This window comes from Peromyscus leucopus, chromosome 4 (assembly GCF_004664715.2).
Source record: "Peromyscus leucopus breed LL Stock chromosome 4, UCI_PerLeu_2.1, whole genome shotgun sequence".
Lineage (NCBI taxonomy): Eukaryota > Metazoa > Chordata > Mammalia > Rodentia > Cricetidae > Peromyscus > Peromyscus leucopus.
In genome coordinates this window covers 41,133,962-41,206,050 of record NC_051066.1, presented here as the reverse complement: position 1 = coordinate 41,206,050, position 72,089 = coordinate 41,133,962, and positions in this window count along the sequence as shown.

Here is a 72,089-nt window from a genome sequence, read left to right as displayed (position 1 = left end):
ATTCCAAAATATAATTTGGTGTATTTGCTATACAAAGATCAAATTCAACCAGACTCTTTACTGTTATTTAAATAGGAAAAGGGGTTTGAATGTATAGAGATTCCTTATTCATTCACAATAACTGAGTCCCGGGATGTAGCAGTCTTGGTGAAGGGCATGACAAGAAGACTTTTGCCCCCGCAAAAGCTACATTCTGTAAATAATGATTGTGCCCAAATAAACAAAATAAGTGTGGTATCTTCTGATAATGCTGAAGATTTTGTCTACTTAACAAACAGTGCACTTCCAAAGAGATTACTACAGACTGAGATCCAGCAAGGCTACCGTGAAAGTAACATTTGTGCTTCTAGCACATGGATAGAAAGAGCAAGCTATTCAAAGATAGGAGATGAGAGGTAGCATTCAGTACAGATGTCAGGGCATGTAGTGGATTTGAGATTACTGTCAGGAACAGAGACCAGCCATGCTGGTGCAGACAGTGAACTGGCAGAGATCAAGGTGGAAGGAACAAAGCCTGATCATGGAGGGTCTTTGATGTCATGGAGAAAACAGTGGACTTTATGGTACATGGAAGTTGAGGCTCTCAGAAAGTTTACAGATAAAGGGCATACCAAAACATTCAGGCATAACATACAATCTGGCCACAAGGATGGCCAGGGAGACCTTGGTGAGAGAAGAAGGGAGGCTAAAGGTCATAAGCCTGGTCAAACAAACGCAGTGATACCTATTCAGACTCTGCTCTTGGAGCTCTTTATTTGAAACCATGTACTTACAATGGTGGGAACTCAGTTTTCTCCCTCCAATGCTTGTGGGTTTATTATGGAATGAACTCCATAGGCTCTGGGAATAAACAACATAGGAACCCACTTGGTTCCTAGTGATGTTACTTGGGAAATCTGTATAATCTTCAGGAGGCGGGACCACACTGGAGGATGTGGGTAGCCAGGAAGAGATTTTATAACCAAGTTCTACTCCTGTTTTCTTTCTGGTTCCTAATTGTTGATCACAGTGTCATAGGCATCTCTTTTTTGTTTTGTTTTGTTTTTGTTTATTTCCTTGCTGGAACTCCCATTGGAATATATCCCCTTGAACTTAAGCCAGGAAAGACCTGCTTGTCCCTAAGTTGCTTTTGTCAGGGATTTTGTTGCAGCGTGAAGAAAAGGAACCAATACAGTGCAGAACCAGGAGACTATCCAACTGCTCTTGGGAACTAGCCCAGACCTCAGAGCCTATCAGATGCTCTGCTTGACTCCCTGAATTGATGGGAAGCAAATGATGAGGTAAACTTTGGTCTGAATTTATTGAATACAACAGTCTCAAATACTAAGACAAAGACCCTCCTAGTATTCTTTCTGAAAGCAACATGAAATAAGCCAAGTGCTACTCGTCTAATTTCTGATGGTGTTGCTTATGTTTTTAAATGAGCTGGCAGGTGAAATTCACCCTTTTAGCAGGAACACACACAACTAGAGATCAGCATTGGTCACCCTGTGCTGTGACCTCCCTTCTACTTTTGAGAGAAAGGTAGACTCATCCCCTCTTTTAAAATCAAATTTAATTGATAATGATGACATCTAATTCTAAACTTTCACTCTTATTTTGGGCCCAGGGAATCTTTTTTTCCCTCTGTTTTCTAACATGAATACTCTCAAACATGCTATTTGCACTGTTCCTGTAGACTGAAATTTAAAAAAAATTAAAAAATATCTGTACTTACTCTTTTTTTTGGTATTATTTGTAACAAATATGATAGAATCTCAAAAAAAAAATACTGAAAACCTCATGTTTTATCCACTGTGTCCTTCCCAGTGAAGGTTAAAATCTCTGACCAATATGTCTTTTGCCATATGCTAGAAAATACATGATACATAGGGGAAGAGAATTGGTTTATAGGTAGTTGTTTTTCATGTGGTTGCTTTTAAGAATCTTTTCAAAAACTCAGGCTCATATGACATTGGTCTACTAATGAGAAATGGTGGTGAGTTTGCAGCAACATCAGTTGCCTTTTCTATTCAAAGCTCCTTCCTCTTCTATTGAAAGATCTTGGGCACTAAAGAGCTTTATCTAAAAATTTTTATCCTTAAGCTGTTCATTGTCTGTAGTTGGCCTACATTATTTTATTATCCAGTTCTAATCAGAGTTAGAAGGTTGGGTGGGGCCCTTAAATTGTTAATTAGTTTATCATATATGAGAATGAACAATAGACTCCACAAGTAGTTCACAAGTTTTGTGCCTGGAGAAAAGGAGCTGATGTGGAGTTTCTGGGGAATTCTAACACTGATGTCCTCATGTTCTCTCATCTTTAAATACAAAATCTAAACAGAATCTCATGAAAAAAACTCATTCATTTTGTATTTAGGGAATACACATCACTAGAAGGAGAATCAGTTTAAATGGGATATTAAAGGATAATTAATTTTGTATTTATGAAATATAAAGCATTTTCAAGTTCATGATACTGTTATATGCTAATTAACACAGCCCTTATGACCAGTGGCAATATCAAGTTTCCTGTGTAGAAGGGCTCGTGAAGCCACATTAAAATTGCAAACACTGTCTTTTAGTGAGCCAAATGATGAGTTTACTATAAAAGAGGTTTATCAGGTTTGTCGAAAATAATGTGCTCTTGATAACTTCATGACTGTGGAATTTGAAAACATCTCATTTCGCTATAGTTCTATCAGCTATCAAATAGGAATAATTCAACAAACCATGTTGTGTTTCTAAAACTGGGAATCCAAGAAATCAGACATGGTATTGTAAGCATGTGTTACGATGAATTGTAGAAAATTAATAATGAGGCAGAGCAGCTCATTGGTCATAATTCCTAAGTTTGAGAGCCAATGACATTTACACAATGCAGGAATTGTAGTGCCATTGAATTTTACTGCAAAAGTACTTCTTTCATAAAGTTGTTTGGGAAAGCTTATATGATGACTTCTATAAGGCACTTAGCAGACTTGTGTGGTACATTAAAGACACAGATAGCAATCTCTCCTTTCCTATCTTCTTGTTTTCCTTTCTAACTCTGATCCTGATTATTTTTCTATAGGAAAGGTCTAGTACTACTGACTAGTTAATCATTGTACAAATACTTTATCATTTTGTTTCCCATGATGTCACACTATTATGAATCTCCTTTTACATCAATGACATTTCTCTCTGTGTTATAGAATATTATTTTAAGATGTGTTAAATTTGTTTATGCTGTGGAATATTTGTTTAATGATTCAAAGATGTGTTGCATTCCTTTCTGTTACATTTGTTTAACTTTGGAAGCTGTGTTCCTTTCCTGTCTAAAACACCTGATGGTCTAATAAAGAGCTGAATGGCCAATAGTAAAGCAGTAGAAAGGATAGTGGGTCCAGCAGGCAGAAAGAATAAGTAGAAGGAGAAACCTTGGTGATAAAAAAGAAAGAGCAAAAGAATGAGGAGAGGAGAAAGCTAGGGGCCAGCCACCGAGCCACACAGCCATCCATTGAGTAAGAGTGAAAGTAAGATATACAGATGTAAGAAAAGGAAAAAGCCCCGAGGCAAAAGGGAGATGAGATAATTTAAAGTTAAGAAAAGCTGGCAAGAAACAAGCCAAGCTAAGGCTGGACATTTATAATTAAGAATAAGTCTCTGTCTGTGATTTATTTGGGAGTTGGGTGAAAGCCATCTAAAAGAACAAAGAGCAAAGAGTGAAAACAACCAATGACATCTCTGTCTCCTTAAAGATTGCTTTCTTCAACATCATCCAACTATTGATAATAGTCAGCAAGATCTCATTGTTACAGTTGCTCTGTATCCTTTAAATCTTATAACTTAGAGAATTTTTTAAAGAAAATGTTTTATCTAATATGTATGTGTATGTAGCTGAATGTATTTACATGTACTGCATGTGTGCAGGTGTTCTCAGAAGTCATAGAAGGCATTGGATCCCCTGGAACTGGAGATAGTTGTGAGCTGCCTATGGTAGTATGCTTTACTTTGGAGAAGCAACAATATAACATTTCACACTTTATCTCTTATGCTCCTTTTACATTATCTTCTGTGATGTCCTCTGAGACTTGGAGGAGTTGAAACAATGGTCAAATATCTTGTTTTAGTCTATTTTTTTTTTTAATTTCTGGCTGAACATTGGCCTACAATGCTACAGCAATGATCATTTATTTTCAGGACTTAAATGGTTATAAATCTCTGATACATACCACCATACCATCTCAAAAAGGTTTCCCTCTACAACCAATGAAGGCTGACCGCAGCAGTAACCAATAGGTATGAATGGAGGTATTTATAAGCAATTTAGTAGGAAAAGCATCATTTGAAAAAGCAATAGTATTGCATTTCTATTGGGCCATATGACTTCCTTTGCCATGACTGTTTGCCCAAGCTCAAGTCCAAGCAGGAATCAGTTGGATAAACTCATAATAATACCCATGCTGCTATTGCACCAGTAGACATGTCTTGGCTGACATGTGAGTAGCATATCACACAGGGTCTGTACCTGAGCAACACGACTGGTGACAATTGTCCCAGGCAGCATTCACAGTGATTCCTGTTAGAAGGCCACCCAACATGGAGCAAAAATCTTCCAGATTAGTTTCAGTTTGATTTTTCCATGTCATGCAATCAAAGCATGTAATTTCTCCAGCAATAGAGACTTAGTTTAAGAATTCAATCAATAGAGACAGAGAAGAGGGAGGGAAACTGCGGTTGGTATGTAAAATAAATGAAAAAAAAATGTTTATTTAAATAAACATTATTTAACATTATTAAATAAAATAAAATAAAATAAATTCAATCAATAGAGAGAATAGAAGTGGTCACTATGGTTTGTAAGTTTCTAGAAGTTCCTTGTCCAACAACTTGTAGCTTTTATAATGCTGCTTATATCAGGGACTATGACACAATAGTAATCTCAGTGGCACCAGCTTGGGTTTCCTGGCCAGGCTTAGAGTTATATTTCCCTGTTCTACCTACTGTTAGAGCCATCTTCCAATCACACATAATTAGTTAGTTATTGTTGCAGTGTGGGGGCAGCCCATTGTAGGTGGTGTCAACCCTGGGCCAGTGGTCCTGGAATGTATATAAAAGCAGACTGGGCAAGCCTTGAATAGCAAGCCAGTAATCAGTACTCCTCCATGGTCTCTGCCTCAGCTCTTGCCTTAATCTCCTGCTCTGACTTCCTAGAGGATGGATTATAAGCTGTAATATGAAATAAATCATTTCCAAGTTGCTTTGGGTCATGGTTTTTAGCATAGCAATAGGAATCTGACAGAAACACTGTGAGTCTGGGAACCTGGAAAACATGAACTAAATTCTTTGAAACCTCTTTTTCTTGGTTATTTTGTCCCATTGATGGACAAACTGACTAAACCAGGCTGATATTACAAAAGATAGATCTAAACAAATGTACAAATATCTGTAATATAAGATATAAAAAGTTGAAAACCATAGAAGAGATTTAAGTAATATATCCTAGATAATCAAAGGATCAAAATGAATTTGTAGGACTGAAAATGAAAATACAGAAGAACTAAAATAATTCCCAAGAGAAAAGCATATCAAAGAAGATTATTTAGATTCTCATTTGGGGTCACTATGTAGACACAGATAAATTAGACCTGAGTTTTGTGTGGTGACAACAAACATTCTTACTTATTAATTCTATTTTTATATTAAACACGGTATGATTTGAGGAAGTTACTCTAAGTTTAGGTTTCAAAATTATTAAAGTAATGGAAACATTTTCTACCTTAATTTGATGAATTCAGATGAATGTGATTGGCATATCTCGTCTTCAAAGACACAAAGACTTAGCGTTAGAGGGCATAGTGGTTGCTTATGCAAGTGCACATTAGAGTTTTGATAAATAGACTTCATCCTGAAAGTCTAGCAATTTGATACACTGGGGCTTAATTTGATCGTCATTCTTACTATCATTTATATAGAAGAGAGACATCTTGCTGAGGATGCGTGACTATTTTTCAAGGATATAAATTTACTTAGTAAATATATTTCAAGAATTTTATTATTGGAAAGGAACTATAGGACTGTGACACCATGCCCACCTGGTAAACAATCATTCTCAGTGGAGTCATATTGGTGCTATGTTTATTTAAAAATGTGTATTTTATATTTTCTATACGTATATAAGCATCTTTCCGACTGCATTTGACAAAATATTTCGCTTAATTATGAAGTGTGTGTGACCACTTCTACATCATACACCAGAACTAAATATTGTCTTGTTGAGGACCAAAGGAGCCCAAGACTTCATCAGAATCTGTCACAATAAAACTTCACTTTGTTAAAGCAAAGAAGCTTTTCTTCAATGTACAGAAAAAAATTCCTTCAGATAGAATGCTAATTATCATAGGTTTTAATGCAATTTACATAGCAAGTCTTTTGTATTGCTTCAGAATAAAGTACTTGTACTCATGGGAAGGCATTACAAAGGGAGATCTTTAACTCAAAACAGAATAAATTTTCTAAACTTTAGAGAAATCTCAAAGTTTTATAAGATCACTGAACTAGAGTCTGTATGAAAATGTTTTCAACATTATCAACAGCATAAGCTTCTTGGAATTAGCAATTCTAATGAGTTTAATTATTTCCAATGCAAAAAGGTTCAATATAAAGTTTATTTATTCTCCTCTCTCATGTTTCTGACATGATTTGACTAACACAAATGAACTATCAATTATCTTTAAAGAATTGCTTATTCTTTAACTGTCTTTTAAAGCTTTAGTTATATTGAATTAAATTAACGTTGCTATTCTGAGCACAATTTCATATATTAATTAATTTATCTATTGGTTTATTTTGGGGGGCCAGAAGCATTGTGTTTTTTATTTCCTGGACTGCAGAAAGGAAAAGGCCACAAGCCCCAGTGCTGCTCCTCTATTTGCTCGAGGTGATATGGGCCCATGGCTGAAGCTGTTGGCGAGGTTTAAGAAGAGGCCATGTTTGGGACTGATCTGAGCCACATAACAGCTCTTAAGTCAGAAGAAGAAGAGGAAGGAAGGAAGGGAGGGAGGGAGAGAGGGAGGGAGGGAGGGAGGGGGAAGGGAGGGAAGGAGGGAGGGAGGAAGGGAGGGAGGGAAGAAGGGAGGGAAGGAGGGAGGGAGGAAGGGAGGGAGGGAGGGGGGAGGAAGAGAGGGGGGAGGAAGGGAGGGAGGAAGGAAGAAAAGAAGAAATAATTAAAACCGTGTTTGTTCTCTGTGGCTATCAGATTGTTGGAAACTGCTCATCATAATTGTTTTGAGTACATAAATGATTTTATTCCAATTGTTTATGAAAATAAATAGAATGTGTATCTAGCAGGTGAGATTGCTATAGTTCTATATGAAAAATATAGTATAAAAATGAGGTCAAAGGGACAGGAGTGAGAAAGAGAGAAAGGAAATATGGATAAGCAGGGATGCTGTTCAGATTATTTATGAGATTAGGATCTAATAGTTTTGACATCTTTCGATCTCTAAAACTTCTGAGAGTCATACAATTTGAATTTAATTGTCTATATAGATTATAGAATGACTGTCTGAGTGACTAAACATTTCCAAACATTTTCATTATGTTTAAAGTGAAGAAAATGCAGTAACTCTGGGTTACATGGAAGCTCACCCCCACACACAAAAATCATTGTCTAGGTACTTTATCAAGAAATATAATCATGCCTTACCTTATAATATAATAATATTCTGTTGGCAGACAGGGATTTATTTATTTATTTATTTATTTATTTATAGAAAGAAAAATTTTGGCTTTTCTACAAGTGCTTCATTTTACACTGTCACAATGGTGTGGCTATTTGTCAGAGCATCTTTGGAGACATAATATCTCATATCAGAACTGTCTTGGAGAATAATTGTTTGCTTTGGGGTCTTATGGCAGTAATTCTAAAATCTCTTGAGGCAAGGTTATTTACAGAATAAGGTGAGAAAATTTGAGACATAGTTAGAAAAGGAGAGACAGCTTCTGAAAGCAACTTTTGGTAACTATATCTAGGAGTTGCAATAAAACGTGTAGTCAGTTAAAACCAGAGGCTGCTGTTCAATTTTATGTTCACCTTGCTGAGAGGTAACTGAGCAAAAAATGTGTGGCTCTGTACAGCAAAACATACTGCATATGGTGATGGTTAAGGTGATAAAGACAAAGATCAGAATAGAAGTAAAAACTGGCAAATTTATATAGCAACTAGTAATCAGTCAATCAATCAACATTAAATGAATGAATGTCTAAGTAAAATGTTAAAAGAAAGCATTTGGAATGAGAAACAGATGATTTGAAGTTTCTTGTTTGTTGAGCAGAATGTTCATTTGTCATTAGTAGCAACCATACATTTTTAAATGAAATTTATTTAATCTATATGTTTTTCATATTATGTATCTTCATCCCATTCATTCTATGTCCCTTTGCATCCACCCTCTGCCCCTGTACCTGCCCTGCTGAATAAAGCAAAATTGAGAAAAAAATGAAGAAAATAAAATGAGAAAAATAAAAAGGGAAGGAATTAAAAACATCAGTAAGAAGCTAAATGACGGAAGGTGATTCTAGCCACAAAGAGAAATCATATTACCTTTAGATCATTACTCTGTTACGTTGTTTTCAGTTTGAGAACGTCAGAAAAATCTTTTGACATGAATAGAAATCAAATCAATGATAATGAATTATAGTTAATGCAAACCACAGACATGAACTGTGATCAGATTTTTAAAATGAGAAAACACAGCTTTCCAGTTTTGCTCCATTTCAGTCCTAGTTAGGCCCCATCCAAGAACAGACCACATCTCAGATGGCAGCAGAGCCTCTACTTAGTGAAAAGCAGTAGTAGGTACAGAATCACATGTACACATTCTTTCATTCTTGAAATTGGCCTTAGACAGATAATAAATGCATGCATTATTAGCTAAATTCAGATGACTTAATCCCCTTTGATTTTAGGACTTGGTTCCACCCCACCCCTCACTGACAAAACTACCAGGACTTTCATCATAGATGAGTTCAATGTAGCTCTCAAAGACAAAAGATACTCAAAAGCCCACACAGTCTTTCGATACAGCTTCTGTGCTTACTAATGCAGGCGCAGCCACCTATTTTACAAGATTCTTATTAATGAATGTAGAAGAGCAGGATAAAGTGATGAGAGTTTAATTTATTTTGGAAGTAATGGTTTGTACAGTAATTATCGAGAAGCAGCCACTTGTCAAATGAAATCAGTAACAAGTGCTGTTGGGAGACTCTTTCTGGTATACAGACATTCTGAAAAGCTTTACTTTGCAGAAGAATAGCCTCTGTGGCAGTAATTTATTTTGCTTTATAAACTGGCTTCAAAGCATCTTGTAAACTGATTATGTTTGAGAAGTTATATACATCAATGTATTTTAAGACAAACTCTCTATAGATTGAAGGATAAACTTTAGTTTCTGATGTCCCTTCTTTCACTTTCTAAGTACTGGAATTACAGGCTCACACCACCATAGCCTGGGCTTTGATCGTGTCACTCAAACCAATGGAGCTGTATCTCAGTTCTGATTTTTTCCCATTTTAATTTAATCACTGTCTCATTCTACCATTATAGCACCCAATGCAACTTTGGTGTGAAAGTCAAGCTCAACTTTATGGGTAGCAGAGACTGAGTTAGAGTCTATGGACTCACCCAGTGATGCAGTATACCTACAAGGACCTACCTAAACTCCAGCATCTTCTCACATATGTACAACACCTCTGTGGGATATTGTGACTCCAGAGCTCTAAGCTGAGTCAAAATAACCCACAGTCTTTGGAAGGGTTGCTGGCTAGTGAGTGTGTGGACATTTTATGTCCCTCTGTGGCCACTGCAATGACAGAGAAGAAGGCAAGGAAGACACCAACGGGAAATAAATCGCAACAAAAAATTCAGCTATTAAGAAAAAAGACTTAATACCACCTTATTATTTTACAGTCTCCACAGAAAATAGAGGAAGAAATGAATATGTTTGGAATTATTTTTGCCTGCATCGACATATCATTTTTTTTTATATTACTTCTGGTTCCATCAGACTCTACATTTTGGGCACTGGATAGAAGTAACCAGCATGTGCTTAATGAACACAGTTGTTGTTATTGGCTCAAAATGTTCAATTTTCTATTTAAAAGACCATTGCTGAAACAAGTACCCTGTCAGTTTGTTTACATATATTTACCTTTGAAATAGTATAATTTAAGGAATTCATATGAACAGAACAGAGGAAAAGAAAGAAATATGAGTTAAGTAGTTAAGTGCTTATACCCCTGTTTGTAGGCACATCTAAATTAACAGATTAAATAGCAAGTTCCAATTATTTTACAGCAGAGTAGAAAGATTAGTGGCAGTCTGTTTCCTTTTTGGAAAATTGCTTTCTTAAAATACACACACACGATATATATATATTCTATCTACTATCTATCTATCTATCTATCTATCTATCTATCTATCTATCTATCTATCTATCTATAAGGGGGGGAGAGAAAGGCCATAGAGTCTGAGAAAAACATACAAAGACAGAGACAGAGAGACAGAGATGAAGAGACCGAAACAGACGAAGAGAGTCATAAAACTAAGTCATAGATACAGAACAGTGAATAAGTTCCCACATCATGTCACAGGGAAAGAGAACACTGCTGGAGTTTAATAGACTCCTGTGAGTGAAAGCTGGCATTAAGGAAACTAGGATAACTAGAGTTTAAATGACAGATAATGGGAGGGAAAGGACTCTACAAAGGGATGATTCCTGAAGATTTCCATACCCATCCCCTTCAGATTTCAACAAAATGTTGATCAGCTTATAGAAGTGATAATAATGCCTAAGACTGGGTAATAGAGGGCAAGGAGGTGAATACTTGGCAATGTTAAGTATGGCAGTACTCATTCGACTAAGTGTATGGGACTGCTTCTTTCCAGCTGATCTGGTACACCCTGCAATTCAGTTCATATACAGTTAAGACATTCATAAAATTTTTGCCTTAGTGGTGGGAGACATTAGCCTTAGACTGAACACTAATTTGACCCATGCCTAACAGATGTTAAAAACATCTGTCAAGATGAAACACTTTCCAAGTAATTTAACTGAAGAAGAAATCTAGGAATGTATGTATTAGAAAACATCCATCATCCAAATAGGTACACATCACATGTCTAACAGCCGAATATACATTGACAGTTGTTATGGCTTTAATATGTCCCCCATAGGCTCATGTATTCTCTACTTGGTCCTCAGCTGGTGGCACTATTTGGAGAGATTGTGGAACCATTAGTAAGTTAGGTCTAGCTGAGGAAAGTGGGTTTATCGGGAATGTGTTGCCTGAGGGAACTTGTCCCAGGTCTATACCTGTCTCTTTCTACTTCCAGGTTGGCTATGACATGAACAGCTGTCCTCTGCTCCATGGTCCTGATGAAATGATGTTCTCTCCAAGTACTTGAGGATAAATAAAAATGAACTAAATCTCATTAAGCAGTGAATCAAAATCAAACGTGGCTCGTTTTCATCTGGTTATATCAAGCATTGTCATAGAAGCAAGAAATATAACTGCTAGTCATACAAGGGAAGGGGGAAAGCCCTTGATAAAAATAATCAATCAAAATGAACCAATTACTCATACTGATGACTTAATTAGAAGAGAAGGCAATTCAAATGGTGTTTAGGACACCTTACCATATGTTCAAAAAGTTAAGGGGAAATGGAGCAATATGAAGAAGATACAAAAGAATTGCATTTATATTCATACCTACAATGTTTATGTGGGAATGCAGATGCAGGAGGATTTCTATTAGTTTCAAGTCAGCATGGGCTACAGGTATCTCAAATAGTAAATTTTTAGAAATTCAAGTTAAAAGCAGTAATAGATATTGTATAAATAAAGACAGGTATTGCATAAATAGTAATAGCTTCTGTTTGAGAGAAAATATAAAATTTAAAAATTAGCATATCTCCAGTGAGCTGTGGCAAAATTTCAAGTATTCTAATATAATTTCCCTAAATACAGTAGAAAGACATACATAGAACCAAATGAAACAAATATTGAAAAAAACAGTGAATGGGAAATTTGCAGATTTGATGAATATATAAAATACAAATAAAAGAAACTCAAGGCCCAAGCACAAAATTGAAAATAATACAATATCAAGATATATAACAATTAACTTGCTAAAAATTTGTGACAAAAATATTAATAGAAGCCATAGAAAAAATATAGAAAAGGTACAAAGAAAGTTTCAAGAAATAAATTTTAAAATTTATATGTAAATCCAAGAAACTTAACCGTAAGTCCAGCAACTTTGAAAAAAAGAGACAATTTTGTAAGACCATGATGATTTCAGGATTTATTATTAAGATATATATATATATATATATATATATATATATATATATACACATGTGTGTGTGTGTGTATCAGATAGTTTAGCATCGGCACAAATAAGTTAATATTTAAATACAACAGAGTAGAATATCTAGGGATATATCAACATGTATGAAAAGATTAAATTTAATCATTAATTCAGTAGGAAAAGTAAATTTTTTCCTGCTAGAAATACTGCTAGAAAAGTTATATTCTAATATCTGTTTTATAAAAGTGAATATGAACACATAGCTTTCATAGTATACAAAAGTTAACTCTAGAGGGAAAATTAAACTAAATATGAACCCAACATAACAAAAGTTTTGAAAATCAATTAAGGAAAAAGTTAGCTAAGCATTCCTTAGATATGGTATCAATGTATAATTTATAACAGAAATGCTAATAGAGTTCAATAAAATTTTACACTTTAACAACCATTTATTTATTTTTAACTGTGATTTTGGAAAACAATGTTAACAGAACAAAGCCACAGAGAATCCACTGACTGAAAGCAAATGTTTTCAAGTTACATATCAGATGATGTAAATGTATCATGTTTCTAAAATGTAGACACAACATCCAAAGTCAATGCTACAGGTATATTATATACATTTTAAAGAAATATGCAAAAAGTATTTTTACCAAAGAAGATAAAGGAAAGTCCAATATACATTTGAAAAGTTATTTGACATTCCAAATCATTAAGGAAAGAAAAAAAAGTCAGCTCCAAGTATATGATGCTGTATGCCTATTGCAATGATTAAAATTTAAAATCCTGGCCCTACTAGGATTGTTAATATATGGAATATGTAAAGCTCTCATATACTGTTGGTACCTCCACTCAGAAAGGGGTTTTGTGGTTATTTTATAAAGACATACATGTATACACTCACTATGCTAGACAGTTCATTCTTTCTATTTCTAGTTGACCCAATACACAGAATGCAATATAAATGCATGACTCTTCTCTCAATATGTGCCTCCTCAAATTTCTAATGTTGAAATCTAATGGCCAAGGTGAAGGTGTTAGGAAATGGAGACATGAGAGGGGTGATTAGGTACAGATCTCATGACTAAAATTCATGACCTGGGGAAAACAACCTGACAGGATCATTACCCCTCCCACCACTGTATGGGTGCAGTAAGAGGCTCCATTTATGAATCAGAAGACAGACCTCTACCAGATACCAAATCTAGGACTTCCTTAAAGTTGGATTCTACAACCTCCAAATCTATGAGAAATAACATTTGTTGTGTGTAAACTACTTTTGTATAGTGACTTATTATAGCATCCCAGGGGGACTAAAAATTTAAGGAACAGAAATATTAACAGAAAATTTAGGTAATAGAGAAAAGACGATTGTTAATAGATGAATAGATAAAAAATTGTGATATATATTAATAATAAGTGTACTTAAATAATACTCAGTAACTAGAGGAAAATTATTGAAGCATGCAAGATGTTTGATTTCAAAAACTATGTTAAGTAAAATAAACCAGATTATGTAGAGTTGTCACTATATAATTTTTTTTATTGAAGACTCTAGAAACTACAAACTCAACTATAGAAAAAGATGTTAGGTCAATGACTTGATGGCTTGGAGGCAACAGAGGTGGGAAGGACACATGGGGATTATAAACCCTCAGGACAAAAGTTTTAGTGACTTTGAATGTATTCTGACTAATTGTGAGAATGATTTCATGGGCATTATACATGCATCAAAACTAACCAACTCTCATCTTAAATATATGCCAATTTTATCACAATAAAGATATTTTAGCAGAAGTAGCTCTAAATCAATCATTGATGTACCTACTGCAATTTGGAAAATCTTTATTTGGTCACTATAGATAGCCACTGTCTTCTAACCACACCCGATAGTACTTTTATGATATCAAAGTCTAACATACAGTTCCTTTAGTCTTTAATTTGTTGGACCCATTATTTTTGTTTGTCTTTGCCAAGACAATTTCTCATGCCAAGAAAGTTGTCACTGTCAGTTTCTGCACGCGTAAGTCCCTTCAGGCAACTTAGCTCTTAATAACTTTCCCTTATTTCCTCCTTATTGGATGAAGACAGGTAACATCACCCTCAAACACTCACTGACAACTCTCTGAAAGTATACATCAGTTTCAATCCATGTTAAGTCTATATACCTAGGTTCAATGAGGAAAACACATAGAAACAAAAGTTTAATAATGTCTACTAACTTGAGGTCCTAGAAAGGTCTACCACTGGTGTGTCCTAACTTAGTTATATGACATTGAATATTACTTGTTTCTCAACACACTTAAAGCACATCTCTTCATACTGCACTAGCAATCCTGGTGCATTCCCAGTGGAGAGGAAGCAATCTGTCCTCTTTTCTCTATCATAGAGATATTTCTGTATGTTCTACCAAAGAGGGAAGAAATAAAAACTCCCTTACCTTCCAGAAGCATTGATACTTTACAGTTTCCTCTAAGTATAAAGATAGATATTCTCCATTTGCTTAAGGAACTTAGACCTTTACCAGGTTAATAATCTGATGAATTGCCTGGTTTTAAGTTCCTTCTTTTTATTTCTTTTTGTGCAGTGCATTTCAAAATGGAAAATTAGCTCATTTAAATATGTACCATTAAATTAAACTGGTAATGCATGGTTAGGTAGGTAATACCTGAATTTTACTTGACACTATTCTGATTTTAACATGTCATGTTTTTGTAAAATTGCAATACTGAGAAGAGACAATTATAAATCCACAATTTTATAGGAACTTGAGGTTAGAAATAATTTAAACATTAGTTAGTTCAATTGCATATTTGCTGTTTCCTATGCTCATCACTTAACTCATCTGATTTTCAGTGTCTATCAATGATAATAACTTTATTTATTAAAACTAAACATGTAGCCAGTAATGTACTCATGTTTTTCTAATATAATTATACTTAACCTTGTAAGAATGCATTACATAGTAATATTTTACTATGAAGAACTACAGTCTGAGAAAGAAGAACCTACGGAGTCAGACAGGTCTCAGTTTTGTTACTGGGATTTAGTAGACCTGAAATCCAAGCCAAGTCCAAGTTCAAGTGATGGTACAAGCCATGTTCTTGCTCAAGATGGACCATGTTGTGTACATGCTGGGTAAAGAAAGTAGAATAATTAAATGTCATAAAGAGTAAAAGTGGATTTAGTGCCTAGGGGACAAACTCTTATGAAATCATCACTTTCTAATGTTCAACAAATGGTAAATTCACACTCCACTGGAATTTTTAGGCAATGTAATGTCAACTATTTCACAATTCTCTTCCATTTCTAGATAATTCTAACTCGTAGAAGATGCTTTCTTATATTGAGCTGAAAACTGTTCCCTATGGCTGTCACCCTTCTGACCTGTTTCTGCCCTCAAGTTGGAATATTGATTGTGATTTCATTAAATTTAGAGCTTAATTTAGAGAGAATTGGCATTCTTACAATATTGAATCTCCTTATCCAAGAATAATTTGAGGCTCTGATTAATTCAAGTTTTCTTCAACTCTGTCCTCCACAGGTGACTTTGAGTAGCATGTCTTTTAGTGATATTGTGGCATAGTGGGACAAGGTAGTCTTTATTTCAAAACAATTTGGGTATAAATCCTGGCTTTTCTGTTGCATGACAATTAGATTTCTCTGAGTTTATTCTTTAATTGAAAAATGACAATAAAACCATTTACCACACATGTTTGTATATGAAAACACATCGCATGGTGTTAGGAACATAACTGACATTCATTAACATTAGCTACTATAATTATTATTGATCATTAGTCTACTTTCTGTCACAGTAGGAAAAGATTTGACACATACTTTTAGAAATGTATATGAACATCTCATAGCCTTCATTACTAAAGTATTCTTCTCAAGATATGACAATAAGTATCTTGCATCTTTATAATTCTCTTTCACATAATAAAATTATACATAGAATTGTGTTTTTTATGGTTGATGATCTTGAAGGAGATACAGGTGTATTCAGTATTGAATTGCACAATTTTTCAACTGTCTAGGCTTTGGGCAGGCACTCTAACTTCCTTAGCTTCAGAGTCTTTGTAAATCAAAGGTGGAGAGATTACTTATTCCCAGAACTGCAGTTTTAAATGAGATCGACACATTTTATAGTGTTGTGAGTATTAACATCTATTAGGAACATAATGACTAATACATAACCACAATTGTTATCTACTGAATTGTTTCTTTGAGACAGATTTGGTTTGTAATATAGTGTATAAAACAGACTTACGGAATATATATGAAGGTGGCATGATCCAGTGACTTAGACTGGCCACTGGGAAAGTCTGCTAATTCCAATGGTTAAGTTCCTTAAAAATTACTTATTTTATTCAAACATTTTGTTGTGGTAATCCACCATTATCAACTGGAAAGAATTTAAATCACTTACAGAACTAATCTCTGGACACATATATGAGGGACTTTTGAGAGTAGTTTAGCTGGAGTAGGAAGATGCACTTTCAATATGAGTACACTATCCCATTGGCTGGTGTCCTTTATTTCATAAGAAGGAGAAAGCATGAATACCAGAATTCACTTCTCGCTGGTAACTGACTTCTGATGCAGTCTGGCCATGACCAGCCACCCCATGTATCAAGACTTCCTCACCCCAACTCTTTCTTCCCTGTGTTGCTTTTGTCTCAGGTATTTTTTCACAACAAGGAAAAAAAACAGCTAATATAGGATATTGAAACTGAGGGCTTGTGCATAGCTAAGCAATGGTTCTTAAACCACTGTATTTGTAACTATGCTTATGAATCTAAAGTTTTCCTAGCTCATAGCTCCAATTATTTTCCCTTCCCCGGTAGAGCTTAATTATACATTCTGGTGGGGGATCAGAATACCAAAAGGCTAAGAGGAGTTTGGATAGTATAGCTAGCCCTAGCTCATGAGGTCTCATGGAGGAACAGGAATGTATCAGGCATAGGAATAGAGGACATTCATGTTATAGTTCGCATTGTGCCATTATCCAGAAAAATTAAACCATTTAAAAATAATGCATTAAGTACTTTGTCAGAGGAAATTTCAAAACAACATTGTGCACATTCTTGTATGATTATCATTCACTGCTCTTACTCAGATCTATTATTGGAGAGACCAGAGAAGAGAAAGATATGGATAGGTGTAGCTTAGCCAGGGAAGAAACATGAGTGAATTTACAGTTGTGAACAAGGAGAGTACAGACAATGCACCTGTATTTGTTAAAGAGATTAGCATTGGAGTCACAGAAAAGGTGCCCTGAGAGCAAGACCCTGCCCATCAAAGGCTTCCACCAGTAAAAATGCAAATCATTTGAAAATAGAATGTAAACTGAAGATTCTCTAGGGTCATCCTGATGCCACACAGAGGCCAAGCCTACTGTGGTCTAAGAGAGGATACCTCTCAGACTTACATTATAGAATTTGGCAGCATTATCCTTCTAGTACTGGTTTTACAGGCATGAAATATGCAAGAAGGTGGGGTCATCGTAGAGTTTGCATCAAGGTTATAGACAGCTTCTGAAAAGAGGCACTCTATGGTACTATATAATTTTCTGAAAGGAGACCTTATGAAGCCATTACATGAAGCTGAGAAGGTGTAGCTTAAATTGCCATGGAGATACAATGATTATTGGAGATGCTATGACCACGAGAACTCTATAGGAAATCTATAGGCAAGAAGGAAAAGTAATTCAAGAGAAAGGTTCTACTTCAGAAGATGACAGAGATATAGGGATAAGTATCATCTGGCATCCCCCACTGTGTTCTAGAGACTTTCCTTCTTTCCTCAGTCCCCCAGATAGGTAGAACTATTGCTGTGTACCAACATGCCTTGCTGTTCTTGTCTTTCTTAATGAAAGAAGATGGTGGTATTGCATTGTCTTTGTGAGAGCTCAAGCCTTGACACATGATGTGTGAGTGCCAGATGAGAAGAAGATGAATCCAAGGAGGGACACAAAAGATGAGATGGAGATTGTATGCTCAAATGCTTCTGTTAGGATCTTCAAAGCTGTACACGGAGTTATAGTATTTTATGTTTTCCTCGCTGGGTGTCATTCTTGCTTTAATCTTACTTTAAATTTACATTTTAATGTATCCTCCCATTTCTATCTATTATAATAGGAATGTTTAATTTATGCCACTCTGTATTAGAAGTATATAGCTTATTATATCAAAGACTCAAAGTTAAGGGATTGTCTTGAGTCTCAGAACAAACTTTGGAGTGTGGAGTACTGAAGTGTCAAAAGCAGTTTTAAAAAAACTGTGGGACTGCTAAAATTAAACTGGTTTCACTTTGTATTATGAAATGTCCATGAGCAGAAGGGTGCAAATATTGGGAATTTATGGCATAAAAAGGATATGTTTTAGTATCATGTTGACAAGGCATGGATTTGGGTTGGGTAATTTTCATTGATGACCTAGTATGATTTAGATTCATCTAGAAAATCTATGGGTATTTTAGTAAGGGACTTTGCAGAGAGGGTTAGCTTATTGAGAGCCCCACCATGAATATCAACAGCACTGCTCCATGGAGCTGGGGTCCTGTACTGAATAAAAACAATACATAAAGACTAGCCTCCACCTTTCTCTGCTTTCTGACTGCAGACATTGACTATGACAATGCACTTCATGCTCCTGCCAAGCTTTTGTTGACATAATGGACTCTACCTTCAAACTATGAGCCAGGGAGTCTTTCCTTCTTAAAAGTTATTCAGTAAAGTGTTTTTGTCATAGCAATGAGAATATTAGTGCACATACTATGAAGAATAGAATAAGATTTTTTTTTGTTTTACAAATAACAGGACTTGTAGAAGGTGGGTCTTCCCAGAAACACTACAAGATTCCCATTCTAACAGACTGACAGACTGGGCAGCAAGGAAGACCCCCATCTTAGGACATTAAGTAATTAAGTAAATTAAAAGGACAAGGAGAAATGAAAGTATTTCTTATTACAGACATTTACTATCTAATGTGAACACTATAGATTTTTAAATAATGAAGGTAATTTGAAGTGAATGCTACTTTAAACACAATTCTTAAGACAGTTCTGTCCTAAATTTTGAATCAAATTCATCTGTCTTCTGATAGTTTTCCATAGGCAATTTATTCACAATGCAAAAGTAAAGATATTTCATTCCATGCAAACAAATGAATTTTATTTAATTTATGTTTTAAGCAAACAGGGACCCAGATAATGCTGCTCAGTGAACACCTTCCCTATTGCAAACAAAAAAAGGGAAAATCTCAACTCATTATTTTAGTTATTAAGTAGAAATCTTCAGAATGTAGGGGACAAATGATTATTTTATATATATATATATATATATATATGTATATATATATATATATATATATGAGAAATCTTTAAAAAACTCATTGTACCTAAACTAATTGGTTAAACACAGTCATTTAAAGTATCAAATGAGAGCAGCAATCTCTTGTTTCCCAGTTGCACGCTATTTGTTCCTTGTTACCGTTCATCTGAAGATTAGAATGAACTTGAAGTCATATTTTTCCTGGGGATAAAGGAAACATGACAGGACTCAGAACACAATGAAATATGCATTCCTGAGTAGCCAGAACATAATTAGGACCTTTTGTGTTTTTATCATAATAGTGACTAAAATCTAAATTTTTTTAATGTTGTATAACTCCCTTCAGATTTGTTGTTCACTGAAACAACTTGAGGGAGGGAAAACATAGTTATTTTCTAACTGCAGGAGAATTCATAGAAAGGTTTCCTCCTTATTTCTTCTCAAATATTTCTCTTCAAGAAGTAAACATGGGGAGTGTACAGGGATATTAAAGGAACTTACTTGCTAAAAATTTCCAGTTAGTTTGAAAAAAAACTTAGAATACAACTATTGTGCTTATTTTTTTATAATTCTTCTAGAGGTGAAATCAGTAATGGCATATTTTTATAAGCCCAGCAAATTTAGTATTCATTTTTATGTATTGGTAAAGATCTTTGGAATAGCACAAAGTGATTGTTTTTATACATATCTAAGTCAAAAGCAGGCTTTGAATTATTCTTGAATGTAACCTAATTAAAAATCCTGTCCTTGGGAATAGAGACACTGTGTTTTGTATCCAAAAATGTCATTGAAAAATAGATTATAGTATTTATTAACTATCAGCCAGCTTTCAGGAGTTTAATAGGTAAATTATGAGTACATCTCTGCCTTGTTCTAATTTTAGTAAATGTACTAGCAAAGGAGGCATGTTTCTGATACTCAGAAGTTTGCCCAATTTTTGGTAAGCATATATGTAAGTTCAAACTGAGGATCTATCCTGCCACCTTTAGTGTGTACAAGTTTTTTTTTTTTTTTTTTTTTTTTTTGCCTTGTGTTTTTCATGGACCTAGATCTCATACAGCTCAGGCTACCTTCAAACTTACTGTGTAGTAGAGGATGACCTTAAACTTCAGAGTCTCCTGCCTCCATCTCTGGAGGGCTAAAATGATCCAGATTTTATGCAAGGCTGAGGACCAAACTCGTGGCTTCTTGTATGTTTGGCAACTAATGTACATCCACAGGCCCTTGTTTTTGTTTAGAAAGAACTCCGGGCAGTCAAGAAGTAAAAGACGTTTTTTAGAGTCAGAAGAAAATCTATTATAAAGAAGAGTAAAAGAAATGATGAAAAATTAATATTAACAGCAAAATTTTACAAATTGGGTGTGAAAATATTAATGACAATAAAATGTGGGCTTCATCTATTTCAGATCAACTAAATTCATGCTGTGTGGGGTATTGTGAACACTCAAGTTCTTCATTTGGGAGCATTTTCTTCTAGCACTTTATTGACGATGTATTTTTTTCTATTTTTCTTTTTCTTTTTTCTTTTATTCTCCTTTCCTGGAATATTTATTGTAAAAGGTTGAGTTATTCACTGATGTTTTCACTAATTTCAACCTAGTTTTAGAAAATATTTCTTTGATCTTAGTAGCAGACTTTTGTCCCTTTAAAATTCATTTCAATCATAAGTTATAAAAACTTTGGAATAATATTTATATAAGTAATAATGAGGTATCATTTTATAATTATCTCAGTATTTCCTCTTATCACTTTAAGGATTTGACAATAGATTTTTATTTAATTGATTTCTATAGGGTTAATGTAAATTAATTAACAAGATTGCTTATTTTTCTACTGCAAAATTCCATAATTACACAGTATGATTCTGTTATACTATTTCGTTACCCAATATTTCTCAAAAGAAACTTTATGATGTAAAATTTAAACCTAATCCCTAACTATTAATCTTAAATCAAAAGCAGAAACAAACCTTATCAAATTTCAAAGAAATGTTTAATTTTTTTTCTCCATCCATGACCAGAAAGAAGTCTTGTTTTAAATATCTAGGGAAAAGGTACATCTCATCAATATAGAAATAACATATAATTCACAAGTCCCTGAGTTCAGTCCTCAGTACTACAAAAATATTAACTATTAATTGAAAAAACAGTTTTTGGAAGGAAAATATGAATGGTGAAGGCAAAATTCTGTGAGTCAATTTATTCTTGTCATCATAACTACCAAGAGCTAAATATTTACAATGCACCAGGCAATGAATGTAACCATGTTTTATAGTTATTATGTCATTTCTTCATAATTACAAACCAAAAGTACAAGAATTATCATTAAGAAAACCAGGGCATGAGAAGACTGAAGAAAATATCCAATATTTTCTATGCAACAAACAGCAGAATAGGAAATTAATGGAAACTCTAACTCATTTAAGATGCAGTATTTTTAATACTTTACAAATATTATACCACTTCTCTCAGCAGAGAGTGATAGAAAGCAGATTTGAAGCCATGCGAGTCCCATCTCAGCCCTGTTTCTTAAAAACACTGAGACCTTGAAGGTAGTCTGGGGGCATAGAAAATAAAAAAAGATGAAATGTTTTTCATTGCAAATAGGATGAGAGTAATAATCAGAGGGACAATATAAGAACTCATTAGATCTTAATGGGAAACTCTGATTTATTCATAATGAAGGTTAGCCTCAGTATGCCTAGTGTCTTCTAATGTGCAAATGATCTGAGGTGGCAGTTGAGCCTGGTCAAAAACTCAGTTAAAATAGAAATAAACAGAGGCCTGCATAGAAAATTGGTTAGTGCAAATGATGACTGCTCACCAGCAAATAAGAAAAGAGAATTTTGGAAAGACTTGGCAGGCTGCATAACCACAAGCATGGACCAGTGTACAGAAATTAGCTTCTATGTTATGTTTTCCAAACCTAGAGGAACTGAGATATTTTAAAGCTGTTCTTTTGGAATAGGAAATGTCATTAAAACTGAGGCCAAATAAAACCAGTACAGTGAGAAAAACAGGAAGGTGAAGAAGTCATGTCTTTACATCAGTATTTTGTTTCTACAATAAAGACTGTGCCAGTTGGAAACCAAAAAAATTTAAATTAATAACAAACATCATTATCTGTAACTCACTTTCAGAAATGGAAAAATTCCTTACAAGCCTAAAAATTATCAAAGCAAATTTAATTTAAAATTGTTTCCTATAGCATTAATATTTTGATCCCCATCCACGAGTCGTAGGGAATAACTACTTACTATTAAAAGTAATGAAACATCTTTAAGATTTATTTATTTTATTTTATGTGTATGGTTGTTTGCCTGCAAGTATATTTGTGTACTACATGCATGCCTGATGCCTGATGCCTGATGCCTGATGCCTGATGCCTGATGCCTGATGCCTGATAGCCTGTGGCAGTCAGAAGAGGGACCAGAATCCCTGTAACTGGCATTAATGGATAGCTTTGAGCTGCCATGTGGGTATTAGGAACTGAGCACAGGTTCTCTGCAAGAAATGCAAGTGCTCTTAACCACCGAGCTCTCTCTCTCTATCATTAACAGTGATGGATCTTAGTAAGCATTTGAAAACAAAAAGGATGCTGTCTGTTAAGAATCACAGAAGTCTGCTGGGGTTGCTTGGGAAATCCTGTGGAAGATGAGAAGGAAGGATCATAGGATAAAGTGGGGTCAAAGGCATCACAAGAAAACATACAGAATCAACTAACCAGGGCTCAAGAAGCGCACAGAGACTGAACCAACAACCAGGGAGTCTGCATGGGACTGACCAGGCCCTTTATATTTATGGAACAGTTGTATAACTTTGTCTTCTTATGAGTACCCTAACAGTGAGAGCAGGGGATGTCTCTGATTCTGTTGCCTGCTTTTGGGACACATTCTTCTGATCAGATTGCCTCATCCATCCTTAATAGAAGAGGAAGTGCGTAGTCTTACTACTTGATATACCATGGCTGGCTGATATACATTGGAGGCCCTCCTTATCAGAAAAGAAACACAAGAGAAGGAGAGAATTGGGGGGCGGTGGGCAGAGGAACTGGGAAGAGAGGAGAAGGGGGAAACTTGAATTAGAATGTAAAAAACAAAAATTAAATAAATAAACAAAAGCAAAACCAAGAACAACAATGGAAAAAAAATAATCTCACAGAACCTCATCTTCTAGAATTTATTTCTGATGTTAAGACTATCTGCATATATTTATAAAAACTTGATTCTGAATTTTGGTAAAATTTCTTGTTTTCTTTTCACATATGTAAAGAAGATAGGTGGATGGTAGATAGATGATAGATGACAGATAGACCGTTCATTGGTCTTTTTCCATGCATTATAACTATAGGATTTCCCAGTAATTGAAGGTAGCTAGACTATTATTGTATTGAGATTGGGTTTGTTATAAAGCAATTTTCTTATAGAATACTGGAATGGCTACTTTTAGAGTTGTAAGTAAAATGGCAAGATATTGTTGCATAGCTAAACAGAATGCTGAGGACTTAATTGTGTTATCCAGAGACAAGTATCTTTAACTGTGAATTATTGATCAAATTGCCATCTCAATGGATCCCATTTTCAAAAGTAAATAGGTAGGTAAATAAATAAATAAATAAATAAATAAATAAATAAATAAATAAATAAATAAATAAGTTATACGCTAATGTCAGGTTTGGACAGTGTTTTCCTATTTAATGCAAAAATGAGTGGCAGGTCCATTGTGACCTGAATACACAAGAGACAAAGAAGGAGTTGTATCCTGTTTAGTACTTGATGGTATAGGGTACAATCAGTATATTTTAATTGACGATATTTTCTCAAAATAGAATGGCTTCATTTTTCCCCTCTGCAGTCCTCCCTCCAGCCCTCCTATGTCTCCTCCTCTCCCTTTCTCCTTTCCTCCCCCTCAAACTGATGGCTCATTATTATTATTATTATTATTATTATTATTATTATTATTGTCACACATGTGTTACATATATATGGATAACTACACAGAAACAATCTATAGAATCTTTTTAGTGTGGCTTATGTGTATGAGATTTTAGAAATGAGCACTTTGTTCTGGAAAACAACTTAGGGGCTCATCTCTAGGAGAGACTATTTCTCCCTCTCTTAGCAATCACCAGTTACCTGTAGTTCTTTCTCTAGACATGGAGCCTGTGAGATTTCCCCATTCAGTGTCAGCATAGCTATCAATATTATCATTGTCTAAGTCTTGTTTAGGCAGGCCCTTATCAAAGAAACTTTTCTGTACAGCAAACTATTGCAGAAAACCACAACAAGTCACGATGCATTTATCACATATCCTGTGGATTCCAGCTGCAATGGATGCATTGACACAAACCCTGAACCCAACGTCCCAGGGACACTGGGCAAGAAGGGGCAGAAAGATGACAAGAGGCAGAGAACCAGGGAGTCTGCTGTGGAATATTGTCTCTTAGAAACAGCAGGAAATCTTCATTCATGGTATTGCAACCATATGGCTGTGGTCAGCATTTTTGTTTTCAGTACTAGAGATGAAACCCACAGTCTTGTCTGCATATGGTAGGCCAGTGAAATGTAGACCACCCTTTCTAATCTTTCTTTTGGGAAAGGGTCTCAGTTAGTTGTCCAGCAAGTATGGAACTCGCTCTGTAGTACTGACTGGCCCCAAGCTCTTGTTGCCATCATCTCTCTAGTAGCTGGGATTACAGGACTTGGCCACCAGGCATCGTGTGATCAAAATTTGCACAGTCACGACTGATGAGATTGTTGTAGAATATTATTTTAAGGTGTGTTACTTTTGGTTATGTTGCATTTGTTTAATTCTGTGAAGCTGTGCTCTTTTGCCTCTCTAAAACATCTGGTGGTTTAATAAAGAGCTGAATGGCCAATAGCAAGGCAAGAGAAAGGAAAGGCAGGGCTGGCAGGCAGAGAGAATATATAGAAGGAATTTGGCAGGAAAGACAGAAGTAGCCAGAGAAGGAGGAGGACACCAGGGGCCAGTCACTCAGCTACATAGCCAGACACAAGTAAGAAGGAAAGAAAAAGTATACAGGAATAGAGAAAGGAAAAAGCCCAAAGGCAAAAGGTAGAGGAGATAATTTAAAGTTAAGAAAAAAAGCTGGCAAGAAATAAGCCAAGCTAAGACTGAGTGTTTATAATTAAGAATAAGCCTCCATGTGTGATTTATTTGAGAGCTTGGTGGTAGACCCCTCAAAAGAGTAAAATGGCAAAAAAACAACCAACAACATGAGATAGCACAAATGTGGAGGACAGAGATCTTAGGTTCAAATTTGCCTTCTTTATTCCCTAGTTGCCCGGATTTGACTTTGCTTCACTTCTCAGTACTGGAGAACCTGTGCGGTGTAACAATACAGCCTTCAGGAAAGTCTGCAGTAGATGACACAAGTCTATCTGAGAAGGCTCCTCTGGTGGTATTTCATACATGAAAAGCACTGTTCAGTGTAACTGTGTTTTCTTACTGTGATGGATAGAATTTTTTTTTATATTCAAAATATTATCTGTGGTGAAAAGTTTGGGAATTTTTTTTCTTTTCTTTGTGGTAAATAGTTCTTTAAGGCTGGTTAGATGGCTCCACAGGAGAAGCAACTGTTGCATAAGGAGCATGCTGAGCCCCAGAAGCCATGTAAGTGTGGATGGAGAGAATCAACTCCATTAAGTTGTCACACACCTGCACACATGATAATAATAACAAATATGAAATTTTAAATAATTATATTACTGGAGCAGTGGTTTTCAGTATTTTTTTTTTAATTTTAGGATCTCAAAGGACTCATTAACTATAGATCACTGGGATTTAGTGTGTTTCAAATTAAGAGATAATTGAAGATTTTCATTTTCAGTTAATTGGGAAAGAACTAAGAAACCCTAAGTGAAATAGCATAAGCAAAAACAGTTTTGTGTAAAAGACATACATTTTTAAAAATGAAAATACTGAGTGATATTTTTATTTTTATAAATATGATATATGGTTCAATAGGAAAGAACTGAGGTTTCACATATACATCCTCGTGTATTTCTTTGCTAACATGTTACTGTACTTTAAATATATAAATATTTGAATGACATCATGTAGATTGTTTTTGAAAATGTCATTTCAAATGTTTTTTCACACTTCTCTAAAGCTGATAAAAGGTTAATTCTAAGCGATTACTTACAAAGTATAGTTTGAAACCATGTTCTGTCCTTTTATATTAACATGCATTGGTTTTTCTTATAATTGAAAGGAACATTTATGGACAAGATTTTGTAAAACCTTATTAGTCATTTGGAAAACATTTGTTCAACAGCTCAATGAAATATTTAATTATTTGAAACAGTAAAACAACTCTCAATGGTATTGCTAATCTCATTAGTAAAGCCCTTAGATTTGGACTTACAGTGGGGGATGGAAGCTTCCAATAATTTTAATTTTCATTTGAAATCTCAAATTTCATTACTACAAATACTAATAATTATTTTCTTTGAGATGATGAGCTTGCTTAATTTCTAAGAAAATTTCCACAAAAGCTGAATAATTATCATTTATTTCTCAATTAAATTTTTTTTGTAAAAAGTAAAAATGTATCCTATAAAAGGGCATCTCATTCAGCCCTCATTTCAGAGTATCTGAGGAGTACATTTTTACACACCATGTTACAGACAGAAAGAGTAACCTCTGGGTTTCTCGTTCACACTATGGTGATGTTAATAATAACACAGTATTGTATATTGCAAAATAGCTAGATTCTCAATACTTGTGTGTGTGTGTGTGTGTGTGTGTGTGTGTGTGTGTGTGTAGTCTCTCATGTGTATGTGTGCAGGTGCATGTGTCCTTGAATATGAGTTCAAAGGTCCCCAACAGTTTTCTTAATGGCTTGACTCATCAATTTTATCTCATCAGTTGGGCCCAAGTTGGCTGGCCAGTGAGCCCCAGGGGTACATCTATCTAGGCTCATTCTCCAGTTGTTTATAAATGTGTGCCATTGCTTCAGCTTTATAATTGAGTTCTGGGGATTCAAACTCAAGTCCTCACACTTGCACAGTATCATTTTACTAACTGTGGTGGCTAATCTTAGATATCAAGAGGATTGCCTCTATTAGACTGGCCTGTGGACATGTTTGGGGGGCATTGTGTTGATTACTAACTGGTATAGCAGGGTATGATCAGCTGTGGCCAGTACCACTCCTAGGCAAATGGACTGTGGTATATAAGATAGATAGCAAATACTGAGCCTGAGAGAAAGCCACTAGCAGGCATCTTCCATTATCTCTGCTTCATTTCCTGCTTCAGAGTCTCCATTGTCTTTCCTAGACAGACTATACATTGAAAGGCAAATATGCCCTCCCCTTCCCAACTTGCCTTTTGATCTTAGTGTTTGCCATAGCTATAGAAAACAAACTAAAACACCAACTGAGATTATTTTCCAAGTCCCTAGTTTTCAATGTTTCTGTCATAAAGAAATGATAGATGTTTGAGTAATGTCTTTTCATATGTATACATGTGAAACTATTGCATGTCAAATGAAAGTAAAACTTCTTTAAATTTAATCTACAGCACATAACATGACACTTTACTATTTGTGTTTCCTGCTAAGTAAAATGTTAAAGACGTGTACTCAGTGCTGAGACTTCATGAAGCTAAAATTTTAAAAATCAAAGCCATGCTTGAATGAAACATCTTGCTTATTTTTCCTCACTGTGAGTTGGTGATGGAGACGGCAGTGACAGCAAATAGAAAGGCTAATGCCACAGCTTTGAGTCATGCCGAGGTTTCAGCCATTATCCTGAAATAGTAAAATTCAATGTTCTTACTATATTCACAAAGGTGTACAGACACCATTGCCACCGCTACCACCACCACCACCACCACCATCACCATCTTACACACACAAAGCAAGCCAAAATGAATGGAAAATAGAGTCCTGAGGTTTAATAAGAAATCACCATTCAACTCATAAAATACCTGAAATGCCCCAAACATATTAAAATCAATGCTTATTTTGGAAATCACTGTTTTAATAGCTCAATGGATCTGAATGTTTTCTGAACATTTCATAGAAGTGGGGTTGTACAAGGTGTGGTCTTCTATGTCTGGAATCAATTTAATATTTTCAAGCTCCATCTATGTTGCATTATATATTTTTTCCTTTGTCTCTTTCTTGTGTGTGTGTGTGTGTGTGTGTGTGTGTGTGTGTGTGTGTGTGTGTATTGCTATTTGTGTCCAGGTGCCTAAAAGGGCCAGAAGAGGGTACTTGATCTTGTGGAACTGAAGTTACAGTTGGTTGTGAGCCTGCCAAATGTGGGATCTTAGATTTGCACTAGAGTAGAAAGTGCTCTTAACCCTGGTACATCTCTCGGGGCTCTTATCATGTATTCTTGACCAATGGTATCTTCACCAAGTAATTTTTCCTGCCAGATTGTATTTCACTATATGGCTACATGAGATTTTACAAACTCATTCATCAATTTATCAGACATTTTGATTGGTGCCACTTTGTACCAATATTATAGATCATGTTGGGGCAAATGTTCAGGTGCAGGTTTTCTCAATACATATTTTCCATTCTCTTGATCATATATCAATAATAGACTTTCTGATCAAGTATTACCTCGCTGTTTTGTCATTTGAAGAGCTCCCAAGATATTTGTCCATGTGTCTGAACAAATTTTTATTTCTACAAGCAGTGTGTAAAATGTCCAACATTTTTCTCACATTTATGATACATACTTTATTATAGCCATGGTAGAAGATGTCAAATAATAATTAATTATGGTTTTGAATTTTATCCTTCTAAAGACTGATGATATCACTTGGTATGATTTTTTGATGGGCTTTCCTCCTCTTTCATCTCTTCAATATTTTGAGAAAAGATCTGATTAAAAAGCACTGGTAAGCCTACAATTCCTTATAGACCAGGCTGGACTGGAACTTGTGGCTATCCTTTTACGTTTGCCTCCCAAGTGTCTTTACCACATGCCAGGCATTTTACATCTTCCTTAGAAAGTTATCTACTTGGATCGATTGCTCTATTTTCAAATGAGATCATTTTATTGTTGAGTTCTAACAGATTTTATAGATTCTATACCACAAATCCTTACCATATGCATGTGTCACAAATATCTTATAATGTTCCGTTAGTAGTATTTGTCCTTTGCATGATGACCTTGAAGCACAGTTGTTTATAGTGAGCTCCCATTGAGACTCCTTTGTTGTTTTATCTGAGAAGCTAATGCTTACTTCAAGGGCACAATGCTTTGTTTTTATATTTTCTCTTATATTTTATTTTACTATAATTTATTACTACATATTACTACTATATTCTAAATTAACTTATTTACAGTATAATAGTATAAAAATCTTTTGCATGAAGATATTCAGCTTTCTCAATACCATCTGTTGAGAGACTTTTCTTTATCCTCTTAAATTGTATTGGGGAGTCTTTACAAAACAATTGACCATAAATATAATGGCTCTCTATGGACTTTTAATTCTATTCCATTGCTCTACTTTTTTCTTCAATGCACTGGGTGATATACTATACTGTGTTGTTTTCTGTAGCTTTGGAAGTATGAAGTTCTACTTTGCTATCTGAGGTTGTCTGTGATAAAGAGAGAACCTTGTATTTCTGTGTTAATTTTCCATGATTTGTGTCTTTTATATAAAAAGTCAAGAGCTAATATTTTCAAATGTTTACATTAAATCTGTTAGGTAGTTTCTTGAATTTCTCAATAATGTTGTTTCTGGATCCATGAACATAGGGCATCTCATTTATTTAGTTCTTAATTTTTTTCTATACTGTCATATCATTCTTTTTGGTAAACTCATTGCTCAAATTTGCTTCATTCATCTTGATGCTACTGTAAATGGAATTCTCTTCATAATTGAATTGTTGTTCAACATGTGTTGTGCTGTGTTGTTTGTTACTAGAGTGTAGTAATGTGATTGAATTTTATGTATTGATATTCTATCCTGCACACTTACTTAACATGTTTGCTAACTCTAATAAGTCTTGTATGATGACTCCTTTGAATTTTTTATGTACAAAATCATATCATCTGCAAATAAAGATACTTTTATATCTTTATTTTCAGCCTGATTTTTTTTATTTATTTTTACTACTGAATTGCACTGACAAGAGCCTCCAGGACGGTGTTGAATGAAGGTGGTGACAGCATACAGATTGCCTTATTCTTGAGTTTAGGGGAAATAGATCAATATTTCACTTTTAAGTATGCAATTACCCTCCTACACACACACACACACACACACATACACACACACACACACACACACAAAACCACCACTGCCACTGCTACCACCACCACCACCATCATCACCATCTTACACAAACAAAGCAAGCCAGAATGAATGGAAACTAGAATCCTGAGATTTAATAAGAAATCACCATTCACCTCATAAAATACCCGAAATGTCCCGAGTACCCATAGGGAACATCACACCTTACTTTGGGAATGTCTGATTCAGGGTGCTGGGATGAAATTTAAAATATATTTTCACAAGCTAACTTTTCTTGCTGTATTGAATAACTTTAAGTTGCTATCCAACTAAAAACAATGACGTCTCCATCCCCCTGAAGCTATCAGTGGTCAACAGTTCCTCACCTAGGAGTGGAATTAATGAGTCCCTCCCCAATATATTTTAAATCTCATTGCATGACAATTTACAGTATGGAATTCCTTATTTTTGAAACTTTTCAACCCTTTCTGTACTCTTTGCTCCTTTCTAGCTAATGTAAGTACGTTTTCCACATGTCTCTATCTATATTTTTTTAATTTTACATTCATCCAATAAATATATTTTGTCAGAGATAAAGCAATATGAAAAACTAGCTTTATCACATAGTGAAACCCAGCAAACCTCCAGTGACCTACGGAGTATGACATTTCACAAGAGCCCATTCACATACCAAATAACAGAATAAGAATGAAATGTACACATAGTGATCGAGATCATGATAAAAAGTGGCTACTTAAATAAGTAAGACTAATAAATACATTTTCAACAAATTGAAGTAGAGAAAAGGTTACACAAGAAAAACAAAGTCAATAAATTCAACTGTTTTATATCTTTTTAATTATGGTAGTTTTTTTTAACCATTCAAAGCCAGGAAGCATGTAATAAAAGATCAATGAACTATATGAAAAATATATTTCTGGCAAAATGTGTCACAATCCCTTAGCTAGTTTTCAATTCAAAGGCTCTCATCACTAAACATTTCCTACAAATAACCAAGATTCTCTGGAGTAACCAAAAGTTAAAGAACATCAAAGATAATTCACTATATGGTAAACTAAGCACAACATGGTAAACTGTGTTGACCACGGATAAACTACAATTTTTCTTATAAATTCAGGAAATCCATACTATCTTAAATAACATTATATCATTCAGATACTGATGCCATAATTATCTGGGAATATTGTGTACCCAATAAGCAAATTTTTCTACACACTTCTTTTAATCATTTATTTTATTTGGGGGGAATTATGTTATCATTACATTATTTCTCCCTTCCCTTTCTTCCTTCTAAACCTTCTTTCTCTCTTTCAATTTCATGGCCTCTTTTTTTCATTAATTATTTGTACATATTTATAAAGATGTGTGAGGGGGACTGTGTTATGTAATATGCTGTATTGAAGAACAAAGCTATATTAATATTCATTACTGAAAATGGAATTTATATCAACAAAAAATTTTGGTCCTATAGCTCTTGCAAGATGATGTAGAGTGCTGACAATATTAAAAGGAGACTTAGTTAAAGTCTACAGTCCTAGGACGACAGAAGTGAGGACAGTCAGAGCTCAGAACTGGAGTGCATCAAAATGGCTGAGTGAAGTTACACAACAGAAGTGAGTTCTGAAGCCCGGTGGTGGTGGTGCACACCTTTAAACCTAGCACTTGGGACACAGAGGCAGGCTGATCTCAGTGAGTTCAAGGCCAGCCTGGTCTACAGACTGAGTTCCAGGACAGCTAGTGCTACACAGAGAAACCCTGACTCAAAAAAAAAAAAAAAAAAAAGTGAGTTTTGAGGGTTCCATTTCCTCCCCTGCTCTAGGTACAGTACTATGGACCTGTGATTTTTTTTTCCATGTTGAGAATATTATAATGAGAGCCAGGTGGTGGTGGCACAAGCCTTTAATCCCAGCATTCGGGAGGCAGAGGCAGGCGGATCTCTGCGAGTTCGAGGCCAGCCTGGGCTACAGAGTGAGTTCCAGGAAAGGTGCAAAGCTACACAGCAAAACCCTGTCTTGAAAAACCAAAACAAACAAACAAACAAAAAACCAAAAACAAAAAAAGAGAGAATATTATAATGAGAAAAGCGTTTGTAAATCAAGAAAATAGCCAACAGAATTGTAGAAAAATATACTCAAAATACAGCAATATACAAAATATATTCACTCTTAGAGGTACATATGAGAATAATTTAAGGAAAGATTTACACCAGAGCTGATGAAATACAATAATGTATATGATAAAAAGAGAGGGAGAGAGAGTGAATTCACTGGTGACCTTGAGTTAAAAGACAGATTATTCTCAATACTGATTGATAATCTGTTTATCCACAGTAGTGATGGATATGGGTTTCCATTCAAACCAGGTCTCTGTGGTGAGTATGTATAAGAAGAGTTTGGTATTACTGCTATAATTTGGTCATTTTCTATGGCATAGTTTATGAAAAATAGAATGAGCCTGATGGGGTGGTGTATTTTTATAAATGCAGCTACTCAGGATTCAGAAGTAGGAGAACCTTTTGAGAAAGAATTTTGTTGCCTTGGCAGCAAAACAAAATCATGTCTCAAAAAAATATAAACAAGCAAATAAATAAAAACAGAATGAGCCATGACTTGATGAAAAAACTCCTAACTTTTCCCCCGCTGGGCAACACAAAGGGTGTTTCTCTCATACACTGGGTAATGATTGGCATCAGAGTTGTATATGACCTTATATTTAAAATGTACATATTTCAAAGTGAAAATAATGTTAAAACTGCTATTCACTTGGTGCAAGAACCCAGTCTAATTTTGTCCACTGTTCAAGTTAGTTCCATTTTCTATCAGACTAATGATTGACTGAACCTAATATTTGATTGGAGTTTTCCTTTTCTGAATGTGTCTTGACAAGTGATTATTCTATTTGTCAAAATATCTTTTAATTAATTTTCTATTTTCCTTTATAACTGGTTTTCATGAAAGTTCAGTAATGTATATTTCTCTTATATCACTCAGGAACTTATAAGCATTAGTGTAATCACTCAGATCCTGAATGAAAACCCAACTGCATGCCCTATATTTCTTTGCCTTCTCACGTGAGTGCAGTCTTTTTCCCTTTGGGAAATAATCATAGCTAGACAACACTTGGATTGTTTTAAATTTTTTGGAGTACTATTTAAATAATATTGATCATTATCCATGTAAGCATAAAGTCTACAACTTGATCCAAGTTCATCAGTAAGACATACAACATGACAGAGTTGTGTGGACAGCTGTTTTCCTGATACAATGCAGTCTGAACCATCCCTTGGTTCAGGCTCCATTTGACACATGGAATATCTAGCAGAATTGAAGGCTCAACTCCCTTTCTGCTGAACATTTAATGCATGGTGGTAATGCTGGGTGCTTTAATGTCTCCTATCTGAAGTTTGTGAATTTCCTAGTAAATTGGCAAATAAATTACTTTAGCTGTTCTTATTTAATATGGCCATATGAAACAATGCAACAGAATGGCCATGCAAGAGATCTTTTTAACGTTGTGGGTGTCAATGGGTCTACAAAATAAAGATGTGTATTTCACAAGCCCCCCAAAACACTGAATGTGTGCATTGCTTTTAACAGTCTGATTGCAGAGTTAATGAGTAAATCTGATAATATTTAAACAAGGACTTATGGACATTTTTTAGTTGCCAAACAAAAGCAGTATCTTTGGTTGGTTCATTCATGATATTACTATTGTATTAGAGCTACTGAAAAACTAACTTAGTAGCAATGAAATAGATTCAACAAATATATTTTTCATACATGACTATCTTCAGTCTTATGATCTCTAAACCTCCAGACAGACAGTTAGAGAACTGATTGGCATCTCAGGTGATGTGCCAGTTGAGAATCACATTGCAGATGGCAGTGGATAGCACCACCTGGGCAATCCCATGCATTCATTCTATGCATGCAGCAGAGGGGGCTTCTATGCAGCCACCTTCACGTGTGGTGGTGTAAGTTTTAGAAAGATAGCAGAATGGCTACTTTCTGTTTGCTGGTTTTTTTTTTTAAGTGAAGTCCCAATTTATTAAAGTTAAACATTAATCCACAAGCATTTTTACTACTTAGTATAATTCTGAGAGGTCACTGTTACAGTGATGCAATTACAGGACAATAGGAGACCCTGTCTCAAAAGAACATAGTGACATTTCAGGACAGTTGGACACACAGACTCAAAACAAAACAAAACAAAAACATGCCAACATTCCAGGAGTTTGGGACACCCTGTCTCATAAACACATCGTGACACATCCAGAGCACTTGGAGAGGCAGTCACCAAAAAATAAAAAAAAAAAAATAAAGAAAGAAAACATGGAAAAAACATGTGTGCATCACAGGACAGTAGTATCACCTGTTTCAAAAAATCATGGTGACACTGCAGGACAGTTGGAGATCCTGTCTCAAAAGAAAGAAAAACATGGAATAAACATGGGGATATTCCAACACAGTGGGAGACTTTCTCGACTAAACATGATGACATTGCAGGCCAGTGGGAGTCCCAGTCTAGGAAAAATCTGGGGGATTCAAGGGTAGTGGGAGACCCTATTTCAAACAATCTTGACTACATTCCAGGAAAATCAACTATTCTAAAAAGAAAGTTAAGATGGTGGAAAAAGAAGTGTAATATTAAGATAGAGTAGAATCAGTTTAAGACAAGATTGAGTTGAATACAGCCACTAGCAGAGACACTACATTAATACAACCAATGAGGAACAATACGACCAAAGTTAATAGACAGTCTTGGAATCAAGGTGTGAGGTAAGCTTGGGCCAGAGAATTCATACAATATTGGTTTTTGTTTAGCAACATAAGTACCATAATGTTTTATGCCTAGGCTTGCTGGTTAAAAAACGGTTTAATATGAAAGATTTATATCTTTGCATGAATGCAGCAGCAAGTTTCATGCTGTCTTCTGGCATGTTTAGTGTCACCAACTACGCCTGATACTAATTTATAGTACTAACTTAATGCAGCAATTCTATAGGTGTAACTAGTAACCCCTGTGGAGTTCTCAATTGGCCAGGACAGTGGAAAACCTTGTCTTAAAAGAAACATGGGTACATTGAAGGACAGTAGGAGACTCTTTCAAAAACACATAGGAAATTGTAGGACAGTAGGTGTTCTTGTATCAAAAAACATGGGCATGGTGCAGGGCAGTGTTGAACCTGTCTTAAAAACACATCGAGACTCTGTAGGACAATGGGAGAAACTGTCTCAACTGTCTCAGAAAACATGGGGACATTGAGGAACAATGGAAAACCCTGTCTTAAAAGTCCTTTGGGACATTTTATGATAGTGGGAGATGCTGTCTCAAAAAAACAAATTGACATTCCAGAACAGTGAGAGATCATTCAAGGAAAAAAAAAAAAAAAAAAAAAAAAAAGGAAATACAACATATATTGGGAGATAGCAGCACAGTGGGATTTCTTGTCTCAATAAAAAACAGATAGACACTGCAGGGAAGTAGGAGACTCTTATAGAAAAACATGGTGTCATTCCAGGTCAGTGGGACAAACTGTCTCAAAGACATTGGGGCATTCCAGCACATTTTGAGACTTTGTCTGCAAAAAACATGGGGACATTGCAGGAAAGCAGAGGACCTGTCTCTAAAAATATGGGGACATTCCAGGACAGTGAGAGACCGTGTCTCATGAAAATATGAGCAGATTGATTCCAGGATAGTGGATTACCCTGTCCATTACCCTGCAGTGTCCCCATATGTTTTTGAGGCAGGGTCATACTACTTAGTATTATTTTGTGTGGTCACTGAAACAGGGTTCATGTATGATAAATTAACAGAAAAAAAGTGACCCTTTATACAGTTTGAGCTCTTGATTATCAAAAAAACAAAAGCTGCCCCTGCTGCTCCATTTAGGAGTATTCTAGAGGAGCACTATGTTGCTATCAGTGACCATGGACTACTGTGTTCTCACTCCTAAAGGACACATCATTCTTGGCATTCCACTTATGAAACTGAAATGATGGTTGACAATGAAATTCTAGCTTCTGATTTGTATTAGGGCTGACTATTGAAACTTGATTAGGCCTATAATTGTACACTGCTTGAGTCAAGAATGTCAAATAATGGAGCAAGAACTCGAAAGGTGGAAAAATCAACTTACAGCCCAGGTTGATCTATGAACAACAGACTCATACAGCACTCAATCAGAGGCACTCATTCTATGCATGCAGCAAAGGGGCTTCTGTACAGCAACCTTCAAGTGTGGTGGTGTAGATAATTTATGGCAAGTGTCTAAAGCTGAATTCTCTACTTCCATAACTGTCCCTGGCAACTCTGGAGAAGACAGGGTAAGGGAGGGGCAGTGGGAGAAGGGGAGGGAGAAAGAGAGAGAATGCATGTGAGAGGGATAAAAGAGAGATAGAGTCATAATGTTTTTATAATTTTGTATAATGTTTTATTACATTGTATTGTATTATATTGTGCTTTTGAATTTCATCAAAATGCGTTGTGTGCAAATATGAAAAGTAATCATTCTAGCTTGAAGGAAAAATTAGTTTAAGTGTTTTGGCATTGCTTTCTATAGAGAAATAATTTATACCATACATACTGGTGTCTTCTGTTTTTAAAGGAAACTAACTTCATTATACTACATGCACTTAAACACTTAAACATACAGACAAATATATGATGAATTTATTCCATTGCCATTAAATAAAAGCTAATTTGTGACAATGTGATTTTTTTAAATACAATGTATAAAGAAAATCTCTACAGAGGTTCTCCAATTTAAAACTCTACAGTGGTTACTAGTAACACCTGTAGAATTACTGCAGTAGGTTACTGCTATAAATTATAAGAGGCATAGTTGGTGACACTATTACATGCCAGAGGACAGCTTGAAACTTGCTGATGCATTCATGCAAAGGTATAAAGCTTTCATATTAAACTATTTTTTAACTAGTAAGCCTAGGCATAAAATATTATGGTACTGATATTGTTAAACAAAATGAGTATTATTGTATGAATTGTGTGACCCATGCTTACCTCAAATCTTAATTCCATGACGGTCCATTACTTGGATCATATTGCACCTCATTGGCCATATTAATGTAGTGTCTCTGCTAGTGGCTGTATTCAACTCAGCCTTGCCTTGAACTGACTTTCTTAATATTACACTGCAGTTTCCACCATCCTTTCTTTTCAGAATAGTTGATTTTCTCAAGTACAGAGATGTATAAAAGATGCATCCTATTCTGGGAAATCCTCTTCTTGGTTCTATTAAAAGCTGGTGCTGAAGAATTAGTAAATTGTCTGGCTTTGCTCTGTCTTAGATTATTTGTTTTAAAATGTGATATTTGCATTGTACATCTACTAAGATCATTCACAGAAATTATGAGCATAGGGCACTGTTACTAAGTCCAAGGCCATTTGTTTGCTTGTTTCAAGGGCATAAAGTATTTGAAAGTGAATAAATTCCAAGACTGTCAGAAGATGTAGTATCTACACCAGCCAGTGTTTTTAGAAAAAAAATGTTATCTTAACAGTTTTGACAACATGCAAAAGGCAACAGATGTGTATTTTCAAGACATGAGTATTTCTATGATTTCCTAGAGTGTTATTTGATCATAGAAATTTCAGGCTTTCTACTTTACAAGAGTACGATGCTTTCAGCTTGATTCAGTGACATGTTAACATCCTGCTACCTGCATTTTTTCAGCCTTTAATTCTCCAAGCATCTACTAGTAAAATGATCATTTTTGACATTATTTGACTTTCTTGATTCAGGAAGGGTGTAATTATACCTCTGGTCAAGTTACAGTGTACAAACTACATCCAAAGACATACCACATATGGAAGCTTTATGGTTAATCACAAACAGATAAAACTGGGTTTTCTTACCATGTCTTACAGTGAAGGTGGTTTCTATATTTTATAATATGTATAATGAAAGGCCAAACCAACAAATGCTAATATATATTGTTTGCGCATGGTACATCAAATTAGAAAGTCTGAATTTAAAAATATAGCAGTCAAAATTGCTGCATTTTTCATTAAGACTTTTAATTGAAATATTAAATAATATATGCATTTATTTGCCTCAAAAGCCCAACTTAATCAGTCAAGTAAATAAAAAAGATAACATCAGGAAAAAACAGAAAAGAATGAACATGTTGTCTTATACATAACTTGTATACTAATCTCTTTTAGCCTTTTTAAATTGGAGGTTTTATATTTTAAAAATATTTACCTCATAGTCTAATTTCAGATAAATAAGGCACAAATTCTCATATATGCTCTTTCTTTTTATAACTAATTTTCATATACATCTTCTGAGTTTATTATTCTATACTTAATAGAGTAGAAGTCTTTCTAAATCAAAGTAAACAATGTATTACAACATAAATCAAAGAGAACAAATGCTGTCATAGATGCTAGAAATATGTTGGAATAAATGAAAAAGACCATACCTATCCATCCTTAGATGAATGTGAAAAAAATGTTAATAATTAATTATTTGGGAGGTCATATTTAAATTTGAAATTAAGTTATAGTGACTTGAAATTCGCTATTAACTTGAAATTAAACATAAATACCTTAAAATACAAACTACTTGAAAAGGTTATCTAGAAGAAGAAATACATAGAACAGAGATTTTTCAAGAGATGGTAGAGAAGCAAAATATCTTAAAGTCCTCTAACATATTTTCCAAAGAGTCATCTAAATACACAGCAAAAGATTAAATAATGGGAACTTTGTACTGGTGTCAGTCAAAATTAGCTGAGGATTTTTTTCCCTGAAGAATATATTTTATTTTTCAACATAAGATTGTTATCTATTCTTTGGGAATTTTGCATCATATACTCTGATCACACTCCCTTCCCAGTCTTACCATGTCTGCCTACTCCAGCCCTGTGACCTGCCCCAACCCCCTGAATAAAAAAAGAAAGAAGAAAAAGTCTAATTTTTATTATCTATATACTCACTGAACCATGGTCAAATTTTCAGTGGCCTACACCTTGAATAGAACTGAGTCCTTTCTCTTCTATACCTCTAGCAGAAGCCATCATATGTGGAGAGTTACACTTCAGCATCCTTGACACACTTTTTAAGAGTTCTCTTCTGTCTTGGTTAAAGTTTCTATTACTATGAAAAGACACCATGACCACAGCAACTCTTATAAAGGAAAACACTTAATTGGGGCTGGCTTATGGTTTCAGAGGTTTAGTCCATTATCATGGCCAGAAACATGACAGTTTACAAGCAGATATGGTGCTGGAAAAGGAGCTGAGAGCTCTACATCTTTATCCTTAGGCAATAGGAAGCCACACTGAGCATAGCTTGAGCATAGGAGACCTCAAAACCCACCCCCACAGTGACACTCTTCCTCCAACAAGGTCACACCTCTTAATACTGCCACTCCCTGTTGACTGAGCAATCAAAAACATGAGTCTATGGGGGCCATACCTATTCAAACCACCACATCTTCAGTTGCTTCCTGCTTAGGATGTTACCTGGGAGGGGTTTGGGGGAGTTAGGGGTTGCCACTGAAGCCATCCTGTGCATATACAGTAATCACTATCACTGCCAAAGTAGCTTTCTTGCTCTTTATAGTCAGCAGGAGCACAGATCATGGACTTCCACATGGTTTCTGGTGACAGAACAGACCACAATTATGGTACCTGGCAGCAGTAGGACCCCAGACATAGACATGGCCTTCAGGGGCAGCACAGACCTGGATATCACCCTGGCCTGAGGTGGCAGCACAGGTCACCCACATCAGTTAGGCCCTCTACAGCAGAATATCCCACAGCCATCAACATGACCTCAGGTTGCAACACAGACCACCGATATCCACATTTCTTAATATTAAAATCCTGGAGGCGAGTGACTTGCCTGCTAGCTGGACTGCCACCACCCACTGGATTCTGTTCCCCTAAGATCCACTCCACTGTACAACTCCACAGACCTCAACATCCTCCCTGTGGCCAGTTCTTCAACATAAGCCCAGCAGACTTCATAGGTCCAGGTACAGCCCACACTAGTCAGAAGAACAGTACCACCTCCACTGGGCTCCAAATTCTGGTCTACAACTTAAGAAGACTTAGGCTTTACAGGAGGCAAAGCTGTATCTAGGCACCCAAGACCCCACAAACCTTAGTGGAGATACCCTCCTGGAACTGAAGACTTGCCAGTCACTAGAACCCTTGGCTACCTGGTCCAGAAGACAAGAGGAAACAGAAAGCAAAGGAACAAAACACCCCTCCAAAAAAGAAAAACCCAAGAATCAACACCTATCGTCATCCCAAAATCCAGATGCCTAAATGCCAGTGTAAGAACACATTCAATACCAGAAGGGGCAATATAGCACAACCAGAACCCAGTGATCCCATGATGGAAAGACCTGAACATTCCAACTCAGCTGAAGCACAAGAAGACTACCTAAAAAAATAACTTTGTGAAGATGACATAGAGGCCCTTAAAGAAGGAATGAAAAACTTCCTTAAAGAAATCAAGGAAAAGACATCAATAATCCCTTAAAGAATGCTGAGAAAGCCAAGAAAAAAAAAACTGAACAGGTGTAGGAAATGGTTTTAGATCTGAAATCTGAAATAGAAGAAATAAAGAAAATACAAACTGAGGGAATTTTGGAAATGGAAAACCTGGATAAGAAAATAGAAATTATACAGATGCAAGTATCACCAACAGAATACAAAAGATGAAAGAAAGAATCTCAGACATTGAAGATATGACAGAGAAAATAGATTTATTTGTCAAAGAAAATATTAAATCTAAAAATATTTCTAATACAAAGCATCCAGGAAATCTGGGACACCATGAAAAGACCAAAACTAATAAGAATATTAGGAATAGAAGGAGAATAATTGAAGTTCACAGGCACGGAAAATGTGTTCAACAAAATTATAGAAAAAAAAATTTGCCGGGCGGTGGTGGCAACACCTATAATCCCAGCACTTGTGAGGCAGTGGCAGGTGGATCTTTATGAGTTCGAGGCCAGCCTGGTCTACAGAGTGAGTTCCAGGAAGGGCACAAAACTACACAGAGAAACCCTGTCTCAAAAAACAAAAAACAAACAAACAAACAAAAATTTCCCAACCTAAAGAAGGACATGCATATACAGGTACAAGAAGCTTGCAAAATACCAAATAGACTGGATCAGAACAAAAATTTCCTCCCTACATAATAATTAAAACATTAAACATACAGAAGAAAGAAAGAATATTAAAAGTTGCAAAGGAAAAAGGCCAAGTATCATATAAAGGCAGACCTATCAGAATCACACCTGACTTCTAAAAGTCAGAAGGGCATGAACAGATGTCTTGCAGACACTAAGAGACCACAGATGCCAGCCCAGACTACTATACCCAACAAAAATTACCATAGATGCTGAAAACAAGATATTTCATAACAAAGCCAAATTTAAATAATATCTATGCACAAATCCAACCCTATAGAAGGAACTAGAAATAAAATTCTAACCCAAGGAAGTTAGCTGTACCCATGATAACACAGGCAATAGATAATCTCACACCAGCAAAACTCAAAGAAGGGAAACACACACAAAACAACAACAACAACAACAAATAACAGGAATTAGCAATCACTGGTCATTAATATCTCTTAACATCAATGGACTCAATTCACCAATAAAAAGACACAGGCTTACAAAGTGGATACATAAACAAAATCCATGCTTTTACTACATCCAAGAAACATACCTCAACATGAAAAACAGACATTACCTCAGGTAAAGAATTGCAAAAAGATTTTCCAGTCAAATGGACCTAAGGAGCAAGCTGGTGTAGCTACCCTAATATCTAACAAAATAGACTTCAAATTAAAATTAATAAAGAGACATAGAGAAGGACATTTTATATTCATCAAATGAAAAAATTCATCAAGATGAAGTCTCAACTCTGAGCATCTATTCCATAAATACAAGGGCACCTACATTTGTAAAAGAAACATTATCAAAGCTTAAATCACACATTGAGCCACACATTAATAGTGGGAGACTTCAACTCACCACTCTCACCAGTGGAAGGGTCTTCCAGACAGAAACTAAATGGCGAAATAAGGAAACTATCAGATGTTATGACTAAAAAGGACCTAACAAACATCTACAGAACATTTCACCCAAACACAAAAGAATATACCTTCTTCTTAGCACCTCATGGAACTTTCTCTAACATTTGACCACCTACTCAGTCACAAAGCAAATCTCAATAAATACAAAAAAAAAAAAAAAATGGAATAACTCCCTGTATCTTATCAGATCTCCTTGGGTTAAAGTTGGATTTCAACAACACAAGCTACAGAAAGCCTACAAAATCATGGAAATGGAACATCTCTCAACTGAATTACCAATACGGCTCAAGAAAGAAATAAAGAAATAATAAAATTCTGTAGTTAATAAGGTTAAAGGTGGTGTTACCCGTATTCTTATTGTAGGTTAAATCATGCTCCCCAAAAGTAATATTGATGTCCATAAATATCAGGAACATGACCTTATTTAGAAAGATCTTTGATAGTGCAAACAAGTCAAAGCAGAGTCAGTAGGGTGGGCCTTAACACCTTGTAATGATGAGAATGAATATCAGAAGAGGGAAACAGCAAGGCTAAGACAAGCAGAAGAAACCTAGTAAGTCCACCCACTTTGTGCTATTCTGGTATGACAGCTGTGGGAGATAACTTAAGATGGATTTTAAACAACATTCTTTCTATGACTTTGGTTGTAAAAGACAGTGTGCGGCATGCTGAATTAACAGGACAGGACAATGTGTTACTGGTCACCCTGCATTCATGGACAGCAGATTCCCAGTCTGGGGTATCACTGAAGATTATCTAAGCTTTCGACGTTGTCCTAGTTTGCTTCTCGGTGGCTGTGGTAAAACACTGACAGGAAGCACCTGGGGGTGTTTTGAAGAGTTTTTTATAATATAGTTACCTTAGGACTTTCACCGTAAGTGGTAGTAATACACAGTTGTTTTTAATTATACCTGAAGAAAATGGTCTGCTTTGGAAGGAAAAAGAAGTAGAGGAAAGTGTGCCATTGTACAATGTCAGTGGGGACTGAGACTGAAAGAACATTCAATCCACAAAATTAGAGCTAAATCATCGAAAGATTAATATTAATGTAGTTGCCAGTGCTATAAAGGCATTGGTATTAAAAGCTGAGTTGGTCTGCAAACAGTGAAGTTATTGACTCAGACATATGAGAGAAGGAAATATCTATCCATAAGATCACACCTAGGAAGATGGGATTCATTTCATAAGATACAGCAGTAAGCGCTCTAACAGATCTGCCCCAGCACTGAAAATAAATATAGAATTCAAGAAAATAATTTTAAAATGAACAGGACATGATATGGGAAGGTGAAACATGGAAGGATGACCAGGGAGAGGTGGAGAGGAGAGCAGCAGGTAGATATGGTCTAAATACATTGTAATTTTATGTGAAATCAACAAATAACAAACTTTAAAGGTTAAAGAAAACAAAACAAAACAATTATCTCAAGACATTCTATCTACCATTCTTGTCAATGACTTTTCTCTAATTCCAACTTCTAGATGTACAAGACACTACAGTGAGGGTTATAAATGCTGAGTACCAGCAGTCAATAATAAAATGGTAAACTAAAGGAGAAAATTCAACATTTCATTTCAATTATGCTTTCTTCAATAAATAAATAATATTCTCCTGCCTTTCTTTTCCTTCTAGGATATGCTGTTTGATTTTCTTTGTAAAACTATTATGGTGTTTTCACATGTGATAGTTCCTGTGTTAATTGTCCCCCCCTCCAGATATTGGGAGTGGAATAGACACAAAAAAAAATATTCAAGAGCTAAATCAGCTCAGATTTATTGTATATTTGATTGACTGGGGAAATGACTTTCAGTTGACATCTGAGCCAACAAGTTAGCTGAAATAAAATTTTGCTTAATACCTTTGCATCAATAATCTAGGCACAGCCTCATTGATTGAGAAAGTCTGATCAATAGAGTATTACTGGCTGCCTAACTGTAACTTTGCCAGACTTTTTTTTGTTAATTCTGCTGATGACCTTCTTACCAATGCTTTTCAGGTTCACCTTTTTTTCCACTTTGAAATTCAATTTGCTCCATTTGCTGTTATTTAAAGAATTTACACATCCAATTGATTTTATCCACCAAATGTAGTTAGTATATGGGATGCAATGATTGGACCTGATGAGAGTACAACTTTGCAACTTCCCAAGTTGTCATATATTTAGCAGGGTTTTTTTTTTATAACAAATATAATTGGGGAAATACTTGCAACAATGATGGGAAGTAAATAATAAAAACGAAATACACCATTTTGTAAGACTGACACACATATCAAAGAATGACAGATCTTAAAACAGATATTACCATTAACTATTTCATAGTATGCTCAGAAGAAGCATAGTGTCTTCTTGCAATTTTTCAGAATTCATAAAGAAAAAACAAGGGATCCTTGTGGAAAATTATTTTCCAGTAATGATCTTCTGTGTGCATCTCATCTTAGAATTATTAGAATCAGACCAGATTGTGACTTAAGGAGGACTTACCTGGTAAATTCTTAACTCCTCAGATTTTTGCTACCCTTTCTATCATGAATTTCTTTTCTTCTAATTCACATTCTTTTTTTGCATGCTTCAACATGGACCATATGTTTCCCCACCCAAACTTATTTTATCTCTAAAAACCTGGATTGTAACATCATCCTGTCACAGCCCTTAACACCCTCCTATTTTAACTTTCACCGAATGGCTGTTATTATTTTTCAAAGTTCCTATTCCCTCCACCTTGTACTTCATTCATCCTTATCTGTTGGTAGCCATTATTTTTTTCTCCACATTCCATTTTACTCTGCTGACATTTCCTCGGAAACGCCTTGGATTTGAATATCGGGACCATAGCTTCTCTGACAGAAGGCATATGATCAGCTCAACAGCACCGATGACACTCAAACACACGTGTGTCTGGTTTCAGCAGAGACTCATGGTCTCTAGTACCAACCTAACTTTCAAAGCATCACTTTCCAGTTCCATCATTCTTCTCAACTGCCTCTATTCTGACACATTATTTCAACAAAATGACAACCTTTTTTGTTGCTGCTCAGAGAAAGAAAAAATTAGTATCCACTAAATAAAAATTTGACATCTGAATATCACGTCTTCAAACACAGGCACAATACCAATCATCTTGTGCTCTTGCTCAATTATAAAGATGTCTTCCCCTACCCCTAAGGTTAATTGTGCTACTTGTACTTTTTGTTGTTGTTTTCTTGTGAAAATAATAATTTTATTCTGCTAAACCAAATGACAAGTAGCTCTATAAACGAAAATTCTTTACCAGTTAGCAAATTCTATTTAATTACTGCCTTTAGGAAAGGAGGTGTCAACCCATTTGTTAAAAACTATCTATGGTATTGATTCACAGCAATTCTTCGAAATGTTCTTGGCTCTCCAAATCTCTCTTCCTCCACTTTGTCTTCCTCCTCCTCCTTCTTCTTTGAGCTGCATATACCTGGCTATTTTATTTTAAGTTTACTTTAATTTTTTTGAGAATTTCATACTTAAGTTGTACTTACATTATTCCCATCCCATTTTCTCCCCTCTCTAACTATTCCCATGCCACCCACTTCCTCTCAAATGCACTACTCCTTATACATACACACATCAATATATAAATACAACTTGCTGAATCCATTTAGTGTTGCCCATATGTATATGTGTTTAACGTCAATCACTTGGGATAGGGCTCATAACTGTAGGAGACTGATTTTCCCTCCTAGTGGCCATTAATCACTTGTAGTTCTGCATCTGGGAGTGATATCTTATGAGATTTTCCTCAGTCACACTGGGATGTCAATTGGTTTTGTCATTGTGTATGTCTTATTTAGAGGACTAGACTGTTAAGATTTCATGGGTACAACTCGCACATATATAGAAGATTTTGTCTTACAACAGATGTCCCAGTTCTCAGGCTCCATGATCTTCCCCCAAGCTTGAGATTTAAGGGTGTGTTGTGGATGTATCAACCGGGGATGAGCAGCTAGCTTACAGTCAGATTTCCTCTATATTTTGATCAGTCATAGATTTTTGTATTGGTCTCCATGTTGTTCAAAGAGAAGCTTCTTTGATGAGAGCTACACTCACGTGTGTATATAAGGATAAAGATCAAGTCTGTCTATTCTCAAAGTATCCATTTCCTTTTCTTCTAACCTAACATAAACACTGAACTGTAGCTGAGCATGTGCTTGCCTCAAATCTAGTTTACAACTCCTACCTGCTCCATTCACTTCACTCATTGGAAAGCAATCATCACTATTAGTTTAAATCTTCCTGGCATGATGTAGGCACTCCTGGTATGCATCTTCACAGCAACTCAAATCACCTTTGTCGTCACCCTCATCCCAGTGACTAAGAATTGCTTGTTTCTTCCTGTCACTGTTAAAATGAATTGTTCAGTGAGTCTAGACATGGTGACTTCAGGGCCCATAGCTGTTTTTCTAGCATTTGACATATTGTCCAGCACATAGTGAGTGTTCCACAAATACGTATTGATTTAATTATAGTTAGCTTTAACAGAATGCTTTCCATACATCAGTAAATGGACTAGTATTGTATATAAATATTCATCTTGTTTAATTACAGAAGTTTTATAACACATATATGCTTATTAAGTATTTTATAAAAAGTAAGTTACGAGTAGGGTTAAACAATCTCATAATTTTTTCACATCATCACAATTTGACCTGGAATACACAGCCTGGTGATTTTTATCAAAAGTACAGTCTTAGCTACTACACTATATTCTGTTATAAAAAAGGAAGGGTGAAGAATAAAGTACATTTTGAGTTTGTGTTTCATTTATTTCTAAAGTTCTGTTCATAGAATCAAAATCACAGAACATGATCCAGGTTTGAACTTAAAGAAGACATTGAAAATAAACTGACAAGATTCTTGTCTTCAAAGAAGTGATGCATCTAGGTGCTACAGAAAAATGAAGTCTTTATGCTGACAGTATTTTTGTTTAATGTAGTTTCTTAATAGTTCATTATCCTAAGAAAAGCTTGAAGTAACTCAACTTTAGTTGCTTTGAGGAGGATTCTTTTTTTGCTTTTCTAACTGTGAAATTTTAGAACATTGAACTGATGCTTCCAGCCATAGAGACTAGAGTGCAGGATGGACAGCCTTATGGTTACATGACATTCCTCACATAACTGTATGTTTATTTGTAGAAACAAATGCCCTAGCATATTGTCATGAGACTTAAGATCTCCCCATTGCTTCCAGCACACACACCAGCTGTTGGTTCTTAACTTCCATTATCCAACCACAACTACAGTGATATAGGAGAGGATCTGTTATGCTTGAGGGCGAGGGATGTCTCACAACTTTACTCACTTTCTCTAGTTAACACATGTAAATAGTGTGAACGAAGAGTACTTAGAATCTGAGTACTCACAGGAGAAAAATGCATGAAGTCAGGTCCTTGTTGATTAGTATGCATAGTCACTTACTCAGATACCCTGAAAATTTTAAATCATAATTTAAATGATTATTTTAGGTTTAATAGTATTTGTAGCTGATTTTATCTTTAGAATGTTGTTTTACATCGTCTCTTTTCCTTCCTACATAAGTAAATACTCATTCACTACAGAAAAATTAGAAAAATATACACACAGAAAGTAGAAATAAAAATAACTCATGATTCCAACACTCAGAAAATCATTTTGTTTATATTGTGGTGTTTTTACAGAGTTATCTTGTTCATAAATAAGTGACTATGTGTTTCGTGGTCCCTGTATCATTTGGTAAACTGCTGGTTTTCTTCCATTTGTTTAGTGTGCAACTGGTTTGGAACATAATAATAAAATATATAGATGAACTATGATAAACAGATGACTATTGCTTTAGTAGTAGATGCCCAGAAGTTTCATAAATACCATATTTACTTCTTTCTGACTTAGAATCTTTTATAACAATATAAACTGATTCAAACTTTATAGTCATCATTTAAAGAATATTTCAATAACCATCATTCAAGAAAGCTTACAAAACAAATGAAAAGATAGCTCACTGCCTCTGAAAACTAAATGTATTACTGAAGAAATATGTAATTAAATAAATAAGTGAAGCCCAATGGCTCATAGTTTTTGAGTACTTACATTCATCAAATACACCAGAAACATCCCTATAATTTTGTATAGGCTAAAATTACTGACTATCAAAGGAAAACTGGGTCTAAGTCTTAACATATGAAGGTAAACAATCCAACTAGTCACCCTTCAGTGTCATGACTAGTATGGTAAAGACACAGACCTAACATGTCCAATCGGGGGGAAAAAGAAAGAAACAAACATTCCTTTAATATCCTAAGTAGTTACTCACACCCTGTTTCAGAGGATTTAAAAATAGTTGGTGTGTGAAGGGCATTTGAAGATTTAAGCTTTCCCTGTTGCATGGTTCACTGCTAATATATCTGGGTTATATCTATATTGGCACAAACATAATCAGTGAAATAATGTTTCAAAGATGACATTTTTAATGTGGAAGAGAAAAGTGTGACCTAATGTTAATTACAGATGTCAATTATATTTGTGTTGTTTAGGGAACATTGTGTCATTTCAGTATATTAAAAGATAGGCATCCATAATTTGAAATCATCTTGGCAAGTTACTGTTTATAATGGAAACGACCAGTAGCTGCCATCCACTAATCTCCCAGGGATAGCAGAAAGCTTAGTGGCCCTGAAAATAAATTGTATCATTAGAAAAATAAAAACCTAGAAAAAATATGAATAAGCTGTGGTGACTTGGACTAAAAGAAAAGAAAAAAAAAAGAGCATTGGAAGACTTTCTTGTTATCTTCATACTTAAGTAGGGTGAACATAAAAAAGATGGTGACCAGCTGCTCTCAGAGTGGCAACAGGAAATGGCTTAACTTGCAAGACAAATTTAAGTTGACATAATGTAAGAACTTCTTGACAGCATTGAATTTTAATCACTTAAAATAGGCTCCTAAGGACAGCTGAGGGGAATGTCTTCTCTGAAATTCTGTAACATTACGAGTATGATAAGCATTGTGATTGGCTGCTGGCATTTGAGAAGGGGCCTAACAAGGACAGCTGGTTTTAGGCAGGATTACTGATTGTGACCTCCACATATTCCTGCTCTAGCATTTAGTATTGTGTTCTATAGTCACTCTGAAGGGATTCCAACCAAATAGCTCATTAACACTTTAATTCACTCAATAGTACTAGGTACCTACAGCCTGTTCAATTATATAAGCTGTTGGCATTTATTTATTGGCCCAAAATATATATAGTAATGATATGTTTCTCAGTATAAACCTTTCTTATTAGCTCAAATTTCTTGTTCTGTCCTTTCAAAACATGATATATATGTTTTGAAATATATATGTTGAATATGTATGTATATATTCACCAAATATATAATTTTTTCTTAAACAGTTATCATGTCATTTGGCACCAAAAATTAAAACAACTGTAAGAATAGAAAAGCTGGATATATCCTAACATTGACTAGGGCTCAGATCTCACTGGGTATCCTAGGCCTCTGGATATATCAAGATATATACTATATACTATACATCTATATACTATAAATTTCAAAAGTTGTGTATATGGAAGAAAACTGCAAGGAGATGAAGGGACATTTGGATCATTAGAATCCCATCAGCAAGGAGGGTTGTGTTAGTAGGATCAGTATTTTTCTTTTACTTTAGTCAGATAAATTTCGCCTAACATAGATAAGGTATAGATATGGATGCTATAGATGCAGACAGAAGCAATATAGATAAAGATGATATAGATATAGATATGGAAATGGGGAAAAGAAAGAGAAATTAAAATTGTATATTTTCGCTTAAAGTGTTTTTGAAAGCAAATCTCTCTCAGAGCATGTTCAGGTTAAAGGAAGCCTTATTCACATAGCATAAAAGTGTCTCTAATCATAACCTTGAACTGCTAAGATGAGAAAATGACCAGAAACAGTATCAAGAGCCCCCGCATTTAGGGCAAGAAGTATATAAATATGTGAGCACTGTAGAAAGGAAACTCTGCATCACTTTCCTACCTAATAAAAGAGAATAATTAAGAGACATAGGTATTGACAGTGTCAAAAATGAAGTAATTAAATGAATGAGCTCCAACATTAAGAAATGACAGACATTAGTTGATGATTTAAAAAAAAATGGATACTCTCTTAAAAGGAGATAGAAAATTACACAAGTTCAATTAGAAAGAAGCTGAACCACTCAGTATTTTAAGATTGCCCCTGAAAGCAGTCAGGCTCTCTGATACTCTTCCTTTATATCCTGAAGTCGATTCTTCTGGGCTATTCAGCTTCATCAAACTGTGTCTCCCACTGAGAAGCATCATTAAGTTGGCAGCTCTCCCAATCTTCCACCTGAGAAATGGCCACGGAATTCACAGATTTTCATCCCCCACTGCACTCCCTCATATCCCACAGATTTCAAAGGTTGCTGTGGATATGGAAGACTAATGCAAGGAGACAGGAAGAGATGCTTGGGTCCTCAGATTCCTAACAACAAGCAGGGTTGTGTAAGTAGGATCAATATTTTTCTATGTAATTTAATCAGATGAAATGTGATGAACACAGATATGGACTTTATCAAAAAGTATGCTTTAATTTATTCAATTATACTCATTTGTTTTTAAATGTATCTATATATAGAAAAACATTATACTTTCAATACTAGTGAGGTATAGGACGTTTTCCATTAAAGGTTCTATTTGGCATCCATGGCTAATGCCCTTTAAACTGTATTAAAATGACAAAATTAACATGATAAGATTTATTTTTTTGGATAATTTTGCTTCACTTTATGTGACAGGAATGATTTTGAAAGTCTCCAGTAATTAAAAAGGAAATTTGCATTTTGAAAGTGGCTGTACAAGTTTGTATCCCACCAGCAATGGAGGAATGTTCCCCTTTCTTCACATCCTCTTCAACATACGCTGTCATTTGTATTTTTGATCTTAACCATTCTGACAGGTGAAACCTATTCATCATGCTGGACTGCCTTGCCCAAACTGAATACAGTTTGGGGGAGGTGCTTGGTCTTATAGCAGTTTGATAAGCCATGCTTTGCTGATGCCCAGGGAAGGCCTACTCCTTTCTGAGCAAATAGAGAGGATGGGTGAATTTGGGGTACAAGGGGAGAAGGGTAAGGGAGTGAGAGGAGAGGAAGAGGGAAGGGTGTGGTCAGGATGTAAGGTAAATAAATTAATTAAATTAAAAATTTTTGTTAGCTAAGGTATCTATGTTAATTTATAGGTGGTTATTAAAAGGAAATCTAGTTTAAATTGTCTATCAAATAGAAATATTTTGGGTAAATAAAGGGATATACTATGCAATATTGACATCCTAGGTACATAGTTACTGCATTTTCTTAAGTTAGTACAGACATAAGCACTTTTACACACACGTTTATGACCGTAGTCAGACATTGATTTCATAGTTATCTTCTTGACCTTACTAATTTACCATATTTCTTAGTGTCGATATTCTAGTTAGGCTATTTTGCCTGAGCTGCTTATCAATATGTTAAGGAGTGTTTTATTTTTATTTGCTTTGGTATCACTCTTAATGAACAATGCATAAAATCCTAGGTAGTACATATACTATATTATTTATCCAAAACTCATTTAGCTAAGAATTATACTTCATAAATTAATTCCCTCTCATCAAGATGAAAATTTGGAGAAAATAAAGTATATTTCATTTATTTTTAATGATTTCTAGTATTTCCAAATTGAGTACACTTTCCTTTATCTAAATTTATTGGCATTTCTTATTATATGTTTCAACATTGTAATGTGGAGCTTTTGAAAGTAACAAAAATATATTTTTATGAATTAATAAATAGAAGTAATAATGAATATATTCTAGGTTACTAAAATAAAATAGAATGTTTGGTCTTTGACATGTTGCTACCCTTCTGCTAATGTTTTCTTTTCAATTTTGTCTGAGTCCTGGCTTAAATGTCACTTGTTCTGCGATTCATTCTCTGACCAGTCCCCGTCACCATATAGAGCATTTGTTAATCTCTTACCATTGTGAGTTTAAATTCATAAAAGTCGGGTAAGAAGTGAATTTTGGGATGGTTGCAATTTTATTTATTCCTATCTTCCTTCCAAAACAAAAGCATGTGTTTTAACTAAATGGATAAATATCCAGTAGAAAAATAAAATGAAGAGATTTTTTTGTACTATATTATTGGGGTGGAAGTACATAATCTCCTATTACTTTGAAATACAGTGGCCCACATTGTATATATTTAAATATTATATCATAAATTTTATGTTTATGAAAAGCAAAATTTCTACATAATTGATAGTCCAGCAGATTTTCTACAAACTTTTTACCATCATGAGGATCTTAGTTCAATACTATCTCCAAGAATCATTTAATGTTAAAACATACAAACTAACAAATGCAAGTTCTAGAGGCCCAGATACAAAACATACAATTCCCAGCCAAGCGTAAATTCCATGTGGGACTGGTTCATAGCAACATCTTTGTCATTTAGAGTTGTAAGAGAGTCATTACTATCAACCACTTGTTGCTGGAGGGCTTCTCTCCAGGTTCCCCAAGCCCTGCAGTCCCACAATCCACTTATAAAATAATCACTCAGACGCTTATATCACTTATAAACTGTATGGCCATGGCAGGCTTCTTGCTAACTGTTCTTTTATCTTAAATTAACCCATTTTTATAAATCTATACCTTGCCATGTGACTGGTGGCTTACCAGAGTTGTTACATGCTGCTTGTCCTGGCAGTGGCTGCAGTGTCTCCCTCCTCAGCCTTCGGCTTCCCAGAATTCTCCTCTCTCCTTGTCCCACCTACTTCCTGACTGGCAACCTACTTCCTTCCTGGTCACTGGCCATCAGTGTTTTATTTATATAGAGCAATATCCACAGCAACCACTGATATCAATTTCAATCACATTTGTGATTAAAATAATTACAGTTATCTCACCCACAAATCTCTGTAAACACATGCAAGCATTTGAAAACATGAGAAGTATTCTGATGGGGATAGAAATTGTGAATGTCTAAAATGTACTACTTGCTCACTTTCTAAGACCTCATTGAATAAATTATTATGTAATAAAGATATTTCTAATAGAATTTCCCACATATTACATAGCTTTCCCACAGTGAGAGTCAGTTTTTCATTTTTAAATTTTATGATCATCATTTGAATGAGATCTAGTCAAAACACATTCAAAGCAAGGTAGCTCAAAGGATATCTGTTTTCATAAAGCCATATCCTGGAGTACAGTGTTTCTTCAGGACTTGATAATCAGCAAACTACACAACTTTCTGTGTCTAGCTAATTTTGGGAGACTTAATTTTGAAAATAAAGAAGTTGCCTTGCTTATCAAATGAAGAGTTACCTCAAATTCACTCACCTGTTATCAGGCTAGGCTTCTGAAAATCCCTTATGTACATGCAGGTTCCTGGGCTGTTTGTGGAACAGAGTTTTTGTACATCCTACAATAAGAGCAGTGCTCTGGCCAACAGAGTTTGGAGAGCACTGAAGTCAGTAGGCTCTATATTCCTTTTCCAGATCTGTTATCAGATATTTGTTTAGGTATGCTCCTTAGAGGCCAGAAAACACAATGGATCTAATCAACTCAATTTCTGAATCCATCATCCCACTTCAAGACAAGACATTTAAAATTTTATGTCTTTTAAAAATATTGGGAATCTGTCTAATATTTTATTCAAGATCAAAAAAGTTTGACAGTTTAAAATAAACAACCAATGTCTGTAAATATTGTCTTTCAAAATCATTCAGCAAGATTGTGTTTGCTGTCACAGCAGCCAGTTTACTTTTATATTATTCTGCCCACAAGGAGCATGTGTACTTTAGATATGAAGTTATCATATTAAAAATTTTATGTTCAAATACTTGCTTATAAATAGAATATTCATTCATTATTGCATTGCATATTAAGTTGATGATGGTTGTTTGATCCATTTTAACCTTTTGATAAGAATATCTTAGTATCTTAGTATTATGACAATAATGGATTGGACAAAATGTTGCATATATCATGCATTTCAATAATAGATTTATTATTAAATCATTCTTTGTGCGTTACAACTGTGAGACACTAACACACAGGAGAATTTCTCTTATATCACACATTTCAATAATAGATGTATTATTAAATCATTATTTGTGGGTTACAGTTGTAAGACACTAACACACTGGAGAATTTCTCTGCATAGGTTGCAAGTGAAAAAATGTAAACTTATCAAAGACTGTAAAATGAATAATACACCAAATAACAGTTATTTTTAATGTCAAACTGTTAATTAAAACAGAAAAACCAAATAACAGTGTTCTAACTAATAAGGAAGAATGGAAAACACAGCAACTGGACTGGACAGGGCGTATTATAATGTGCTTCTGTGTCTTGAGACCTTATCGCCATCTAGGTCTCAGAAAACTCTCATGAAAAATGACCTGGCTCATCTGATGAAAGGGGAGTCTGGGGAGTGGGAGGCAAAGGACAAATGTGCTGCTGTGGGAACTGTCTGGGAGTAAATATAAAAAGTGCAATTGTATCACCTTCATGGGTAAAAATAAGTATCCTGGAGATGACAAACACTAATGATAACTAATCATAGTGGGACTGACTAAATGAAAATCAAAAGCAGAATAAGAAGATAGTAAAGACTAAATGAGCAGACAGAAATCCATTATACATACACTTCCTTATCTCTAATATTTACTCCAAGGCATATAAGCTTGTCTTTATACTAGACATACATGCTATGCCTTATCTCTACTAATAGAACTCATCAACAACACAAATTTCAGTAGACTTGCACTCAGCCTAAGAAATGAAGTACTGCTACCAAATCACCAGCTTCATTGAACACTTCTGAATAAATCCATGTGCACACTGGAAATGCAAGCATCTCCCTTCTTCCTATAATAAAGTGATCAAAAATGCCTTTAGTGAAATCAATAGTCTTCAAATTGATGTGTGAACAATGACAAATAAAAAGCACAATGCAGTTTCTTGTCATTTCAACCAAATAAGGAAATTCAACACTGATTAAAGTGGTTGCAGGTTACAAAAATGAGTTATAAAACAGTATATAAAGCTGATTGTTTTTCTAGTTCTAATCCTGCCTTAGATTTATTTTTGGTTTCGGTTGTGCATAAAATATATTCAATAATGAAAGTGAAAATTTAAAGGAAAGCTTTACAGCTTCCATTCCAAATGACTATTCTAATTGTATAGAAATTTATTGAATTGCATACACTTTGGATCTGGTTAACTTTTATATGTGATGCTTTTATTTAAGTTTTATGATAAAGTTTATAGAACTAAAAGCATTTAAACTTGGTATTTATATGCAGAATTAACATATTTATCTCCAAGGTTTTGACAATAATTATACTCAAAGAGTCTTGCTTTAAAGAATTAACAGTTATGACTTTAAAATTAATAGCAAATTTATACTTAAGGTGTTATAAGTGGTATCTGGCCCAAGCAGTACCCTCAAATAACACAGACTAAATTTGTATTCCTCTCTTTTTTCATTTCTTTTAGATCTAGCCAATTAGAATCCTTGGCTTCTGTATCCATGAAATACTAAAGAAAGAATGAAATCCACCCTAAGAAGTGGGACTATAAGACAAGAGGCATATGCCATTGCTATAATCCAGTCTTTGTGATAATTATTTAATTAATTTATTTATAATACAGTTTATGATAATTGATTTGAATTAGGATGGTCTGCAGTTGATTGATACTACTACCAACACCAGAACAATAAACCATTAGTCAAAGTCTGCCTATCATATGAGAAGAGGCCTGTCTCTTCTACATTTAGAAAATTCTATAACTTAAAAATGACAGAAAAATATTTCCAACCAACCAGACATTATGTCTCATGTCTGTAGTCCTAGTTACCAAGAGCCTAAGGCAACATGATTATATGAGCTTATGAGTTTGAGAGCATCCTGGGGAAACAGTAATGCCACATCCCTTCATCCCTCAACAAAAACAAACAAATAAAAACAGAAAGAAAGAATTCCAGTCTAAATCTAAGTGGTTCTATACATATAATTACAAGTTTATAGCAAATTAAACAATAAAAAAGCATTTAATTTCATAATGTGATCATACAGATATAGTAAGATGAATACAGAATGTAAATCTGTAAGATATAATAAAGGCTAGAAACAAAAATGGGAAAGAATTTTTTTCAATTTGGACAAAATTAAGAGGTGTATAAACTAAGATCAATTTTTTTGCTCTAATTAAACATCCTATTGTAAAGCATACCTATGGAAAATGAAATGTTGATAGCATGTTCAATAATTTTAATAATTAAAAAGTATGTGTGGCTTAAAAAGCAGTGGCTAAAATAATGTGATATATACACGAATTAAATTCCTTAAAAAAACAAATTTAATGTATCTGGAAGTTTTTCTGTGTCCCACCCAGCCACACAGTCCCTCAGCTGCTTATAAAATAACTATTCAGAAGCTTATATTAATTATAATTGCTCAGCCATTAGCTCAGGCTTATTACTGACTAGCTCTTACTCTTAAATTAACCCATAATTCTTATTTATGTTTAGCCACATACCTTTTCTCAGTTCTGCCTTGACATTTTGCTTCCTCTATGTCTGGCTGGTGACTCCTGACTCAGTCCTTCCTCGGGAATTCCCAGAAATCTCATTTGCTTGCCCCACCTATACTTTCTACCTGGCTACTGGCCAATCAGAATGTTATTTATCGCCCAATCAAAGCAACACATATTCACAGTACACCTTCCTATGGGTCCTGCATGTCCAATCAATACAACATTTTGTCAAGCAGTCCAGGCAAGAACAGTTTCTTGCCCAAATGGCTATTTTTTGCCAAGAAGATAAACTCCATATGGAGTGTCTTGGACACCGATCTTCCTCTTTGAAGTAAATTTAAATTTAAATGAGCTACAAAAACATAATACCTTAAATGAGAGTAGAAATATATATATATATATATATATATATAATATATATACAGTATAACAAAATTAACTTTAAATTTGTAATAAACTAAAATCTATAGCAATTTAAAACATTTTACACAAGTTGTTGCTCTGCAAAGTAGGTTCAATAATCTATCCTTTCATCCTATCATATTTATACTATCCCCTTTTCTTCCTTAGAAGGAGACTGCAATTTTAATCAACCCCCTTCAAATAAAAATAAACATTCATAAACAATACTTTGGAAATTTGGGCATAGCTTCTCATACTACTTCCTTCTGATAGGGATGCCTGTAGTCTTATGGGGACACAAAGAAAATTTTAAGGTTATGGTCAAGTTCTGACTGGAGTAGTCTGTGAGCCTATATTCTCTGAGCCAGTTGCTTTGAAGCTGTTCTGGATGTTGGATCATCTGGAGACCTCTCAGTGTGTCTTGGCTGATCAAACCTGATGTATCTTAACCTGGAACAAATCCATAGCCTCTTGCTTCTTGTGGAAACAAAGCAGAGCCTCCTTTACAAAGCAACATATCCTTAGATCCAAATTTTGAAGTTGATACCTTTAAAATATACATATTGGTTTACCTGAGTAGCCTTTATAATTAAATGTCTTTCTGCAGTTAAAAATCCCAAAGACAATATAATCCAGACTCTTTGTGTGATTTTCATCTTTATGTGGCTTATTTTTCATATTACTTTTACTTTGCCTTTAAAGACTATTTTTCAAAACTTTCTATTTCTTTATATAACTGTCTATTCTCCTTTCTCTCTCTTCCAAGCCAATGTGCATTTTTACACATAATGTAAACCAGTTAGAGGTTTATTTCATCTGAATCTGTCTTTTTGTGAATCAATTGCTTTAAACTGCAGAATGACTAGAACTGAAATGGAAGCTTTGGCTGCTGGCTCCACCCACCTCATCTTTCCAACATGGCAGAACTATGTTTACAACTAGCTCTGAGGGAACCATGCTCATCACTGACTCTGTGAAGCAGTAGGTCTATGCTTCCATCCAGCAACCTGTAGCTCAGAAACCTTTATTTTTTTTGTGTGTGTGCTAGCAAAATCTAAAAAGCTAAATCCAGCATATAGTGTGCTGTGAAGCTTAGAGACACCACTGTGTACTGTGGCAGTAATCTGCCCTGTCATTTATCTCATGGGGGCTGATGGCCAGTTCCATCTCACAGGCAGCTGTCAGGAGATGAGTCTACTGGCATGAGACTGTGAAACTAAGAAGCCTAGTGTAGCTCTGTATCCATGCATTCAGAATCTTTAAGCTTTTTTAGGTATATGTGGCTCAATGTCCAATGGTGAGTGCCAAATGTAGCTGGAAGGTTTTCTGTTGATAATGCAAGTTAGGATAGAAAGTGAATTAGGTACATTTTGGACTCACCAAAATAGGATTGATAATGGAATATTTTCACTGAATTTGTCAAATGCAAATGGATAGACATTGTTGATGTATTTATTGCTTGTATATATTGTATATAGTTATTGTACTTATTGTATATAGCTTTTCTTATATTAGCTATAACTTTTTATTTTTTTATTTTTATTAGACAAAAAAGGGGGAAATGTGGTGATGTATTGTATCCACCAATATACAATACACTGTGTCTCCCAATAAAATTTATTCGAGGATCAGCGGAAAAGGTCAGACAACAGTAGTACACACCTTTAATCCTGTCACTTGACAGGCAAGGATCTGTCTGGATCTCTGTGAGTTTGAGGCCACACTGGGAACAGAGCCAGGTGTGGTAGCACATGCCTTAAATTCCAACACTAGTTACCTATGGAGGTCTGTATTGACAGACAGGAGGTGACAGAGTTGGGCATGAAGAAGAAGTGATGTAGCTGGACAAAGAGAGCAAATCAGATGGCAGAACAGCAAGGTATATAGGTGTGGGTAGACAGGAAGTACTTTGCTCTTTGGAAGCTGCAGAGTTGGTGAGGTAAGGTTAGCTGTGTCTTTCCCTATTTCCCTGGGCTCTCAGATTTCACTCCTATATCTGGCTCCATGTTTTTTATTTAATAAGACTGTTTAGAAATTTGCCTACAATTTAATCACTGTTACCAGAAAAAAATTAAGGTATGACATGCTTTACTTTAATATTTATTTTTCTGTATTATTTTGATTGAAATTAGATTCTCCTCTCATAAAATACATCCAGACCGCAGTTTCCCCTCCCCTTATTTCTCTCAGTTCCTCCCCACCTTCCATTTTTATTTAAATCTTTTAATTAAAAAAATTGTGTCTATGAGTGTTTTGTCTACATGTGTATGAACCATGTGTGTGCCGTGCCCACAGAGGTCAGAAGAGACCACTGGGTCTCCTGAAATTGGTTCTGAGAAGTTTTTGGGGAACTGAGAACATAATCCAGGTCCTATGCAATAGAAGCAAGTGCTCCTAACTGCTGGGTTATCTATCCAACTCCTATACTTAAATCATATTTTTTTTGAGACAGGGTTTCTCTGTGTAGTTTTGGTGCCTGTCCTGGGTCTCACTCTGTAGACCAGGCTGGCCTTGAACTCACAGAGATCCTCCTGGCTCTGCCTCCCGAGTGCTGGGATTAAAGACGTGTGCTACCACTGCCTGGCTAAATCATAATTTCTACGATATGTAAACTGAAGTTTATATTTCACATGTTGAAATGTTATCTATTATTTGCTTTAAAACAATTTTTTGATGTGTTTAAGATTAAATAAGACTGTGTGAGTATTTATATTAGATTATGAATAATGTGTTCATCGTATTCTTCCTCTGGTTTAATATTTTTCATAACAAAAATTTAAAGAATACATAGTGATGGTTGCAATGTGTCTGTGTGCTACTTTTTATGAATAATGAATAGATAAATTTGGAATTTCTATCCTGCAAAAGAATTAACTGCTCTCTACAAGTTTCCTTTTTAAAAATGTCATTATCCTTAACAAAGCTACATATAATTTGATTTACAGAATAGATAATAAAGACACTATTCCCGGGACTGGAGAGAAGATTTGGCAGTGCTGCTCCTGCAGGGGATCCTACTTCAGTTCTAAGCATCCTTGTTGGATGTTCATGACTGCCAGTAATTCCATATTCTGTAGTCTCTGACTCCTCTGGCCTTTGAAGGCACCTGCACTCAGGTGTGCACACTACTACACAGACACACACAGGTACAAAGACAAACACACATACACACACACACACTTAAATCATTTTTTAAACACACTAGGACTGAGGAATATTAGTTTATAGGACCTATGTGCAAATTACAGAAGATGAAATTTGTGTTACTAATAGAAATTTTAATAAGCCACACACCACAATACATCTTGATAGACTGATTAATCTTCCTCTGAGTTCAAAAGCTAAGAGAGTACTGGTTGTTACATTTCAATCCATAATTTTATTAAAGCTTAGCTCTCAAAGAAAAGGAAGAAAAAGAAAATTTAAAATCCAAGAAATCAGGAAGGAAAACTTGAGACTATTAATTTCAGTAATACATATGTTTTCATGGAAAGTCCAAATAACCTGTTATTATTAAGTAGACTTTACCAAAGACACCACATAAAAACATTGGTGTTCAAATTCAATTTTATTCATGGCTGCTGAAAGGACACAATTAGAAAATTAATTTTAAAATTATATTGTTTATAACATAAAAATCCTAGAAGTAAATTTAAGGAATAATACCCATTAATGTTACAGTGAAACAAAGAAACATTTTGAGGGCTAGCCTGTAACTTGACAGCTGATATCCTGTCAAGTAAATAATGCAGGACCAGGGTTCCATCTTCAACATCACTACATACACACACACACACACAGAGAGAGAGAGAGAGAGAGAGACAGACAGACAGACAGACAGACAAAGAGAGATACTCAGAGACAGAGATGGAAAGTGACAGAGACAGACAGACAGAGAAATAGAAAAATTTCAAAACTAATAAGAAAAACCATGTTCATGGATAAGAGTACTAGATTCAATATTATTGAGAGTCCAGTCCACCAAATGAATGTAGCCAGTATACTCACAATCAGTAATTCATAGGACATCATTTTAAAAACTAGCAGGACATGCTTGTAATCACAGAGTTTGAAGAACTGATGCAGGTGCATCCCAGGAATTTGAGACCGTCCTTTGTCACACGAGGAGACACCATTTCAAACAATACACTTTAAAAGTCATTTAAAATATACATGAAAATGCAAATACTATCCAAACCAACATTAAAAAAGAAAGTGTTAAATTTGGGGAGCAGTCATTAAGAGATGTACAGATATTACAAATAACTATAATTAAAAATAGAATAGCATGGGATTATGCACAAAAAATGCTCATAAAACATAAGAAGTCAAGAAATTAATCTGACTGTATAGTGAGCAGTTTATGATGAAAGTGGAATTGTAGGATAGTGAGTGAAGGACTTTTCTTTAGTAAATGGGGCTGGGTTAATTAGATAGGCATGATCTCTTGCCTCAGACCATACTAAAAATCTATCCTTGGGGCTCAACAAGTAAGAGTGTGCACTACTCTTGCAGAAGACCCAAGTTTGGTTCCCAGCATCCATATTGGGTAGCTTACAACCACCCACCTGTAACTGCATCTAAGGGCATCCAAAATGCTTAGCTGGCTTCCAGAGGTACCTGCCCTCCCTTGCTCATACCCATGCAAATAAGCACACACATACAAATAATTGAAATAAAATAAATCTTTTTTAAACATTGGATGTTAAATAATAAATAAATGAGTACTTTAGTAGAAAGAACCATGATCTCATAGCAAACACAACACCAATAGCATGAATCACAAATGTAAAAATTGATTAATTTGCCTACATTATATTTAATAACTGACAAGGCTGAACCCAAAGGTTACATATCCAAAAAGTAATTTCAGTGGGAGAGGAAATGTTTCAGTGGAGCTGCCTGCAGGTTATGTAAGGAACTGTAGGCTGAAGCTTTCAGAGGCAACTCTCTGTGGCTCACTCATACCTATACTTTTGCATGTAGCCACAATAAGCATATTGCTATGCCAAGCTAGTCTTTGTTGGAATAGTTCCTTTGTTCTGGAGTGAACAGACATTGGTTCGCTATTTCCAGGAAAAAGGTCATGCAACTGAAGGTATTTGGAGGTATGTTTGAATTCTGAACACATTAATACCTCAAACCCAGAAATTCCTTCCACTGGACATACACACCAAAAATAATACAAGAATATTAATACATAGCAGCACTGTTCATAGTAGAACCAAAGAGGCAATATGTATAGACACGGTAGAATAGAGAAATAAACAATGACACATTCTAACAGCAAAGAAAAATAAAAATAAAGTAATCTCAAATATAGTTAGTGGGAAAAAAAAGCATGCACTGTGTGTGTGTGTGTGTGTGTGTGTGTGTGTGTGTGTGTGTGTACACTTGAACGTATGTAAAATGGTCCGTCTTTATAAATTTTTAAATTTCAGATATAGGCATGATGAACACATGGTAGTTGGCAACATATAATCACTAGAGAAGAGTCTCAATGAGGGAAGTTTTGTATCAGGTTCGGCTGCTCAGTAATCTATGGGAGATTGTCTTGATTCCATAAATTGATGCAGGAAGATCCAGTCCACTGAGGACAGCACCATTCCCAGGGTTTGGGACCCGGACTCTATAATAGTGGAGAAGGTGTACTGAGTAATAAGCATTCATGCATTCATTTCTCTCTGTTCTTGCCTATAGATGTGATATGACTAAGGGCCTGTACCCTTGACTTCTTTACTGTGATGGATTGTGACCTGGAATTGGAATTGTGAGCTAAAATGAACCTTACCTAAGTTGTTTACAGTCAGGACATTTTGTCACAGCAGCAGAAATTAAACTAGGACAACATCAGCAGTCAGGACAGGGTGTTAACTGAAGATTGGTAGTGATCAGTGAAACATCAGCAGTCAGGATAGGGTGTTAACTGAAGATTGGTAGTGATCAGTGAAATATCAGCAGTCAGGACAGGGTTTTAACTGAAGATTGATAGTGATCAGTGACACTGAACAACTGTATTAAGCCATTTAACTTTGCTCAAAAGAAATCCACAGGGCTGAAGAGATGGTCCAGTGGTCAAGAGTAATGGCAGCTCTTTGCAAAGACCCAGGTTTGATTCCCATCACCCACATAGCATTTCACAAACTGACTGTAATTCCAAGTCCAGGAGATCTGACACTTTCTATTCACTATAGACACTAGAAACACATGTTACATACAGATACACATGCAGGCAACATAAGCCTACATGTGAAATAGTGAGGAAAATTAAAAAAACACGATCTGTATACTTATTATTTATGCATTTCTGCTATGTATTTTAAACTTGAATGCAAAGCTGATGCTTTATAATAGAAGTGATGTTTTTGCAGGATCACTGCCCATCGCTCTGTACAGTCATTATTCTACTTGTTTGAGGCACTCTAGAAGAACTATACAATTGAAAAAAAAAAAACAAGCCTCATTTGAATCACAAATATAAATCTACAGCTAGTTGTGGGAAATAGAAATAATCCTCTGTAATTCACTGGAAGGAAATATAAATACATATGTGACTATACATATGTGACTTAAGGAATCAGAGGTAGCCTATCATATGTATTTTAAATTTAGATATCCATTTCTTACATTACATCACTATCAATTAAATAGAAAATTATTTTTTACATTATTTTACTTTTATATCATTATTTACTTATTTATTCTACTAAACTTATACCTGAATACTTTGTTTTTTCTGTGACTATGTTTGTCTTCTGAGACTATGTCCATTGATCACAATACACAAAAAGCTCTGATTACCTATCCATGAAGCAAAAAGATTCCCCTGGACAAAGAATTTGGGGAGGTGAGGTAGGCCTATCCTTGTGCAGACAACTCCATAGCCATCAGTGGTTGACCTCTTTGCTGAGTATAAGGTCAAGGCCTGCATTGATACATCAGTGAATTCACTTTGCATATAGCTGCCCATCTGAAGCTGGTCCTGTCACCAATCAGTTTCATATCTGATCAGAGAGCTGGCATCTAGGTGCAGATCAGAATGAAGCACCAATTCCACGCAGTCTCAGCAGTGGAAGTTGATACATTCAACACACAGGTGTTCTGGCAATGATTACTTTCTCACTGGTCCCTGCCTTCAAAATTCTTTAGGATTGGCATTTAAATGCATGCTACTCCCACATGAATTTGTTTAATTCAGCAATAAACATAAAATTCTGCAGGTAGAGGCATTAGACAAAGACAGTACTTCACACATTCAGGTTATAATTGCAGTATCATTACCTAAGCAGTTATCTGTCCCATGTCACTTTAACAAGGAACTCAAAAGACAGCACTTAATCCTGTTTTTCACTTTTGTTGATGTTTTGTCAGTGGCTTTTGCTTAGCATTGCTTTAGGGAACATTTTAATAAATATGTATTTTTCTTAAGAGTAATAAATAAAAGGCAATGTTCCAAGCCACAAACAAAAACCAACCATTTAGTTGTCCCACTATATTTGATGTTTTGTTTTACCTATATACATTTTACAAATTAGCATATGTAACATGCAAGATGAATATTAGATACATACCCTAATTTATCTCTTAGACATTATTCATAGCTATTCCTTTTTATGAGAAAGTCTTGTGGATATAATTTTTTTCAACTTTATTTTAAGAAGTAGTCTTATTCAATAGCCAATCCAGGCTTGGAATTCAGGTGGGCCTATGTTTTTCAGGTGGGTCTCAAACTCATGACCATCCAACTGCCTGAACTTCCCAGGTGCTTGGATTATAGGCATGAGCCACCATACCCGGCTAAAAGAAAAATTTCATTCCTCTCTTTAAATTTTCCTAAAATGTGTGATACTTAAGTGATACAGAAGTGTATAAATGACATTTGTTTATTCCAGTAAGTGGGCAGTTTGATTTCCCAGGGGGCAAGCAGTAAGTGTAAGGAGGAAGTATGGCAAGGCTTTGTGGGAATAGTTTGAACCTTTAAGAAATTTAGACAGCTTGGAAGTTAAATAAGGTTCAAGTTGTTTTTTATTTCGAATGTCTAAACTGCTTTGTCTTCCTCAGAGAAGTGTCTCACAGGCAAGTGTGGATGGGCTTCCCGTGTGTGGCGTGCTTAACTAAATGGTAGCTCCACTTGAAAGTATCATGCTTTGTGAGCACAACTTGTCTGTAGACCTGGTAAAGGTGGTCAAAGCTAAATCATTCCTAAATTATATCTGAATCATTAGATAATTGTTAATTTTTGTAAGTGATATTGGGGCATTTTATAGCCTAGCTGAAAAAGATGTAAGCTATGTTTGTTTAAAAGAATGAGTTTAAAATATTTTCCATACAGAATATATATATTACATACAGTAATATATATATACATATACATATATACACACACACATATATATAAACATACAGAAAAAGAAAAGTGTAGTAATGTTAGCATAGTGAATCTTTGTAACATGAATCTTTTTCTCATTTCTTTTTTTTATTATTAAGACTTTTTTTATTCATTTTACATACCAATCACAGATCCCCCTCTTCCCTCCTCCTGCCCCTCTAGCCTCCCCCCCCCCATCGTAAAAGGTCTTATAACAACAACAAAACCCAGAGCCAGATATTGGTGTGAAAGGTGAAAGAGCAGAGAACAAGGCAGCCATGTTCTTACCTCTACAAAATCCTCAACCGAGAGAGAGAGAGAGAGAGAGAGAGAGAGAGAGAGAGAGAGAGAGAGAGAGTTCAGAGGCTGGAAATTCCTCCTGCCCAGCCATGTGATCCCATTTCTCTCTCACCTGCAGCCCTGCAACCACTCAGACCCAAGTAAACACACAGAGGCTTATATTATTTACAAACTGTATGGTCTGTATCAGACCTCTTGCCAGCTTGCTCTTATCACCTAACTCATTTCAATTAATCTGTAAGTTGCCACATGGCTGTGGCATTTTACTGTTCCTTAGGTAGCAGCTGGTATCTCTCTCATCCCTGACTTTCTTCTTCCTGTCTCTCTCTTGGATTTCCTGGCTGGCTATAACCTGACTCGCCATAGGCCAGAGAAGCTTCTTTATTAACCAATCATAGCAATACATACTTACTGCATATAGAAAGACATCCCACAGCAGAGTTCCTGTTTCCTGTTTTATATACCTTTATCTGCCCTGCCATCTTACTTCCTGGGATTAAAGGCATGAGTGCTTCCCAAGCAAAGGCATGGGATCTCAAGTTTGGGATTAAAGGTGTGTGCCACCAGGCCTCTGTTACCAGTGTGGCCTTGAACTCACAGAGATACAGAAAGATCTCTGTCTCCTGAGTGATAGGATTAAGGGTGTGTGCCATCACTGTCTGGCCTCTATGTCTAATATAGTGGCTAACTCTGTCCTCTTATCCTCAGATAAGTTTTATTGAGGTGCACAATATATCACCATAAATCGTGGTCCATTTGTCATCATTGATGGCCCATAAGAAGAGGAACTATGCAATACAAGGCTAACATTTTTTATTAAGGAAGCAAGGAAAACAGAATGAATTCTCACATCTCTGTCTTATTAAGCTAGCATATAAACATAGGGCCTTACATGTGGGAGGCAAAGGCTCTACCACTGGGCTGTACCCTCAAGCCTCACATGAAGTTTTGAAGTAAATGACCTTTATTAGGAGTTCTTTCACAAAGTGTTACTATAAAACTATAGATAAAAGCTTTGGTAAGAAATATTAGCTATTATATAACCTGTAGTTTCTGATACTTGACTTTACTATGTTAATTGTCACAACCCTGTAAGGTAGCTATGATAGTTATCCAACATTTTATAGAAAAGACAACCAAAATAGACACATTACTCTCAAACATGTGACAATTAGGTAAGAAAGTAAGGCTGACTCAATAGTATAAACTCTATGAAAAGTAGGGGGAAAAAACATAAAAGCATCAGCAATGCAACCAACCACACAAATACTGATATAGAAATATCTAGGTCTACATAAATTTATCTCTGTAAATATCATCAGGTTAATGATATTTATGTTATTTTAAAAAGATCATATTTGCTTATATATTCCTTCTATTCTCAATTATCATGACTCTACTGGGAAGTGCTATTTAGCCAAACTTTATACAATCAATATACTGTAATTCCCAACTGAAAAGTCAGCCTGTTCAAGGAGATGACATTGTTACTTTTGTACCTCAGTTTTCATTGATTTATTAATGAGAACAAGAATTGTTATCTCAAAACAAGATGGATTCTTTTTGGTGCATTGGCTCTCCTGAGTCCATGAAATGTCATTTCACCAGTTTTAATGTAGACAGTCTAGGAGCAGTATCTAACCAAGAACCATAAGGGGTGCTTTTTCCTCCTTGAATATTTCTGCTTCTCCCAGACATTGACAACATCCTCTCCAGAGTCATGGCCCTCCCAAGAATGCTGTACTCTTAATATTTAATATATATTTAAGTACTGCTTCTTGTATGTTCAGATGTAGTACATTTAGTACCACATGAACAAAGTATACTTAAAACATTTAATAACCTCTTAAGCCAGATGTTACCACACATTGCTTTATAATTTGAATCTTTCAAGTACAATGTGGTGGTAAAAAAAACAATTCACAGCCTGTTGACCTTGGCTCAAATTGTCAAACTTGCAGCTTGAAAGCAGCCATTGAAAGAAACATCCAGGACATAGGAGCAACTATGATGCTGAAAAAAAGACATGAGAAAGTTCAATTGGTATGATGTGTGTCTTGAAGGCAGATCTTTTTTATATTTTAAAATAGTTTCACTAGTATAGAATTGATGTTAGTGAAAATAATTTTATGAGATGAAGCATGCCAATATTTTACACTTAATAAACATGCATAAATGTACCTTGGCTTAACGCTTGGATTATTTGTTTGTAGGAATGTCTATGTGTTTTGTAGTAAAGCTAACGTTCATAAAATCATGTTAAGGGTAGAGACACACAAATTAAGATAAAACCTTGGAGAAGTTGATGTTGCTATTTTTAAATTTTTATTTTTAAAGATTTTTATTTATTTATTATGTATACAGCATGTATGACTGCAGGCCAGAAGAGGGTACCAGATCTCATCACAGGTGGTTGTGAGCCACCATGTGGTTTCTGGGAATTGAACGCAGGACCTCTAGAAGAGCACTCAGTGCTCTTAACCTCTGAGCCATCTCTCCAGCTTTATTTTGATTGTAGCAACATTGGATATTGAATCCAATGCTGATGATATAAAGGATTTCAACAAAGGAAGATATAGTCACTACATTTCCAATTAGACCTCCCTCGAGAAAAACTGGGGCAGAAAAATCATAGTTTGTTCAAGTATCATGGACTTCTGCCAAGTCACCAAAGTTCACTACAGAACTATGACAGTGATTATGTGAACTTACTAATCTCTTCCCCTCTTCTGGCTAGAGATCAGTTCAATGATTGCCATACTTGATCAGCCATTTGGATGTTCTCAAGAGTCTGCTGATACTTATCTGGGTCTTCCTTTCTAAATGTTTAAGATTTTATCTGAATATATAGTCACACACCCCCTATTAGCTTGGAACAGAAGCAGCTATGTCAGGGCAGATGTATGGAGGAAAACTAATAATATCCCCCATGGACCTTTGAAGTCTGACATCATTGTCCCAGAAAATACTTCAACATGAATTCAGAGGCATGTGTCCTGGTAGGTACAATCCCTCCCTGCTGAATGGGTTCAGGGCAGAAACTACATCCTATGCATTGATAGTTACATTTCTTTTCATTTTTTTTATTAAGGAATTTTTTTATTCATTTTACATACCAACCACAGATCCTTATATTTCTTGGCCAACCAAGTACTGAATGATATTTTTCTCCTTTTTATGTATCATCTCACATCTAGTCATAATCCCTTACATCAGAATTTTACCTTCTTTGCTGACTGCCATTTCTGTCAGAAATCTAGTAAAAATGCCCATGCTTAGTATCAGTCCTCTATGATCTTCCAATTGTGCATGTCCAAAAAAAACTCCATGGCATATGGATAGGAGATAGAAGCAGAGAGACTTGAAATGGACAGAAATTCCATTAAGACAGATGTTCTCACTCCAAAAACATCTGTAACAAAGAAGGAACTAGATGACAATCCCCATGTTAAAACAGATGTCTGGATAAATGTCCTCACCTTCTTCTGAGTTACCGTCTTTCTTGTTACCATTACCCATTGTTCTTCTGCACTGTCTTCATTTCTTCTGTGTTAATAAGTATCTGTTACAATTTAATCTGCCACTTGTACAGAAAACAGAAAAATAATATCAGATGCTAGGTGAGTTCAGATTGTCACTTTGATTACAAAGTACTTTGTCATTTATGTCACTGGAAATTCTTGTTAATTATTGTTTATAGTTCTTAAAAGTTATCCCAATAACTATGGAATATAAAAAAGGAACATAGCTTATTGGATGCCAGTCACTGATTTGTCCTTGTGCCTTGATCAGGCTTTACTTCCATCCTTTTTCTCTGTCTGTCTGTCTGTCTGTCTGTCTGTCTATCTGTCTCAGCTCCTCTTTTGCTGGAAAACAAGATTACAGGATGAAAAGATGAGAATGATTATATTTACCATGTAATTTTGGATATTTAGAACAACCTTTTTATGAGAAATATGATCACACAGGGATGAGGAACCTCAATGAACTACTCTCTCTATGTAATGCTCTAAAGTACCCAAATCCTAGAAATCCAAGGCACCCCATTTTTTGCAGATGAGCATCTCACTTTTTTCAGTGTGGATTCCATCCTCCTTTTCCTACAGGTGGTGAAAAATTTACAGTGAGTAATTGCCTGTCTTAAACCAGGATGTGCAGAAATCAAGTGCAGAATCAAAAATTGGACACAAATATCCTGACCCCTCACCTTTCCCTCAATCCACTGCACTAATTTCCTCCTTGGACTGTGGTAGCAGTAGTAGGCATAGCCAGATGCCAAGAACCTGTTCCTTGTGTCATCAGGAAATAAATTTCACGGGTAAGGGAGCTCAGCTAGCGACTGATTGCAAAGCACTTTGAAAATGGAAAACCAAATACAGCGTAAGCGCTAGTTTCTGCTATCATTCAGAAGGGAAGAAACCAAGTGCAGGGCTATCATTATGATTATTTGTAACTGGGATACAAAAGAATTTGGCAAGAAAAGCAGGAAAGGCCATAAGTAATAGGACTGAAGAAAATGAAGAAGTTTCACTAAGGACCTTAGCTTTATTTTGTAAGGCATCAGACCCACAGCCTATCTTGAGACCTTGATTATATTAATAGTTTTGAAACAATCTGATTCTTAAATATTATATTAGTTACTTTCCTGTTACTGTAACAAAACACCATGAGACCACTTAAGAAAGAGAGTTTATTGTGGCTCACTGTCCCAGAGAATTAGAATCTGTAATGGAGGGACAATAGAGCAGCATATATCAGGCATGGAACCAGGAAACAGGAGGCTGAGATTTCACATCTTGAACTGTAAGTACAAAGCTGGAAACAGTAGATGGATTTTAGCTCTCAAAGCTCACCTCTGGTGACATACTTCCTTCATCAATGCTACACATCCTAACCTTCCCAAACAGTGGTACCAACTAGAGACCAAATATTCATATATGGGAACCTGTAGGAAGCATTATTATTCAAACTAATATATATATAGATATAGATATAGATATAGATATAGATATAGATATAGATATAAAGAGTATATCAAAACAATGATGCCTATATATGCAGTATATATTTCTCATGCCACTCTGTAAATAAGAAACATATTTCTGACTGGAGAAGTGCAGTGATCCTCAAAATTGAAACTTTCATGAAAGAACTAATAAGGAACTATAAGGTTTAAACAGTGAGGTATTTAAATAGACCCTCCACAATTCTAGTAGAAACATAAAACCTCTTATTTGGGAAAAAAAAATTGAGACTGTTATAATGTTCCAGGTAGCCTACCAGAGATGAACACTCAGACACACACAGCATATAGCCAATTGAAAGTCTTTATTCACTGGGACCACACCAAAGCGTTCAGGAACCTAGGTGTGGCGCCGAGTGTCCAGAACACAGGGTATTTTAAAGGCAGAAATCACATCCTG